Here is a 71224-nt window from a genome sequence, read left to right on the forward strand (position 1 = left end):
AAACAACTAATACTAAACTTTCATTGGGTTATTTGTATGGAAATATGTTAATATAAATGTTTCAAACATTACATGAAATTTCTAAAAATCTTATGTGTTCTGGTGTAATGTTATAAGTCATAATTCTAGTTATTACTTTAAAATGTATATCTCAGAAATAACTAAATTTCCTTGTCAATTGCATTATTATGAACTTTCATCAAATCTTTAACTGTGGTCATTTTTAAGTCTTTTGTCATTTACAGACAGTTCTGGGTGTACTGTGATGCTTTTGCAAATATGTTCCTATAAAAGAGTTTCATCTTCAAGGAATTCATGGAAAAGACTCTGACAAGTACAGGTTTCTGGTAACTGACTGTACTGCTGAACTGAATGAATAAGCATTTTCAGAACTCTAATGAAAAACTGATGAACTCATAAAAGTGCTAACAAAAGATCAAGATGAAAAAAAAAATTAATTACATGGGACTGAGTGAACTGATGAGGATGATTATAATTTTTGTGACTTTCTGTTTGAATTAAAAAAAATCCCACAAAGACTCAGAGGCATAGAATATACAAATCAATTTTCACTGCAAAGTAAAGGAGCTGTTACAGTGGAGGATTACTGGACTGAATGTCAATATTATGACATAGCATGAGTGTGTTTCGTGTTTGGTAATTGCAATCATTGTTGCTTTTGTTGTGGTCATCCATTTACAATGCTTGGTGTCAGTCTATTTATCTCTTGTAAAAATTAAATACAGTGTGTGTGTGTGGAAAAAAAAAAAAAGAAGTTAGGTGTCTGTCTACTTTATAGTTCTTCTTCTCTCCAGTGATTAGCAGTTTCGCTACTGTAGGTGTTGGCTGTAGATTTCTTTTTACTTATCACACATGGATTGGGGGAGCTTCCAGGATCTGATGATTTTGCCTTTCATCAATTCTGGAAATTTTGGGGTGTAGATTTCTTTTTACTTATCACGCATGGATTGGGGGAGCTTCCAGGATCTGAAGATTTTGTCTTTCATCAATTCTGGAAATTTTCCATTTAGACCTATTCAAGTCCTTGTTCCATCTTCTATATCTCTTAAGCTCTGTTTCCCATTTTCTATCACTTTGTTTCTCTGTGTTGCATTTTCCATAAGTTCCTCAGATATATTTCCAGCCCATGAGTTTTCTCTGTAGCTATGTTATTCTGCTGTTTAATCTGTCCATTGGATTGCTAGTTTGTTTTGAAGATTATATTCATCATTTATAGAAGTACTATCTTATTGTTTTTCAAATTTTCGTAGTCATTTAAAATAGTCTCATTCCTCTTTTCAGGATCAAGTACAAGGTTGAAATATTCCTTCTTTCAGGTTTCATGCAGCATGGTCTGGGGAGGAACCGGGCACCGAGTGGGGCTGAGGAGGTGACCCAAACCAGCAGGTCAGCCTAGCCCTGGGTCCAGCCTCAGCCTGAGCTCCACCTTGGTCCTCAGCATTCCACATGTTTCTTCCCCTCCTCCCCAGTTCCATTGGGAAAGTCCAAACCTCCAGATCTACTTCTCCCTCCAAGACCATCGATTGACCTGGCTGGCGAACCTGAGTGTAAATCAACATCAGTCCAGGGGCCTGGTGGTAAGGCAGAGTCCATGTGTGTCTGAAGTGCTTAGCAATAAAGCAGAGGTGGTGAGTTTTAAAAATTAATGATAATAAAAAAATAAAATAATCTCATTCCATATATATACCACTGATAACTAACTTTTATTTCTTTAAGCATATGAAATATCCTTATTTTATATTATGTACACCATAATTCCAATATCCAAAGTTTTTGAAGGTTTGAGTCTATTATTTTTTGCTATGTGTAATTCTCACTTAAAATGACTTGTTGTGATGGTTAATTTTATGTGTCAACTTGACTGGGCCGTATGCCCAGATATTTGGTTAAACATTATTCTGGGTGTGTCTGTGAGGGTGTTTCTGAATGAGATTCACATTTGAATTGGTAGGCTGAGTGAAGCAGATTGCCCTCCCCAATGTGCGTGGGCCTCATTCAGTCCATTGAAGGTCTGAATGGAACAAAAGGACTGAGTAGAAGAGAGTTGTCTCTCTCTGCCTGTCTTTGAGCTGGCATACTGATCTTATCCTGCCTTTGGACATGGGCTCAGACTGTAACTTACACCATCAGCTCTGTTGGTTCTTAGGTCTTTAGACTTAGACTAGAAATACATCACCAGCATTCCTGAGTCTCCAGCTTGCCAACTGAGACCTTGGGACTTCTTAGCCTCCATAATCACGTGAGCCACTTCTTATAATAAATCATATATATATATATCCTACTAGTTCTATTTCTGTAGAGGACCCTGACTCATACGCTTGTGTCTTGCATTTTATGATTTTTTTTTTTTTTTGGCATATGAACTCATGTTCCTGTGAAACTTTTCTGTGGGGATTCTTTGAGGCCTAAGTTTAAGGTGAGTTACTCCAGAGAGGATTTTCCTATTTGATTCCGCCGAGTACCTAGGGAACAACTAGCTACTCTCTTTAAATTCTCCCGTTGTTTTTGTTTTTTGTTTGTTTGTTTGTTGTGTTGTTGCCACACACGTGCTGTGAATTCCACCTCCAGGCCCATTTGGGGTCAGGCTGGTGGTTAGGAGAATTCAGGGGTGACGTTCCTTTTTCTTTCACTCAGTGTCAAGGCTGAGCTTAGCAAGTTCTGCATCAGCTCCCTTCTAGAGGTTTTCCTCTCCTAGGTCATCCACTGTGGGTGTTGTTGTTGTTCATCATTTTGCTTTAAGTGGGAGCTACTGATTCTGTTTTTCACTTTGCTCATGCTCTAGGTTTTGACCCATTAAACCAAAGTTCTTGGCCACCTGGGATCAGCAGGTACCACACAGCAACCTCTGCTTCTGCCCTCAGTGATCTCTTTGGATGTTTGCTTTTTGTTGTTTCTGGCCTCTGATAATTATCCTTAATTTCTTGCCACCTCTGCTAGGCATTTCTAAAGATGCTTTAAAATATTTTTATCCAGCTCTTTATTTTTCTTTTTTCTTTTTTTTTTTTTTAGTGGTTTGTTTCAGGAGAACTTTCCAGCACTTGCTATCTCCTGTATTGCCAGAAACGGAAGTCTAGCCGTCTTTCCTGCGCAATCAAACATGTGTCTCTCAGGATGCTGCTTATCAGCAGGAGACCACCCACTGTGTCCATCCTACCCTGGCCTGCAGTTGGTCACCTGTGTTTGTGAACTACCTGCTCTTTGAGGGCGGGGCTGTGGTTTCCTCTCTTCCTCCTGAAGAGGTCTCTCCAAGGGTCGGTTGAATGGAGTTGAGAATGGAAGCGGGAGGTATCCATCTGCTGCCTGTGCTACCAGAACCTTCCACAAGAGGGCAGCCTCAGCTGGTGCCAGAACTCCATCCACCCCGCAGGGAGGGGCGGGGGGGGGGGCCAGTTCCCTGTGGCTCCAAAACCTGTAACTTCAGATACCCCCTCTCCATTCCACGGGGCGGGGAGATGAAGACAAGCAAGGATGAGGGAAGGGTCAAGCCAGGCCGGGTGAATCTGAGATGGGGTCATGATGGGGAAGGGTCAGGACAGAACCAGCCTCCTCTGGACTCAACTTCTTCAAGGGTTCTGTTTGGATGACCAAATTAAGTGATCTGTTCCTTCGTTCACTCGACAGCATTTGTTCGGCATCAACTGTAGGCCCCACAGGGAGCGCAGTGGTGAATCAAACACACTTGGTCCCTGCCTCTTTCCCAGTGTCCACTGCAGCCCAACTGGACAGCCCAGCGTTTCCCCAACAGCCCTGGGCGGCCTGCCTCTGCCCCTGCAAAGCCCCCGCCCCTTTGCTCCTGCTGCTACTTCTGGCCCAGCGGCGTCTGCCCGTCACCGCCTGTTGAAATCCTGCTTATCCTCCTGGGCCCGGCTCCCGTGCCTGCTTCCACAGAGCAATGAACCCCCAACCCAGGACCCAGCGGAGCGGGGACTGGAGCCTACTGCGCCATCGCCGGGGCTGCTTCCAGCCTGCAGAGGAGGTGGGGAAAACCATCTCTCAGACCCCTCCTGATGTACCATTCTCTGAGGGGAGGTGGAGGTGCTCCCTCTTGAAAGTGCAAGGCCACGCCCTCCTTCTTCCCAGCCATCTTTGCACCTGAGAACAAGGTAAAGCTTGGGATTCAATCCCATGAGAGCCAGATCCCACGGACTAGGACAGAAATGGGTCACTCATTCACTCTTCTAATATGTACTGATGGAGCGGTCTACTTACTATGTACCAGGTCTCCAGAAATGAGGCATGCCCCCTCTGCTTCCCTCTTCCTTAGGAGACCCTTGAGGCCCGTGTGTGTGTGTGTGTGTGTGTGTGTGTGTGTGTGTGTGTCTCACTCTGAGACTCTTGGGGTTCAGCCAGGCTTGGGGGGCTCACAGTCGAGGCAGCTGGGCTCTCCTCGCCTATATTACCAGCCTTGCTTCCTGGAGACCGAAACCACAAGTAGAGCACAGAGGCGTGAGAGACACTCACAGGCTGGGTTTGGCCGCATGCGTGCAAAGGGGTGCTGTCTCCTGCACAGAGAGATACACAAACGGGAGCAGCTAAGGGCAGAGCAGCTGCGAGGGGCACTCGGTAGCCTGCCCACCTTCTGGCCCTAGGATGGTGCTTCCCACTGGCGGGCATGCATAGCGGTCGGAGATGACACCAGACGTAATGCTCTTCTTCGTGGTTGCTGGATTGCTGACGGCAGCTCTCTCAGGTAGCCCTCTCCCCACCTCCTGCAGCTCCTGCAGGAGAGCCTGGGAACTGCCCTCCTGGCCCCTTTTCTGCTTGTTTTCTCACGCTCACCTGTCTGGAGCCTTTTAGCCAAGACTATACTCTGGAACCAGGATGGTCCCAGCTGGGTCAACAGCATTAGGGGCGCAGAGAGGGTACAGGGACCCCCGTGAGGGGCTGAGGCTGTGCCTGGGCAGTGCTAAGAGGACCCCTGAGGGTCAGATAATGCGGGTAGCATGTGGGGTGTCTCATCAACGGGGCCCCAGGCTCGGAGGAGGGAGACACCTCCCACCCACAAGCTCAGGAACCCCTGCATCCTTATTTCTTGCCAACTCTCAGGAAGGAACCGTTTGCCTTCCAGAGAACTAGGACCACTGATGATCGTATTTGCCACCCCAAAGCTGAGGGCCTGGGTTCACCAAGCTTGTACCGCTCGCAGCAGAGCCGTCCTGAAGCAGAATTCGGGAAGCTAAGCAGAGCTGGGGACAGCTGGCCTCTGGTTGCTCCCCTGGGGGTAGTTTAGGGCACAAATGAACAGAAAGGCTCTCGAGGCTCACATCCTCCCTGATCCTGAGCTCCGCCTGGGTGCCAAAACACCCTCGCAACCTGGGCCAGGCATCGGGTGGCAGGAAGTTTCGGGCACTGGGCTGTGCTCATCGGATGCTTGTTGGCCCCTGTGGGGTGCAGGGTCCAAGGTGGCAGGAGCTGGGCAGGAGACCCTGCTGCTCTGGGCCCTCACACTGGGGGATAAGGAGATGGGTATGGAAACAGAATTCTGGGCCTGGGTGTCTGGGTCCACTTGGCAGTAGAGATGCTAAGTGCTTTCAGTGTGGTGTTAGGGAGACCCAGGAAGGCCCATCAGGAAGGCTGGAGCATTCGGGGAGCCATGGGGGGCTCTTCTCCCTGCCTCTGTCTATCTAGAGGCACGTGCTCCCAGCCTCCTGACCTCACAGTGGTTCAAGGAAAGCCGTTTAGCTCTGGGATCAGGAATAGGTGCTCCTTCGGCCCCATCTGGGCCCAGGAAGAGAGGCTTTGCCTGTCTCACTCTGCCAGGAGCCCCTGGAGCTCGGCCACTTTCTGCCCTCGAGCTGAACAGACACATGGTCCGAGAGTGGGGCCCTTGCTCTGCATCTCCATCCTCTGTTCTCCACGAGCCGCCGGCCTCGGCTCAGAATTAAGGTCTGGGTCTGAAAGGTCTGCGGACCGGGCCCTGGGCCCCGGGATCTGGCCTTGAACAGTGCCTGAAGGGAGGTGGGAACCTGGGCTGGGCGGAGCCCAGGAAGGTGAAGCGGAGGGTCCCTTGGGGCCCAGTTCCTTAACATCACCTTGTCTCTGCCCGGCCCACTCCACTCTCAGGATAGTTATTTACTTACTTCGTGTTTTCCAAACTGTACTTATAGTCAGTTGACTCACTTGTTACTAATACAAGTTCAGTTTTGAAAGGAAACTTTACGTGACAATTACAAATGGAAAACTGACATCATTTGCCACAAATAAGAGGTAAAGTGAAGCATAAAAATAAATGGCGGTGAAAACCAATTCCTCTGATGTGTTAGTAAAAAGTTAAAAGAACGTAACGGCCCTTGAGCCTGAAGCCTTTGCCAGCCCTCTTTGTTAAAGGGAAGATGAGGGCGTGATAAAGACATCCTGCCTCCAAATTGTTATTTTCTTCTTGACTTTTCAGGGGGTCTGAAAGTCCTTTGGGCGGGAATAGTTTCCTCGCTATGCGATTTAATGGCATTAAGTGCCGCTCCCTTCAACCCTGCTAAGGGTGCACAGTGGTATAGGTCCTAGTGCTGGGAAATATGGCCTGGCAGGAGGGGCACTCTGGGCAGAAGGGAACTTGAGAAAAGAAAAGGAAAGAAAGAAAAACAACGGGGAAGAGGGAGGAAGGAAAGGGAGCTGGGAGAATGAGGTCCATAAGGGAGTTCCAGGGCACCACCCCGAGGGCTGCATGTGGCCTGGGTGGGTCACCAGGCTGTGCCCTCAGACCACAGGCACGGGGAGTCTGGCCCTCCTGGGTCCTGGTGGAGCCGGCCTCCCCTTTCCTACTTCCCTTTGCAGTCCCACCTCCAGGCTCCATCCTGGGCCTCACACAGCTGTTTCTCTGGCCAGGCTGGCCTGGATTCTGGGCCGGCCTCTCGGCAGGCCTTGGTTTGTGCTGATGAATGACCAGGGCAGGGACCAGGGCCTAGAGAGCCATGCTTCCCAATTCTCTGCTGGTGCTCCCTGGAGGCCTGGGTCCAGGACCTGTTTGTCCACTTATCCTCCAGTTCTGCCTCAGTTTCCAGATCAGCCAAGTGGGGATGGAGAGGTGGAGAGAATGAACTAGAAGCCCCTGACCGGGGAGGTTGGGGGGAAGGGGAGTCAGGAGACCAGCCGATTGCTGCCACCCTGCCTTTAATTCACCTTGTGATGGTGCTTCTCGGCTCTGGACCTCAGTTTGGGTGGAATGGGGCTCTTTGGGCAGATGATCCTTAAGAGCTTGGTCAGATCTGACACTCTGCATCAGATGCAGGAACAAAAAACCCGGCCATTCCCACCAGGGCCGAGCCGAGGTCGGTGACTCGAATTCCATCCGGACCGTGGTTGGCAAGGTCCTCAAGGGCTGCTGTTGTGCACTTGAAAAGGCTATTTGTGGTTTTACTTTAAAAAAATAGTTTCTTAAATTAACACATTTTAAAAAATCTATTTTTCCTTACCTTGTAAGTTCAATACACAGATCTCATTTTTTTTGCAAGTCCAGTAGTTTTTAACAATGGCTCTCAAGGGGTCTTTGCTTAATATTTCAGCAAGTCAGGTTGAACAGAGTAAACCTCCTTAAATAATAAATACTACTGACAAATGTAGCTGATTGAATTCCCTTAGATCTGTGATGTCTAATCTAGCTGCTATTAGAATGTTCCATTTGGAATGTGGTTGTCTGAACGGAGATGTGTTAGGAATATAAAATACACAGCAGAGTTTAAAGATGTGTTCGAAAAAAGAATTGTAAAATATCTCGTTAATAACTTTTATATGATTACATTGAAATGATAATATTTTGGATATGTTGGGTTAAATAAGTTTTACTGTTACAATTAAGTTTACCTATTCCTTTTTCCTTCTTAAAAATGTGCCTCCTAGAAAATTTAAAATGACATATGGAGCTCACCTTACATTTATACTGGCTAGCACCACCTTAGATACTCTACACTACATTTATAAATTTAATGAATTTGATTTTCTTATAAATGCTTCAAATACCTCTAAGAAACACAACCTTCCCAAGGATTTAAAAGAATGCTTATAGATCTAAAAAACTAACTTATTAAGAAAGTGAATATTAAGTTCTCTTAAGTAGTCTAATCAAGTTTACAGATTTCAACTGAAGTCAGTTACTCAGTCACAAACATGAGTAACTCTACAGCCAAAAGTTCTTAAACATTAAAACACAGGATTTTATACACCAACATACAGAACTTGACCCAACTTAAACTTAACAGAAAGGTACAGATACTACGGGTTTTTGTTTATTTCACACCTCTATTTTTTAAATTCTAATCTTCCTGGGCTGAAAAATCACTTACCAAGGAGAAAAGAATCGTACCATTGCACGTAACTTGGCTTATCCCGAGCAGGTTGGAGTTTCCATCTCAGTGGACTGAGATGAGGACAGCTTTTTTGTTGTTTTGCCAAAATATAAGATATGATTCTCTTGTGCTGCTGATGGATAGCCCATGGCCTTTGATTGGGCTGGTTGCTCGACCCACGATCCAGGTTTCAAAAACCTAATTCTCTCTGTCTCCCCCCAGCCCAGGGAGTTTGACCACTCGATTGGATTAAATTAAACAAATGTTTACTATTCTATTTTTTCCCCCCATGTTCTTCCTGCCTGGCAAGACTCCAAGTCATAGATCTATAAATAACACATGACAGACATCTGCATATTTCTCCTAGCTTAGTCTGGCTCTCTGGTCATATGACTGGTGGGGAGAGTTAGCATGGTCGTGACCATGGTGGTAATGTGGAACAAGGCAGCTCCTAGGGCGTTGGGTCTGGCATATTTAGCCAAACATAGATGATTCCAGAGAGATCTAGAATGAGTGAGAAACGCTGCCCACAGCCTCCTTCGTTCAGTTCGCATTTACTGAGGCCTGCTCCGAGCCAGCCTCACTTCTCACAGGAATGCTCGAAAATTAAATTTGGGCCCCCAGCTGTCGGATTCTGAGGCTGAAGCATCAGCTGTCCCCCTGGGACAGGGAGGAGTAAGCAGGTGGCTCCAGCTGAGGCTCTGGGACAGGGCCCTGGAGGAGAAGACCCCCCTGGCATGCGGCCCACCCTCCCCCTGCCTGGACCACAACTAAATCCCATGCCAGATGCTCAGCCCTGCACTGAACAGACGCTGGTGGGGCTGGAATGCCCGGGTCGCTTGCCTGCCCCAGTCTCAGTGTCTTCCAGACCACCCATCCCACCCTCAGCCCTGGCCTCCCATCGGCCAGGTCAGGGCGAGGGGCGTCAGAGCAGCATTTCCAGGCCCTCATTCCTTCCCTTCCTGGTGACTACTAAAGCTGCCATCCTTCCTGACAATTTGCTTAATACCCTTAATGGATGTTTTAAAGTATAAAGACGTTTATTTTTAGAAAAAACTTTATATTGCTGCCTTCAAGATAAAGCCATTGTACATCACCTAATGGTAACAATGGTGAAAATAAACATCGTGGAAACAATGTTATTCATTTCTGGCCAGACATGTGGTATTTAATATCCTGTCAGTGACCACCTAAATGTGAGCTTATAAATGTTACACACCCAGGACAAAGATCTCTTACATGTAAATACAGGATTTAGCGGTTAACATGATGCCATTTGCACAATAAACTCATTTACTCACGTGACAACCCCATGGTGTTAGGTGAGGAAACCGGGGTATAGCAAGGCTGAGGCCTGTCCAAAGTCTGGAGCTAAGATGTGCCAACACTTGAGCTGAGGTGTCCTGACGGGAAAAAGTGGCCCGGCCTGTCTCCTGGCTGGCTGCCCCCGGGGTTCCCTCTGAGGATGAGGCATCTCCCCAAGGTGTTGTACCCTCCCGGGTTTGCAGCCTCAACATTGCATCCAGGGACAGCCCCGAGGGGCCTCTGGGGTCATGGAACCCGCTGGAAGACTTCTCAGGATTGGATGGGAGCAAATGGGCTGCCTCTTTCAGCAAAGCCCAGCCTTCATGGGTTTGCTGTACACTTACCCTGCCCACCCAGGCCAGGAATGAATGAAGTGAAGCTAAAGAGACACAGTGAGCCAAAGGAAAGCTTGCCTGGCAGGGGGCTCCATCTACCCACAATTTATTTAACACCTGCTATGTGCCAGGCCCTGGGCTGGCACTGAGATATGAAGGTTTGACCTTGAACATGTTAAATGTTGAGGAAGGTGGCAAAACATACAAGGGTCATTCTGGGATAGATGTGACCACAGGTGCAATCCGGTGACAGCCATAACCACCATCCACTGCAGGGGACTTACATTCTCCAAGCGCCAGCCATGCTTATCCTGTGCTACATTGGCACTGGGGCACTCGTCCCCATTTTATAGGTGGGGAAATGGAGGCTCAGAAAGTTCTGTATTTTGCCCCGGGCTGGTGGCTGATGCTGAGATTAAATCCATGTCTGTAGATCTCCCAAACCCATGTTCTCTATCACTGGGCTGCGCTATTTCTGGGAGCCAGGAGTCAGAACAGGGAGAGCTTGAGCTTCCCGGAGAGGGGGACATCACTGTCCCAGAGGGGCTGGACACGGGGGACAAGAAGGCTTTTGCATACAAAAGAAAGATGACAAAAACATCCTAGGCACGAAGGCATTTTTTTAAATGTGTGCACGCAAAGGCTGGTGAGATAGTCGTGTTGTGCCAGTATCAACTTCCTGGTTTTGGTAATTTACTCTAGTTACAGAATAGGTCACCGTCAGGGAGAGCTGGAAGATGAGTGCATGGGACTTCTCTGTGCTATTTTGACAACTTCTTGTGAGTCTATCATTTCAAAATAAAAAGTTAAAGGGGAAAAAAGAGGCATTTCAGGCAAAAGGGCCCATTTGAGCAGAATCTGGAGAGCATGGTCTAAGGCCTATTGGGTAGGTAGGGCCCCAATTCCCAGAGGAGCTGGGCTCCAGGCTCTTTTTCTGCTGACTCATCCAGACTGTTGTGTCATGAGGATGCAGTGAGCATGCCAGGCACAGAGACCGGCACAGAGAAGGCCCACACAAACCGTACATTTACATTTACATTCGCCAGGCCAACAGGTGTAAATTCATGTACCTGTCTTCTCCTCATCACAGTCCTGTGAAGTATGAGCTATTGCCCCCATTTTACTGATTAAGCAACTGAGGCTCAGAGAGGTGAAGTGACTTTTCCTGGATGGCACAGTTAATAGACTGTTAAAAGATAAACTGAGGCATATTAAAATTTTTAAACTGAGCAAAAATCGATTCGAATCGGCGGCATACGATCTAGCAGATAGAAAGGACAGGTATAAAAGGGGACTTTTATAGGCAGAAGGGAGTAGGAACAAGAAAGTTATACTAGGCAAAAAAGCAGATTGGTTATTGCAAAGTTACTTTTTCTTTTGTCGTTTAAACTTTTTTTTAATTTTATTTTTTTAAATTGAAGTATAGCTGATTTACAATCTTGTATTAGTTTCAGGTGTACAGCAGAGTGATTTAGTTATACATACATATATATCTATTTTTTTTCAGATTCTTTTCCCTTATAGGTTATTACAAAATATTGAGTATAGTTCCCTGTGCTGTCCTTGTTGGTTATCTCAAAGTTACTTTCTTTTAGGGGATGGCGGGGTCTAGCAGGCAGATGACCTAACTAGTGCTGGTCAGGTGATTCCTGATTGACTGGTTTAAGATTCCATTTCTGGGAGAGCTGAAACCATAATTAAGTCTCGGCTTGGTGATGTGGGGCTTTAGCATAAACAACTCCACTTGGGGCCTGTTGTCTTGTTTTTAACAAGACTCACAGCTAACTAATAGGCGCCAGATCTTTAACTTGACTTTATAACTCCAAATCCACGATGTTTCCCAGTCCTGGAAGATGGGCGGGGTTTGGGACTCCAGCCACCTCAAGATTTTTATAGAAAAGGTCCCCCATTCTCTGGGGAGTTTTCACCACAGCTACCAACAGCTGGGCTGTCATGGAACTTGGGTGAAAAAATCCTTGAAGGAACTTGTGTGTCAGAAGCCACTTCCTGGCCAAGCTTCCACTCAGCCTCAGTTTCCCCAGCCATAAAGTGGGGTCAGTGGCAACCTCCAGAGCCCAGGGCTGGGATGAGGCTCCAAGAGACAATGGCTGTGAAGTACTTGGGGAAACATGGGGCTTCTTGGGCACCAAAGAGCCCCATGGCCACAGCTACTGTTGGGGCTGGGGCCAGGGCAAGAGCTCGTGGAGAGAGCGGAGGGAACCCCGGGTTTCCGCCCACCATTTTGTAGACTCCTGTGGCGCAGCTGCCTCTGCCTGAAAGTGGCAGCTGAGACAGCCTCCAAGAGGCTGGGCAGGGAGGCAGGGCTGAGGGGCTGAGAAGGAGGCTGCAGAGCCCTTGGGAGATGCTGGATCAGGGTACCATAATGGGAAAGTGACCCCCTTCCTTTCCCCTGCAAGGGGGTTGCCCCCGGATCTCCACTGAGTGTTAGGAGATGGCAGGGCACATTAGAAGTTCCAGCCTGTAAGTTTCCAGGACACCCCCGACCACTCCATCATGACCCTGAGCTGGGCTGGGCTTTCCGGGTAGGGCCAGATTAGCCCAGGGAGTCTGCCCCCGGGGCTGGGGGCCGGGGCTGTGCGGGGACACAGGTTGTGTGAGTGAGGGGGCTTCTCAGAGCTGAGAGTTTCTCAAGGCATCCTGGTGATCCCATCTGTGTGCCCCACTTCCAGTTTGGAAGTCACCTACTGAGCCCTGAGCCAGGGAGAACACAGAGGTGAAATCACTGTGTCGTCAGCCGTGTGCAAAGCCAAGCATGGCTCTGTCCATCTTGCAGAAGCACAAAGTGATGCTTGGAAAGCTGGAGCCACACAGCGAGTTGCCGACAGAAGTGGGACCAGAGTCACTTTCTGGGCACCGACCAACCCATCCCCGCCAGCTGTCTCTTCCTAAATGGGGCTTGGGGAAAGATTTTCTCTACACTTCAATAAAATTTTTGCTAGGATGTTCATCTCTTCCAGAAGGGGTGCCTGGGAGCTGGGCTGGGGCGGGGGCAGAGGTGGAGAAGCATGTCCCAGACAGGGAGGATGTCTACTCGCCATTCTGCTCAGCGAGACCACCTTCCTCTCTTTCCTTCAGCTAAACTAAGTAAACACACTTGCCAAATGAATCAAGCTCCTTGGAGAGATGTGCTGCACTCTCCAGATGGGGTTCTAGAAATACCGCGGCAGTATCTGAGCTGAAAGACTCCATCCCCAGAGGGCTGCCAGTCATTGACATCTACCCATTTGTCAGAGGAAGAAACTGAGGTGCAAAATGGGGAGTGAGGCACCCAAGGTCAGGAGCAAGGGTGAGAAGGGTCTGCAGGCTCTGCCTGGGGCCCCTTCCCCACATTACCCAGAGGGTGTGGCGCTGGCCTGTGCCCACAGATGCGTCCTCAGCTCCCCCGACCTCGATGTGGAGACGGCAGGGGAGGGCTGCGGTCCGACGTGGGTCTGAGGTGAACACAGCTGACCCTGGGCTCTGAGATGTCAGCTTTGTGAGGCGAGGAGCTGGCTTCCTGCAGCCACTTTGCCTCCACCATCTCAACGGCTCCCCAACTGTTTTGTTTAGTTTTATTAAAAAAAATTTTATTTCAGCACAATTTTAGACTTACTGAGAAGTTGCAAAAATATACAAAGATTTTCCATATGCTCGTTACTCAGATTCCGGACTAGTAATATTTTTATCATTGTCTCTATTTTTCTGTCCATTACATTTTTCTTGAACCATTTGAGAGTAGGTTGTAGACGTAACTTCCCTTTCTCCTAAATACTTCAACATGTTTTAAAAAAAAAAAAAGGTCACTCGCTTATGTAACCACCGTCCACATATCAAAATCAGGTGATTAACATTGCTACAAAAATAATCTGTAGAACTTTTTCAGATTTTGCCAATTGCTCCAAAACAATTTGCCTTAGAGGCAAAAGAAAATTCCATTGAATGTGTTGCATTTCATTCTCCTTATTTTCCTTTAATCTAGAACAATTACTCAGATGTTTTTCTTTCAAGATATTGATCATTTTGAAGAGTACAGGCCAGTTATTCTGTAAAACGTTCCTCAGCGGGGCTTGTCTGATGATTCCTCGTGATTAGTTGTGTCTTTTCTGGCAGGAGTTTCAGAGAAGTGAAGCTGTGTCCTTCTCAGACATGGTATCAGCTTGTCCCATTACCCATGGTCTAACTCTGGTTGCTTGGCTAAGGTGATGTCTGCCAGGTAAAGTCACTCTTCTCCTTTGTAATAAATATGTCTCTTGTGGGCAGATTCTTTGAGAATTCGCAAATTTTTTGGTTCCCTTCAAACCTTTACCCACTCGTAATATTAGGGCTGATTCTGGCCTGAATCAGTTATTATCATGATAGTTTCTTTTTTCGTTTGTTTTGGGTTTTTTTGTTTATTTATTTATTTTTGGCTGTGTTGGGTCTTCGTTTCTGTGCGAGGGCTTTCTCTAGTTGCGGCGAGCGGGGGGCCACTCTTCATCGCGGTGCGCGGGCCTCTCACTATCGTGGCCTCTCTTGTTGCGGAGCACAGGCTCCAGACGCGCAGGCTCAGTAGTTGGGGCTCACGGGCCCAGCTGCTCCGCGGCATGTGGGATCTTCCCAGACCAGGGCTCGAACCCGTGTCCCCTGCATCGGCAGGCAGACTCTCAACCACTGCGCCACCAGGGAAGCCCATCATGGTAGTTTCTTGATGGTGATGTTGGAACGCCATCATTCTCTTACAGATACAGTGGCCGACTCAGCTTTCTCTGCTGGCTCAGTGAGTGCGAACCAGCTGGCTCAGTGTCTTGAAGGCTGGTGCTGATGGGGCCAAGTGTGAGCTCTCAGGCTGAGCCTCCGACGGCCGCCATCTTGCCTTGCCTCCTTGTGGAGCCTGGCGGGGCTCCTTCCTGCTCCCCGGCCCGTCCTCCCTCCGCCTTCACAGCTTCCTGCCATTCATTCGTGGAGCTCCTATTACGTGTTGGGCACTGTTTTTAGCCACTGAGGATGTGAGACAAAGTCCCAGACTTCAAGGAGCTCATATTCTAGTGGAGAAAACAGACAAATGAATAAACGTTTAAAAAATACTATCGTTTCCAAGCAGAAATAGAGACACAGACGTAGAAAACAAATGTATGTATACCAAGGGGGAAAGCGGGGAGGAATGGGAGGAATTGGGAGATTGGGATTGACACCTATACACTATTGATACTATGTATAAAATAGGTAACTAATGAGAACCTACTGTATAGCACAGGGAACTCTACTTGACGCACTCTGGTGACCTAAATGGGAAGGAAATCCAAAAAAGGGGGGAAATATGTATATGCATAGCTGATTCATTTTGCCATACAGTAGGAACTAACACAACATTGTAAAGCAACTATACTCCAATAAAAATTAATTTTAAAAAATGACTACCAAAAAAAAAAATAGTATCATTTCAGAGAGGAATATGTGCAACAAAGGAAATAGAGCAAAGGAAGGAAGGCAGAGAGATTGGAATGGGGGTCCAGGTAAGGCCTCAGACGACATGTGAGCAGAGATCTGATTGATGGGATGAGCTGGGCGTGCCAAGATCAGGGAGCAGGACATTCCAGGCAGAGGGCATGGCAGGTGCAAAGGCCCTGAAGCAGGAGTGCGGTTCACATGCTGGAGGAGATTACAGAGGGAAGGGGAGAGGGGAGGAGATGGAGATGGAGAGGTTGATACATGTCAGGAAAAACAGATCACGTACAGGCTTGGAATTAATCCAAAGGAAATGGGAAATCATCAGAGAGTTTTAAGTATAAAAGGATGTGATTTGATTTGCCCTTATGTGTGTACAATTATTTAACAAATGTTTTTTATAATCAACTTCGTATGTAAGCCTAAGTAAGTTTATTTAAACCTAGACATCTTCCAGGTTTCATATATCTCAGACCAATGTTGCTTCAATAAATTGAATATATCTGTATAAACAGATAAGACACTCAGAACAACTGCGTCCTTCACTAGCCTGCCAGCCAAACCCAAGTCAGCTCTCCCTTTGTTAAAGACTTGTAATCCCCAGGACTGAAGAATTGGAAAAGGAGTCATCTGCTTACTGTGTGATTCAATACTATTTAATCTTGGATCTTAAATTGGTCTGGTGTGGGATATACTGCGTTAACTGGTGGAAGGACCAGTTGGGGGGAGGCAGTGGGGGCAGCGGGGGCTGTGTTGTGAGGGAGGGAAGCAAAGTCTTCTTGGCAACCTCACATCAGGGGCTGTCGGAGGAGGGCAAAGGGGACAAGGACTCGCCCAAGGTCATAACAACGGCTGGTCTCAATTCTACCATCTCTCCTTGTCACTCCCACCTGGTTCCAGCTGAGAATTCAGACACGATGTAAACATTAGTCATCCTTATTGTAAAAATGTTATAGCAGCCACATTAAAAGAGATCTCACCCAGCACGCACACACAGTGAGGCCTTTCGTTCCTGAGGGAGGGAGTGTGTAAGTCTCTGTAGCGTCGTGGGCGTTTAGTCGCATCAGCGCGGAGGTGGGTGTGCTGAAGGGCGCTGTGTTGGTTGTGATGAATATTTGTCAGAATGGCTGTGAGAACATGGATTCTGGGGTCTCGGAGACCAGCATGGGACCCCAGGCCGCACCACCTTCTCTGTGACTTTGGGCAAGTTTCCAAACCTCTCTGAGGGGAAATGGGTATGACCGGAATGTCAGCTCCCCAATTCTCGCTCTCTAGATAGACTTTAAAGCCCTCCCTGAAGATCTTTAGAGAAGATAGACTCTAAAGCCCTCCCTGAAGATCTTTAGAGACCGTTTTTCATCACCTGCATCTGTGGGAGCTGGCTCAGTTCCAGCCACGTCCAGGTAGCCATGAACCTGAGTCCCACAAAGCACTTGTGGATTTTTTGACTCTGGCGATCTGGAAGTGAAGGAGGGCACATCCATCCGTCCTGCGGGTTCCCCTCCTCTTCTCTCCCAAGACTCCCTAGAAGCAGCTGTGGGCTCTTGCCAGCTCTTGCCTCCTAGAGGTGACCTTTGTTGCAGGTACGCGTGTGACTTAGTTTCCTAGGGCTGCAAAGGACTACAAACGGGTGCATGAACAACAGAAATGTATTGTCTCACAATTCTGGAGGCTGAAAATTCAAGATCAAGGTGTCAGCAGGGTGGGTTCCTTCTGAGGCTGTGAGGGAGAATCTGTTCCACGCCTCTCTCCTAGCTTCTGGTGGTTTGCTGACAATCTTCGGCATTTCTTGGCTTCTAGAAACAAATCCCCATCTCTGCCCTCCCATGTGCATACGTCTGCCTCCAAATTTCCCCTTTTTATGAGGACACCAGTCGTACTGGATTAGGGCCCACCCTAGTGACCTTATTTTAACTCTGTGAAGACCCAATCTCCAGACAAGGTTGCATTCTGAGGTACTGGGAGGTATGGACTCCAACATATCTGTTTTGCTGGGACACAATTCAGCCCATAGCAGTGCGTGCGTGCGTGCGTGTGTGTGTGTGCGCGCGTGCGTGCGTGTGTGTGTGTGCATGCATGCACGCGCACGTGACTCAGGAGTGGAATTTCTGGGTCACGACTATGGAGATGCTTTCTAGAGTGGTTGTGACAGCTTTGCTCCACCGCCCCCCCCTCCCCAGCAATGTACAGAGTCCCTACTGATCCCCATCCTCACCAACACTCCATATTACCACCCTTCTTAATTGTCGACAATCTAGTGCCTGTGAAACAGTCTCTCCCTGCGGCCTGACGTTGCTTTCCTCTGCGGCTGTGTGGCTGGGTGCTTTTCATATGTTCAAGGGTCCTGTGTGTTTCTTCTTCTGTGAAGGGCCTCCTCCTGCCTTTTGCCCATTATTCTATTGCGTGCCTTTTCCTCATTGGTTAATGGAAGAAGATTCTTTTCGGAGGAGGGTTTCCACTGGGGAAGGTGAGGAAAGACGAAGATAAAGGGGGAAGTTAGGTCATCATTTCTGGCCTTAAATTTTGAGAACTCATCCACACAGCTGCTCCTTCAAGAGAAAGACAGGAAACCGTTTCAGGCCCTGAGTCTCTTTCTGGAATCTCTGGGGCCAGGTTCAAATCAGAATCTAGAATGTTAGGATTTTAGAGAGGTGACATGTTTATGTTATGTAACGTCTCAGCAGGGGCCTGAGCAGCCCCTGTAACCAAACACCTTAACATTTCTGCAACAAAATATATGATTTTTCACACCACGTAGAATAAATAAAGACCATGGACGAGCCGGCATCATTTCAGGTCAGGAAGGCCACCCACAGAGTTATGAAAAACCCAGGGATATCTGGGGCTTCAGAATTGCATTAAAGATTGTGCAAGCATGTTGCCAAATAGCTACTGAGAGTCAGGCCCCATGACGATCATTTTCTCTTTTAATCTCCCAGTAGCCCCAGGAGGTGGCTATGAACATCACTGCTTACGTGGACAAAGGTCACTGATGATACTAGAGTTTAGGAAAAAGAGTGCATATATGTATATGTAAAACTGATTCACTTTGCTGTACACCTGAAACTAACACAACATTGTAAATCAACTATATGCCAATAAAAAGTTTTTAAAAAAGAAAAGAAATCCAGATCCTGGTATTAAGAGGAAGAGATGGGATTCGAACTCACATCTGTCTGACTCCAAAGCCCCCCTGCTTCCAACTCTGCCATACTGCCCCCAACCCTATGGAGGTGGCTTCTTGACTTCTCTGCTCCCCGGGACTCTGGAGTTTAGAAGCAGAGTCACCAGCCAGGGGAGTGGATTGGAAGGGCGGGATGCGGCGGGGAGTGAGTAGGTGGGAGGTCTGTTGGCTGAGCCAGACCCTCACCCCAAAGCAGTGGGTGCTGGTTGCCAGAGCTAGAATGCCCACCTCAAACCTCTGCAAAGCTTCCCAAGGGTCCATCATACTTTGGCATTGACTAAACATTCAGCTGGCTCTCTCCTTGCCCCAGTTTGAAGGCCTCTTTAGACACCGGAGGGGGAGATGCTGACTAGAGATCTTATCCGTTGCTGGGGTTCAGGGACTGAGAAAGCAACGATGTCTTCCCAGCATTTAAGTCAGAGCTCGAGCACCTTTGCAAGGAAGGATAGGGAAGCCCTGTGGTGTCAGGCCACTGGCGGGGAGAAAGGGTGGCATGGAGAGTGGTAGGTCACTGCCCCACATGATCTCTCCTCTGAGCCCGCTCGCCCCCTGGAAAGGTACAAGTTAGATCTCCCAGGTTGTTTGGCAAAGGCTTGGCTATTTCCTGCCCTCCATCATGTTCTCATCCTTGAGAACTCCTACTCATCCTCTAAAGCCCCTCCCAATTGTCAGAATGATTCCCTCTCACCTCTACCCTTTCCAGAGCACTTTATTCTGACCCCTGGGATAGCACTTCTACCTGATCATAATCATCTCTGAGTATATCTTCGTCCTCTACCATGGCTTGGGGCCTGGCACAGAGCCTGGCCAAGAATGAGGAACAAATGAATGAAGGAAGGAAGGAAGGAATGGCACCTCCCTGACTAAGGGCTAAGATAGGCAGAAACATGAAAGATTTTGAGCCACTTAAGAAGTGTCCTAGACGTGACTTATGGAGGGGAGTGTGGGGTGACCATATCGCCAGAGAGCTAAGAAGTGGGCTTGAATTTAGAGAGACCGGAAGTTGAATTCTGGTTCCACATCTTAGTAACTGTGGCCTTGGGCAAGTCGCTCAAGTTTCTTACCTGGAAAACTGAGACTTCAGTGGGCCCAATGGAGAGTCATAGGAGAGGGCATGCTGTATGTAAAGCAGGGACACACACCTGCTACCTCCTCCCAGGGAACCCAAATTTATTTCCTGAACTTGAACTCATGGGCCTGGTTGGCCTTGTGGCCGTCGGCTGCTGCCGGCCTTCAGCTGCTAATGACACAAGGCGGCCGTGGAGATTCAGGCTGAACATCCCCTGTGCCTCCCCAGCTTCCCCTTTGAACCTGGATTTGGGCCTGGATTTGTTTAGAGAGAGGAGGTGGGTGGTGAGAGGGGAGGGGCCCCTTGGAGCTAATGGGCACAGCTGCTGAGCCAGGGTTGGTCCCTACACACTAGGAGACATTCTGGTCCCAGCCTGAAGTCCCACCTGCTTGGGAAGGGCTGTGTTTCCTTCCTAGGAGGAATGATGATGACTTCCAACAGCTGCTAGATGCCTGACCTTAAGGGGGCCCTTCTCTTAAGGGGGCTTTCGGCCACCTCAGGAAGTTGTCAGTATCACCCCTGAGAGCTGGGGGGATTTTCACCCCTTGCCCACACTCAAGCTTCATTCACCCAGAAACTGCTGCTCCAGCAGCTCTCGGAGACTTCGAACCAGAGTCACTCCTGAGAGCCGGTGGGTGGGGACGGGCCCCCTGGAAAATCCTGCGTGGCCCAGCAGAATTTCAGCTTCCACTGAAACCCAGAAACCCAGCCCTGCCCTTCGCACAGAGGCCAAACTCTGGGGGATTTTATTCTTGAATTTCACATACTTGAGTTTCTAGTTTAACACAGCAGGCCCTGTCCTGCCTCCGGGCCTTTGCATGTGCTGTACCCCCTACCCAAAATGCCCCTCTGCCTTCTCTCACTTGTGGAAGCTGCCTGACACAGTGGAAAGAGTGTATCTGGGGAACATGCTTGGATTTTAATTCTGGCTCTTTCACCACCAAGCTCTGTGACCTTGGAGTAGTAACAATTTCTCTGAGCCTCTTGGTCGGTTAAATGGGTTTCATAATAGCACTTCCTCACAGGATCATCGTGATGCTTCTGAATGACGTCTATAAAGCTCTCTGTTCAATAAATATGGATCTGCTCCCTCTGCCCCAATGAAATGTTCCTTGACCCCAAGCCCTGGCCCAAAGGTCACCTCTCTTGCAGTAACTTCCTGAACAGGTGTAATCAAGGCAGCCCAGGAAACCCTTTGTCTGGGTTCAAATCCTGCTTTGCCTTTATTTATTGGCTGCCTCCGGTCTTCGTTGCGGCACGTGGGATCTTTCGTTGCGGCACGTGGGCTTCTCTCTAGTTGTGGCGCAAGGGCTTCTCTCTAGTTGTGGCGAGTGGGCTCCAGAGCACGTGGGCTCTGTAGTTGTGGCACTCGGGGTCTCTAGTTGTGACGCACAAGCTTCGTTGCCCCGTGGCGTATGGGATCTTAGTTCTCCGACCAGGGATCGAACCCGCGTCCCCTGCATTGCAAGACGGATTCTCTACCACTGAACCACCAGGGAAGTTCCCCTGTTTTGCCTCTTGTGAGCCTTGTTGTTCTGGAAAGTTCCTCCACACCTCTTGGGCCCTAAATTTCCCCATTTGTAAAGTGGGGATAATAATACCTTCCTCTGAGCATCATGATGGAGATGAAAGAATTTAAAACTATTAAAAACCCATGTAAGCACAGAAGACTCATTGGCAGAGGGCATTGATATGATTCAAGCAATTTACAAAGGCTTTTTCACATATGTTGTCATTTTAAAACACTGTTGTTTTCATTTTCAACACTAAAATTATATATAATGTAAATAGTACAGAATTTAGCAACTACAGGAAAACAAAGAAAGAAATTTACCTGTAACGGTAACTGTTGTTATCACCCTGTTATAGAATCTTCCAGACGTTTTGTTAGAGAGAAATATTGAAAAACACACAGAAGTACAGAGAGTGTTTCAACAACTCCTAGGCATCCCCACCACCCAGATTTAAGAAATGTTTACATTTTTGCATATTTGCTCAGATCTATTTTAATAAGGAAGAAAACCATACAGAGGCTGCTGAAATATTTCCTTATCCCTCCCTCCCAGAGCACTCACGCTCCAAAGTGTGGTGTGTGTACCCTTCTTTGCCATGTTTTTATACTTTTATTACATAAAAATGTATCAATACCCAACAGATAGTACATGTGCCATATTTTCTATAAATGGTATCATATTGGATGTATTGTTCTGCAGCTTACTTTTCTTGCTCAATATATGTTTCAAAGATCTATCCAAGTGGATAGATATAGATCTAGTTCATTCTTTTAACAAAGTAATTCAGTCTATAAATATAACATAGTATCATTAATTATTTCCTGGTGATGAACTGTTAGATTACTTCCAATTTTCTCTGATTACATACACTGCTGCAGTGACAATCCCTGTATATGTCTGCATGTGAACTTGCCAGCAAATATTTTTCTAAGCTATATATAGAAAAGTAGTGTTCTGGAGTCAAGATATCATCATCCTCAACTTTATGAGGTCTCTTTGGCCATTTTTCTATGCATTGTATTTACAAGAATATGATCATCCTGTGTATCTTGTTTATAATCTTTTACTGCCTATTCCTCATATGCACACACATCTATCACATATATACATTTGTGCTTGTTGATTCTGCAGGATCTTCTTCGCTGCTTACTGGGGCCAGGTATTGGATTTTTGTGTGATCTTGTTTCAGTCCTGTGAGGTTTTTATACCTGTGAGGTGAGGGAGGCAAGTTGGGCATATGAAGAGATTTGCCCAAGGTTTCCATAGTAAGGAAGAAGCTAGTTTTCAAACCCAAGCTTGTTCAGTTCCAATCCCATGCTCTTTCTGCTACCCAAGACCTGGTAGACGGTTCTACGCAATCCAGATGCTAGGGCCCCATCCAAGACCTACTGAATCGGAATTCTAGAAGAGGAACCTGGACGTCCACCTCCTGCACGCAATGGTCTGAATCCTTACGGGGGGATCAAGAAGATGGGGCTTGTAAAAGGCCAGTGTCTCTGGCCTGCTGGGCTCACTTGGAGCAACTCAATCATGAAACTCTATGCTTGGTGGTATCCCGTCTTACCATCTGGTAGCTGCAAAGAAGGTAGAGTCTGGCATGGGAACCTGAGCAAGCCTTGGGGCCAGATCCACAGGAGCCTTTGCTTTGAGAGGAACTCCTGTTACCATGGCAACTGCAGTCCACATCTCATCTCTAGGAACGCTGGATGCCATGTTTGTAGAGCCAAGGAAGGGAATAGCGAGTTGTGAGTGTGAGGCAGCTCTGCTAAGCTTCCTAAGAAAGACGGGGAGGCAAGAGGAAAGAAGGAAGCTTTGGGGGAACTGGAATTGTCCCTTTACAGAGAAAACTGAGGCACCCTCAGAGCCATCGTTATGCCTGGGATGAATGAATAGATACATAGTCAATGGCCAGCTGCCCTCCCATGTCCATTCGGGACTGAACAGGAGAAAGCGGGGTGGGGGGACATAATGGCAGCGGCCATGTACCACGTCCTAAGCATGTTACATCTGTTATCCATGCACCCCCTCAAAGCGATCCAATGTGGCTTATGTATTATGCCCAGTGCCGGGTTAAAACTGAAGTCTAGCAGGGCTCAGTGACTTTCCCAAGGTCACACAGCTAGTGATCGACAGAGATGGGTTCGGATCACTATTCTGTCTGTCCCCAAAGTCTCCGTTCTAAATCATGAAAAAAGAATTTCCTGTTTGTTTCCAGTTTGGCTATCACAGATAAGTTTACTATGAACATGTACCTAAAATTCTTTATACGAACATACGGTTTCTTGTTCTAAATGAATGACTGTACCCATTTGTATTCCCATCAACAGTATGGGAGCAGTCCAGTCCCCCTGTATTCCTCACCGGTACTTGGTTGGTATGATCAGTACTTTGAGTATTACCTGTTTTTTTTTTTTTTAATTTTATTCATTTATTTATTTTTTTATGGCTGTGTTGGGTCTTCGTTTCTGTGCGAGGGCTTTCTCTAGTTGTGGCAAGCGGGGGCCGCTCTTCATCGCGGTGTGCGGGCCTCTCACTATCGCGGCCTCTCTTGTTGCAGAGCACAAGCTCCAGACGCGCAGGCTCAGTAGTTGTGGCTCACGGGCCCAGTTGCTCCGCGGCATGTGGGATCTTCCCAGACCAGGGCTCGAACCCGTGTCCCCTGCATTGGCAGGCGGATTCTCAACCACTGCGCCACCAGGGAAGCCCTTACCTGTTTTAAAAGTGTGGAGATGTATCTCACTATGGTTTGATTGCATTTCCCTAATGATTCATGATGTTGAACATTTTTGTGCTCATTTGCCAGGTGTATGTCTTCTTTGATTAAATGTCTGTTCTTTTATTAGTAACTGAGAAGACAATAAAAAAAACTTGAAAATAAAAAAAAATTTCCCAAGAGTGGCACGTGTGAAGCTGATGCATTGGTGCTGGGAAGGCTGTGGACCCTCCTACTCCCGGGGTCATCCCATGTACGCTTACTTCCCTAATACCTGCTCCAGGCCCCAGCACGTGGTACAAGTTCAGCAAGTGTTAATGGAATTGAATGCAGAACAGCAATAGACTCTTTTCTCAGCTTTCAGGAAAACATCGCTCACACGCCCTCACTTTCCTGAGCAGGAGAGTAAGACGGGGAGTTCCAGAAACAGATCATACCCCAAAGCCGGTGGTGTACCTTGATTTGATCTTTGAGTTTCCTCTCACTGCAGATTATGAACTGTTGTCTTTTACCTCCCCTGGGTTTGGTGATGGGAAGGAGGGGAATTCAATCTGGCACATAGGGCGGAGGTCATGCAGGTGAGCATCTTCTGTTATATAATATGGTGAGAAATACAAGCTAAAAAGTCTGGATTTCTCTGACCTGCGTGACTGAGGACCTTTGGGGCTGGGACTCTTGAAGCCTTTGTCATCACTTTTCTCTGTCAATCACGTGCTGCTTTAGCTTGGTCTGCTATAGCAAAATACCATAGACTAGGTGGTTTAAATGTTTGTGGCTTAAACAACGAACATTTGTTTCTCACGTTTCTGGAGGCTAAGAAGTCCAAGATCAAGGTGCCAACAGCTTCTGTGTCTGGTAAGGGTCCTCTTCCTGGTCTGCAGACAGCCGCCTTCTTGCTCTATCCTCACACGATAGAGAGATCTTATGTCTCTTGCTTTTTTTTTTTTTTCCATCATGAGGGCTCCACCCTCATAACCTCGTCTATCCCAAATTATCTCTCAAAGCCCCCACTTCCTAACGCCATCACAGTGGGGATTAGGGCTTCGAATATGAATTTATTCATATAAATATGAATTTTTAGGAAGACATACACATTCAGTCCATAGCCTGTGCATTGAGTTTTCCTTGTGTCCCTAAGCCCTTCCTAGGTATGATGAGAGAGAATGAAAACAAACAAACAAAAATCCTGTAAAATAAGTTAAATAAGCCTAAGACACCAAGTTGCTGACTTTCTCTTGGATTCCCAGGGGGGAGAAGTCAGCCCAACCTTCCTGGGTTTCGAAAGTCCCCAGTGGGTACAGCCTGGTCTAGTCACATAGCCATCGATGCCAGTCACCTCTGGAAGCGAGGACCACACTGTCCAACAAAGCCCCCAGGACAGCCTCAGTCTCTGCGACAAAATAAACTCAACCTAACCTCTCCAAGTCCCTTCAAAGGCAGGACACAGCTATTCCCTCTGAATCAAGTCATAAGCTATTTGTGAGAGCCAGTGCTATGTTCTTTCCAATTTTAATGGAATTATAGACTGTTTGTCTTTTCTTTCCAGTTGTTTTAATAATTGCTCTCCATCGAGTTTGGGACTGCTTGTACACACTGCTATATTTAAAATAGATAACCAACAAGGACCTACTGTATAGCACAGGGAACTCAGCTCAGTACTCTGTAATAAACTAAACAGGAAAAGAATTTGAAACGGAATAGATATACGTACATGTATAACCAAATCACTTGGCTGTACACCTGAAACTAACACAACGTTGTTAATCAACTATATTCCAATATAAAATAAAAATTAAAAAAAAAAGCATTTCAGAGGTTTACTGTTCCACTAAAGATCACTAGCTATTAGTAAATAAAACTAGTATTATACTTAAAAAAAAATTGCTCTCCATCAACAACCTCAAGAGAGTCTTTCAAAGAAAAACATTCACTGTAGTCCCAGCACCCTCCCACTCGGGGCTCCTCCCCCTAAACTCCCTGGGGCTATTAGTCCTTGACTCCTCCAAGTAACCCGTTTCTCCTCTGGCCTCAGAACTGAAACAAGGGGGCTCAGGGAGTGCCGGAGCCAGCCTGTGTGGGAGAGTTGGTGGGGAAGGGGTGGAGCAGCTCCTGGCTGGGCTGCCAGACCTCATCTTGTCCTTGTTGTGGGGATGGTGGGCAGAATGCCATCTCAGGGGCTCCTGACCTAGGGAAGGACGGCTTCCTCACGGCTGCACATCTTTAGAGTCAGGGCCCTTTTGGGAATTGGTCCCTGGGGCTTGACTGAGTGCTGAGTTGCATCACCCTTGGAGGTGGGCTATCTAAGTTCAGGGCTGGCTGAGTGTGGTAGAGCTGGAAGGAGTTTGGAAGACCACCCGGGTTGTCAGAGCTCCCTGCCCCTCGCGTTTGGCATGGTCAGTCACTGAACCAGAAACCAGGATGTTGGATTCCAACCCAGTGGAGTAGAGTGGTTAAGAGTGTGGGTTCTTGAACCATGCAGCCTGGGTTTGGATCCTAGCGTTGTCATTTTCTTGCTGTGTCATCTTGAGCAAATTACTACTAAACTTTTTTGCACCTTGGTTTCCCCACTTTGTGGACTTGCTGTGAGAATTAAACTGGTTAATTCATCTAAAGTATTTTTAAAAGGCCTGGTATGTGAAAGTACTGAATACATGTCAGCTGTATCACTGAGCTGTGCCAGGAGGTTGTGGTGGGTACTTGGCATGTCTTGGGGCCTCCCCTTTCCCCATCAGAGCAATGGGAAGAATCACAAAGTCCTTCCCTTATCTCTCTACATTTTGGACTCAAGATGCCTGAGATGGGTAATGGCTCCCATCGGTGTGGGATGGAAATAGAACACTAGTTACCCATCTGGTTGTCTCCCAAATGTCCATCTGCAAACTGGGAATGGCAGTCCAGTGCCCACCCAGTGAATCTCAGGACTAGAGGCCAGTGGATGTTTCTGGACAGCTGCCCTCTTTGAATATCTGGGCCCCAAGCTAGAGCCTGGGAGGCAGGTCCTCCTGGGTTCAACTAGCTTTCGTCATCCTTGCTCAGGACATGAAAGGCTGGTCTGCGTGAACACGATTCGTGGTGGTCTCCTGGCCAACAGTCCCATGCCACTCCCAAGATTTGTGGGCACTGCAGTCCCTGGGGCCTGGTCCCAATCCTGGAGGGGGGCACACCCCACCCCCACCCCAGCAGTGCCCTGGAGCAGCAGCTGGGCCAACTTGGGAGACCACTGCACTGGGAGTCTGTGGGCCTTGGGGTACACATGGGACGCTTAGAATTCAGTGGGACTGACAGCCACAAAACTGCTCATAAAAAAAATACGTAATCACCTGTGGCTGGGGGTCACAGAGGAAAAGCCCAGGGTACCATGAGAAGCTAGAACGAGGCATTGAACTTGGGTCCCTCTGGGTCCTGGAAGACCTTCAGAAGCTTAAAGCCAAGGCTGGGGCGGGAGCCCTGGGGAGAGAGAACTGTGTATCCTGCTTCCATCACTAAACCTTGCAACACGGTCTTCCCCTCACATCCTTAAAAACTCGTGGTAAATTTTTTTTTTGCAAAATTTTTAACATGCTGTGTTTTCCTAACCAATCCTTCGATCCCTTTTAGACAATTCAGTTGTCTCCTTGTCTCCAGTTTTGTTTTTGTTTTTTAACTATTAGAAGCCACGTGGCTGCAGGCTTTTTGTCTAACAAGGCAGCCGCTTAGGGCGCCCCGGCTGCACCATCTCTCTTAATCCTCACGGCAAGCCCTCAACGTGGGTGCTTGCTGCTCCCGTTTTACAGGAGGGCCACCGAGGCTCAGAGAGGTCAATGATTTGCCTGAGTCACACAGTTAGAAAGGGGTTCCGCTAGCAAAAAGAATCGAGAACTTTCCAATTCCGATGCGTGGACACTAACCGCTGTGTAGTGTGGTATTCTGGATCGTTTCTTTAGGATAGGTTCCCAGAAGCGGAATTACCGGATCAAAAGGGGCTGGTTTGTTCTTTTTTGTTTTTAAGGCTGTTGACACACGTGCTCACAAACACTTTGCACTGATATTAAGGAGAGAAAGATGAGCTTCTGGCCGACGCTGCCTGCCACGCTTCCCACACTGGTTCTTTTGGTGGGTTCCTCCCCCCACAGTTCTGTAGCCCTGCTCCACCGTGCCTCCCCCTCTATACAGCATCTCTGCATCCACCGTCCACTGGGTGAGCATCTACTATGCGCCCACGTGTTCCTCGACACACCTGGTGGAGCCAGGGCCGAGGGTGCCCTCAGTGGCAGCTGATGTCTATCTCACCCCCATATGGGTGTGTGGCCAGGCCGGCATCCCACAGCTCCTACAGGGACCTGAAACTCTCCCTGCCAGCCTTGCTCTGACACTGGGCCGGCCAGCTGGGGTCTTGGCTGGGAGAACACCCCCCTTTCCTTCAGTGTCTGTGCCTCCTCCCTCCCTGTGTCTCTCACCTTCCAAAAGGTACGGGGAAATCCCATGGGCCTGGGTGACCCAGGAAGGGGACGAGTGGCCCATTTTCTCAGGCTCCGGGCAAGGTGGCTCTGCAGTGCTTTCATTTTCCCCATGCTCTGTCTCCTTCACTTCATCTTCGCCTGGCATCTTCCTCTTGATGCCCTAGCCAGCGTCCTGCTCGACTCTGCTTGGGACCAGCCTAAAAAAGCTGCCACCTTCCTTGGGGGGGCTGGGTAGCTCTCCCAACTTCTTTCTCCTCCCAGTCAGAAACCCGCCCCTCCCTCCCTTGTCCCTCTTGCTCCATAACTTTCCAGAATGTGAGGCTCAACCCAAGATGGTTTTCTGGGCACACAGGAGAATTCCAAGTGGTAAATGAACTGAGCATTAAATAACACTGAACAAAGAGGTAAAAAAGGTATTTAATTATTTTATTTTCAATGCTCTGTCCTCCTCAGAGATCATCTGATCTCCTCAAAGAGTCTCTATTTGATGATGACATGTCTTTCAATATTTCTAACTTGGCTTTATTTCTAGTGTACTTATTTTTACAATTCCCTTGTATTGTAGGCAAGCAATACAAAAAGCCCATTTATCTTGTTATCTTTTCCAGTTTTTCTGCATATCTACCTCTGTACCTAATCGTTTTTTTTTAAAGGAATTCCTTTATTTTTATTATTTATTAATTAATTAATTTATTTATTTATTTTTGGCTGTGTTGGGTCTTCGTTTCTGTGCGAGGGCTTTCTCTAGTTGCGGCAAGCAGGGGCCACTCTTCATTGCGGTGAGTGGGCCTCTCACTGTCGCGGCCTCTCTTGTTGCGGGACACAGGCTCCAGACGCGCAGGCTCAGTACTGGCTCATGGGCCCAGTTGCTCCACGGCACGTGGGATCTTCCCAGACCAGGGCTCGAACCAGGGCTTAAACCAAGTCCAGGACACTTAAGTGCAGGTCACACGGCCACGGAGCTGGCCCTGCTCTGTCCTTCCCTTGAAGCCCTCCTTTTTTATGGGGGGTTGCCTTTTTTTGGCTTGCAGGATATTTGTTCCCCGACCAGGGATTGAACCCGCCCCCTTGGCATTGAAAGCGCAAAGTCCTAACCACTGGACCGCCAGGGAATTTCCACCCACCTTTCTAATTTACCCATTTTCATAACTTGGTCTGTGTTCTTCCATACTTTCCTCCATGTTCACATAATCATACCAGTTCGTAAGAGTGGTTTTTTGGCCATTGTTTTACAAAAGTTGTATCATATTGTATTTTCTTCTTTGTATCTTGCTTCCTTACTCAACAGAGCATGGAACTCCCGCCAACTGGTATAAACCTATTTCATTCTTTATGAAGGTTGCATAAGATGCCATGCTGTAAATAGACCATATTTATTCTGCAACTTTCCCAACAGATGGGCATTCACTCTTTCCAATTGTTTGCTGTTCAAAAAACTGCAATGTATACTCTTACATTCGGGCATCTTTGCGTCGTAAAGCAAATTCACAGGATAGGGTAAAGGCTCCTTTTCAAATAAATTTGTTGCAGCAAAAACGAGAATTAAATTTATAGAAAGGTGTGAAGCACAGGGCCAGGAAAAGGCAGTAACAAGGTCTGGGAAGTGCCAATCCCGCGCTGGGTTCTCTGTGAACCGAGGCCTGGATGGAAGGAGGCTGAGAGGTAACTTCTGTTCCTGCGCACAGAAGTCAAAACACAAAAGCCAGTCTCCCTTGTTGGGATAGGGGACAGGAAAATGCCTCTGACACAGAAAACAAACCCTTGAGTATATCTGGTATCAGTAAACTGCCACGGCGATGGCCGCCCTTGGAGCTGGCGGCCCCTGCTCACTCTTTCATTCATTCAGTCAATCAGCAAACACTGTGTTGGGCGCTCTGGGGTATGGGGCTGACCCGGCCTTTGGCTCTGCCCTCCAGGGTTTTCTGATCTGGCAGAAAACATGTGTGCCTTTATGCATGAGAAATAGTTTCTCAAACCAGAGACAGGTATACAGAGGCACGCAGAGACCCCCCCCCCCAGACACATAGGCAGTCACAACAACGTACACACTCACATATACACGCAGAGACATACACATAATGGTACACACACTGTCACAACCACATACACACACACACACCCCACAATCACACACACACGCACCGCAGCCAGCACCCCAGTCCCTCCAGCCCCCTCCCCACCCCAGCACAGGGAGAAATAATAACAACTGCACAGGAGCACTGGGACCATTGCTGTGGGAACCGGGGTTCTGAAATCCTAACTTGGGAGCATTTGAATCCTCGCTCTGACTATGACATTAGCTGCAGAGTTTGTGCTCTGAATTCTGAGTCATTTCCCACTCAGGGGTCCGGCTGGGCAGCCAACCGGGGAGTCAGTGAGGACAGGCGATTAAAGGCTTGATTACTTCTGTCTGAGTGAGGGAGTAGCCCAGTTGGGTGCTTATAGGAGAGCTGTGTCTGCAGGGGTGTGTGTGTGTGTGTGTGTGTGTGTGTGTGTGTGTGTGTGTGTGTACGTTCATCTAGGTGTGAGTCCATGGAATATTCTCAGGTGAGGCTGAGAATGTATAGCAGTCATGCCTGAATCTTCAGCCCCTGCAGCAGTCAGGCCAGGTCAGGCTAGGCTGTGATAATAAGTACATCTCAAAATCTTCATGGCTTAACACTAGAAAGGCTCACTTCCTGCACAAAGTTCAAGGTGGGTCAAGGTCAACGTCCCCCTCCACCTTGTCTTTGCATCGGGAACCCAGGGCCTCTAATTTGGCCACAACAGAGCAGGAAGAGATGGAAGAGGCTCACTGCCTCTTACCTACCTTGGTCCAGCAGTGGGTACACGTCCTTCTGCCTAGACGTCAATGGCCCCAACCTAAGGGCAGGAGAACCCAGAAGTGTAGAGGAGCTCCTTTATGAGCACTACGGTCCCAGCCATAACCCTCCTTTTATGTTTCTGCCAACCGAAATACCCCTGCCCGGCATGGATCCAATTCCTCGGAGACAGTTCAAATCCTGGCTCTGTCACTTGCTAGCTGGGTGGCTTCAGGCCATGTATCAGCCAGGGTCCCAACAGGAAACAGGTGGCACGCTCAAAATAGGAGTTTGAAGGGGTCTTATTTAGAAAAGGACTATTTAGAAAGGCTAATGCAGTAACCAGGAGCTCGGAGCAGCTGAGCTGTCATCACCCTGAGCCTGAGGAGACAAGACCACAGAGTGGTCATTGAGACCCGGAAGGAGAAAGTCAAGGAGAAGTGACCCCGTGGAGAGGACCAGTGACTTTCAGATGAGGGACACAACCTGCCCAAGGGATCCCACCGGGAGGGAACCAGGAGGATAAACACCACGACTTCACGCTCTTCCTTCCCTCCTCTCTCTGCTGGGGCTCCCCATTGGCTGAGCCCAACAGAAGCCCAAGTGCCCTGGAAGATGCTGATTTAGTCGAAACAAGTCAGCCTCCCAGGGCAAAGTGGACAGAGTCTCTGGAGGGACAAATGGACACAATCTGGCACAGTCAATTGCTTTCTATTCTCTGGGCCTCCCTTTCCTAATTTCTAAAAAGTGGATGCTAATACCTACCTCACCTTGTTGTTGAAGGAAAATGGAATAACATACGCAAAGACCTGGCATATAATCGGTCCTCAGCCAATGTTAGTTTCTTAGTGTCTGAAAGTACGTCATAGTCCAATGGTTCCCAGCTCAGGATGCTCCAATTACCCTAAAGTCTGGTATGAATTTCTCAGACAAATTTTCCAAACCGAAAAGGTTTTTACTGATAATAACTCCCATTTTTGAGCTTCTTCTGTATGTGAAGTATTTTACAGGTATTACCTCCTTTTAGACTCACTAAACTTTTGCAAGTGTTATGCCAACAAATTGGGACTGTGGCCGAGAGCAGTTAGTAACCCCTCCACGGTCACTCAGCCAGTAAGTGGGTCTGGCCCCAAAGCCACAGTTGTTCCTCTCTGTTCTCCTCTGATTTCTGAGGATGCGTGCACGATTAGTAGATGAAGTGCAGGATGCTGCAACTCCAAAGCTTGAGAATTTCCCTACCTCGAAAGGAGGTAAGTGCACCCAAGGTCGAGGACCCTGTCCTACCAGAGGTCCCGTGTAGCCACAGAAGGCTCCAGAATGTGCCCCCTACCCTTCAAGGCACCTGTGTGCCCTCCAGGCCTGAGCTCACTCACCCACCACGGCTGTTGCTGGTTAATTTCAGGTCACCCAAGTCCAGCCCCATCTGGCCAGCCCAACACCACCAGTGAAGAGAGCCAGCTCTCGGAGCCAGGTGAGGAAACAATCTTGCGGGGCTCACAGTCAGATTTCTGAGACCAAGTAGGTGGTCTGTTGGGGTGATGGGAAAGGGAAGTGGGTTTTTATGGTACCAGGGAGGCTCCCTGACTTCAGACAACACTTCTCCTTCCTGACGCAATGCCTGAGGCTCCGCCACTAGATTCTCTTTGAGACCTTAGCGCCGCCATCTTTGGGAGGCCACTGATCAAAGGTCAGGCACCTGTGGGCAAGGTATTCAGCGGGCATTTGAAGGGGATTTGTTGAGAACAAGCTGAGTGGTGGGGTTCCATCAGATGGGTCCTCAATGAACTCAACAGGTATTTAAGGACCTACTCTGTGCAAAGTTGTGTGCAACCCTGGGCAAAAACAGGAGGTGATTCCCCAAGGAGGGGCTCTGGGGAAGGGGGAACCACCGTGCACTGAGGCCGCCCATCTTCAACCCCGTCACCAACCGCACGTCCATCCTCCAAGGTTCCGGTGTCACAATGGCAGCCTCCATGGTAGTGCCCTCAGAATAGCGGAGGGGCCTGGGAGGGGAAGCATGGCACCCACAGTAGCGGGGGAGAGGGCCTCTCGACCCAGAACCCTGCCCTCCTTTCACACAAGGGTGACTCTGGAGACAGAGGCAAGAAAGAAGAGTTTGTGGGGACTGGACACCCCAGGGCTAACCTCCAGTCACCTTCGGCCCTACCTTCTCCTGTCTCTAAGGAGGACCAAAGGGTCAGGGGATGAGGCAGCCCAGCCCCATTTTGCAGACTGGAAGGCTGAGGCTCAGAGCGGGTAGGGTATGGTCCAAGGTCAGCAGATCAGTGGTGGGACCCTTGGCAGCTGTCTGCCTCTACCTCCATCCCTGAGGTCAGCAGAATCCGAATCAGCCGAGGCTCAGCTAGGGTCTGGCCCTTCCAGGGGAGCGACTCCAGGTCCGCCTGATGAACGGTAGCAGCCGCTGCAACGGGACGGTGGAGGTCTGGTTCGGGCAGTCCTGGGAGCCCGCATGCGGGGCACTCTGGGACCTCCGCGCCTCCGAGGCCGTGTGCCGCTCGCTGGGCTGCGGCCGGGCGGAGCCGCTGGAACAGCCCGCCCTGCCGACCCCGGCGCTGCAGCCTGGTGCAGCCGCGGGAAACGCCAGCTGGGCCCCGAATACCACGTGGGCCCTGGCGCCCACCGTCCAGTGCAGCGGCCCCGAATGGCAGCTCTGCAAGGTGGTGGAGCACGCGTGCAGCAGCGACGAGAGGCCGGTCCAGGTCACCTGTGCAGGTACGAGCGGACCAACCCGCTCCCGCCGCCGGGCTCCTCCCTGTCCTACCTCCCAGTTCTTCGGCCACTGCCCCCGCCTCCTGTCCCCAGCCCTGGCCACTGGACCCAAGTCTCGCCCTCCAGACTTCTACCCCGACCCACCACCGACGCGAATACAATTGGTTCCCTCACCGGAGGGCTGCAGCGCCTCTACCCCTGGTACAGAAATATGCCAGGTTCCCAGGATCTCTTAGCACTGCCGCCCCCCAGCCCCAAGACCTGCTCTTCAGGCCCCGCCCACCCGGTCTCTTGCCCCACCCACCCGGTCTCTTGCCCCACCCACTAGTCTGCCGCTCAGCCTACCCCGCCCGCCGCCCTGAGACGATTCCTCAGCATCGCCCACCAGGTTACTAGCCCCTCCCAAAAGGCTCCCAGCCCCTCCCACTAGGTATCCAGCACCGCCCCTGGGTCCACAGTCTTGACCAGTTCCCCACCTCCGCCCCACCCCAGGTCCACAGCCCAGACAGGCAGTGTTCCCCAGTCTTGCCCACTGGGTTACCCGCCCCTCTCACTGGGTCCACAGCCCCAGGCACAACAATCCTCCCCCCCACTTCCCTTCCTCTCCCTCCTTCCTCACATCCACAAACCCCTTCTCCTATCCCCAGAAAACCTCGATTTGAAATTGGTGGGTGGTGGCAGCCCGTGCGAGGGCCGCGTGGAGATGCTGGAGCACGGACAGTGGGGTTCGGTGTGTGACGACACGTGGGACCTGGACGATGCCCACGTGGTGTGCCGGCAACTGAGCTGCGGCTGGGCGGTCCAGGCCCTGCCCGGCTTGCACTTTGCCCCTGGCCATGGACGCATCCACCGGGACCAAGTGAACTGTTCCGGGTCAGAGACCTACCTGTGGGACTGCCTGGGGCTGCCGGGAAACGGCTACTGTGGCCACAAGGAGGACGCCGGCGTGGTGTGCTCAGGTCAGTGGGCGATGCTGAACCACGGTTATCCAGCACTTACTGTAGGCCTGCTGGGCGCCAGGCCTGCAGTTAGTGCTGGAGAGATGGTCCCTGCCCATGGGAGGTCATAGTCCAAGAGGGAAGATGAGACCCAGACAAACATAATCGAGGAGAGAGGGTGGCAAATGCCTTAAGAAAGGAAGCCAGGTGGAGTTAAGAGACAGCAGGCAATCCAGAGCTGGAGCGCTAAGCCTGCCCACCTCCTGGAGTAGGTGACATTAGAGGTGAGGCTTTTTCTGAGCGGGAGTTGGTCACCTGGTTCAGAACAGCAAGAGGAGATGGAGGCTGGGAGGCGCTGTGGAGGCTGTCGGCAGCCCAGATGAGGATGGGAAGTTCTGGAGCCAGTGCTCCTCTTAATGTGCCCAAGAATGCGGAGGGAGGCAGATCTCACCCAATGTACATTCTGATTCAGTAGGTCTGAGGCAGGGCTTGAAATTCTGCATTTCTAACAAGATCCCAGGTGATAACGGAAGCTGCTGGTCCAAGGACCACATTTGAGCAGCCAGGATGTAGACAGCAGCAGGGTCAGCTGGAGCAGGTGGGGCAGATGAGAGGAGGGATGCAGAGGCAGGAGGGAGAGTACACAAGATCTGGAGACCGATTGGCTCTGGGGAGTTTGCATTTGTAGGTCGGGGCTGGTGGGGGTTTCGGCCCAAAGGATCCTGACCTGACTCTGACCCCCCCCACCCCCTGCAGAGCACCAGTCGTGGCGCCTGACCGGGGGCGCTGACCCCTGCGAGGGGCAGGTGGAGGTATACTTCCGAGGGGTCTGGAGCACAGTGTGTGACAGTACGTGGTACGAACCAGAGGCCAAGGTGCTCTGCCGGGACTTGGGCTGTGGGACTCTGGCCCGGGTGCCCAAGGGGCTGCCACACTCCCTGTCTGGCAAGATGTACTACTCATGCGAGGGAGGGGAGCCCACGCTCTCCGAGTGCTTCTGGCGGTTCAATAACTCCAACCTCTGCAGCCAATCACAGGCAGCCAGGGTCCTCTGCTCAGGTATCCCTCCTCCCCCCAACCCCACTCCCCCCCACCCCCAGATTTGGACCAGGAATTGCAACTGAATCCACAGCCTAAGAACTTATAGCCCAAGGACTACAGCTTGGGCTAGATCAGGAATGGCAAATACTGGCATAAGAGGGACCATTGCCCTTCCCATGCCCAGGCAGACATTACTGATTAATCAGGGCATTCTTTTCCCCAGATCCTTGACTCAGTCCCAGAATCATGAATCCAATCTTTATTAAGGCATTATTACATGCGAAGCAGTGTTCCCTATTGACTGGAGCCGGCTCAGGAGATAAAACCAATTTGCCATCCCAGGGCTGGTGATCATCATAGAAATAACATTAGGAGACACTAATAATATTAGCCACAGTGTCCGGAGCCCTAATCAGGTGCCAGGCATTGCTGGGCACTCAGTATATATTTCAGCAGAGCCTCCCATCTGCTCTATGAATTGGGTTTCACGAAGTCTAAGATGGCATTGATGATAAGGCACACTGTTATTATTTTATGTACCATAAAGGACAAAAATGCTGCCAAAATAAACTCTTGAAGTGCCATCAGTTGTAACGATACACGTCATCACCCTGATTTCTGAGGTGTTAAAATGTGAAAAAGCAAGAGCGTTAAACAAACACAGCGTTAGCATCTCTATGGAGTTCAGACACCAGGCTATGAATTCCAGCTCTGCCAATTACCAGCTGGGAGGCTTCGTCTTGTGAATATGTGGATGCTGATACCAGGCACTTCACAGGGTAGCCGGGAAGTCAGATAATATCCACCAAGGGACGTTGTAAGCCCCATCCCTTACCAGTCAAATGATCATGATAATAACGAGACTGTCAGATTCCCACCTCCTGAGGCAGGTGTGAAGACCAAATCCAATACTAGCTGGAAAAGGGAAATACTTGTGTTCTATAGCAGATTATACAGAAGGAAGGGCTAATTCTTTCATTCGCCCTTTATTTAAACCAAAAAAACCTTCCTGGCATTTAATCCATGAGATCCTCCTTATTGTGGGGTGTGGGAAAGACTCAGCCATGGGCCCCGGTGGGAACACACCCCCAGTTGCAGGCCACTTGTCTGTCTTGTCCAGTTTCTAGCACAAGGCCTGGCCACAGTAGGTGCTCGGGCACGTGTGCTGAGTGAATGAACAGTGCTTTCTGACAGGTGCCCGGAGCCTGCTCAATCTGTCCGCTTCTGAAATCCCTGCAAGTGGTCAGCCGGTCACTGTGGGTGAGTGTCCCTGGGGATGCAGTTTCTCAGAGGCTCAGGTGCATGCGTGTGTGTGTGTGTGTGTGTGTGCGTGTGTGTGTGTGTGTGTGTGTGTGTGTGTCTGCGGGAGGGGTCTGACGGTTTGTCCCCCATCCTCTACCTCCAGACAGTGAACTTGACTCCCCCCACCATCCCCGGGGCTCTCTGGCTGCTTCGTGCTCCTCTCACCTCGCCTGCCTCTATCATGTCAGCTCCACAGCTCCCTGAATCCTGATATTTCTTAGACAGGAGCTCTCTCCCCCCTCTCTGTGAGCTCCTGTAGGGCAGAGGATAGAGCTGTAGAGAACTGGAGCTGATCCGACACCAGCCAGGGGGTTGGGGACGCCGAGGGCAACAGCCAGTGTGTTTATAATGTTCTGGGCACCGGCCAGTGCTTTATAGTCATTATTTCCCAACCCTTTAATCTTCCCGGCAGCCCCCTGGGGGAGGTCTTCCCACAACCCTTACACAGAGGAAGAAGCTCGAGCTCAGAGGGTGAGGTGATGGCCAGCAGTGTCGGCTGGAATTTGCCTTCAAGGCTCTGAACTCTGAATCCACACTTGGTCTGTCCTCCACTTGTGTGTAGCCAACTCCTGGGGCGCAGCCCCCAGCTGTGCCTCTTGCTAGCTGTATAATGTTGGGCAATTCTTAGCCTCTCTGAGCCTCAGATCCCTTGACTATAAAACGAGGATGATAATAGTACTTCTCTCCTAGCATTGTTGTGAGTCTCCGGTAAATTAATTTTTATAAAGTACTTACAACAGGGCTTAGTACATAGTAAGCACAGTCTGGGCCTCAGTTATTCTTATTTATTGATTATTTAGTCCAGGTCCCGTGGCAGCCCCGAGATAACCACAGGGGCTGGCCCGGATTCACAGGCTTACCCCTTCCCTTGGCTCCTGGCTCCCTGTCTCAGACCCTCTCCAGAGGTGGGTGGGCGGCTTGGGGAGGGGACAGAGGGGCAGCAAGTCCTGCCAGAGAACCTGGCAATGGCTGAGGGCACGGAGAGGGAATGAAACGCTGGGGACTGTGCAGGCTGGAGGGCGAGCTCCTGCCAGGACCCACACACCCTCGCACACTCTCAGGTGCTGAGGTCAGGGTGGGAGCCACGCCGCCCTCAGAAGAGCAGAGCGCTTATGGAGAGCCGGTCTCCAAGGAGTACACTCCAGCCCTTGGTTCTGCAGCCCCTCCCTCGGCCCCTGACCCTCTTGGCCCACATTCACGGGTCTTCCCATAGCCCCCCACAGTCCAGTCTCTCCCTTGCACCTGCTTGCTGCTGCTAAATCCAGTTCCTACCCCAGCCCAGTCTGCTCCATTTGCAAACAGAAAGGGAGAGGGGAGAAAATGAGGACTGGTGGGGGGGCGGTAATCTCCCAGGGGGAGCAGACACTGCCACCAGCCAGGGGGTCTGGGTGATCTCATCCCCCCAACCTCCTGCGTTACTGTCACTACCCTTCCTCCAGCTCTGTGGCCGGCGCACCCCAGGCTTTCTGCACTGAGCAGGAGATGGTTCGTGTCTCTGGGACGATGAGGGTTAGGGCCTCATTGCAGCCTCCATCCATTCTCTGCTTTGGGTTCTTTTCAGCAGGGGTGAGGCCAAGAGGGAGGGGAAGGCAAGAGGTCACACCAGGGCTGCAGAGCTGGGAGGTCTGGAATCATGGCCCTCACCCCCGCCCTCAGGGTGCATGTCTGGTAAGAAGGACTCATCTGGGGCAAGGAAAGGAGATCTCGCTCTCCTGATGGTCTGTTCCCTGCCAGCAGATGCTCAGAGCCACCTTCTCTGGGGATCCAGCCTTGGTCTTCCCTGGAGAGAATCAGGTGCCCCTTGGAGGGCCGCATGCCTGTCTATACCTTCATCACAGCAGGCAACTCACTGAATTGGACTGAGTCGGCTTGTCGATCTTCCCATTAGACAGAGACCCTCAAGGCCTGTGACACTGCCATCATATTTGTCTCCCCAGGTCTAGTGCCTGGCACACAGTGGGTGCTCAATAATTGTTGAGCAGGGACAGAGCTCCTGGCTTCGTGGCCAGGAGGAAGTTTCATTCAGTCAATTATTCATTCAATATGCATTTCTCAGGCACCTACTATATACCAGGCACCTAAAAGCAGATGGGAAAATTCAAAAAAAAGAAGGGAGGAGGAGGATACGTCCAAAAGGGAAGTGGGTCAGATGCAGAGAAGAAGGAGAGGTGAGAATGGCAAGGAGAAGTCCATGCCCCTTCCTTTTTCTCCCTGATTTGGGGTTCTTGCTTCCAGAATCTTCTGTGACGGTGAAAATGAAGGACTGGGAATCTCGAGAGCTAATGCTCCTCATCCCTTGCATCGTTCTGGGAATTCTCCTTCTTGTCTCACTCAGTTTCATAGCCATCATCCTCTTGAGAATTAAAGGAAAATACGGTAGGTGCAGAGTCCCAGGAACCACGGGAAAGGCCCAGGTATGAAAAGAAGCAGACCTGAGGCACAGTCCTCCCAGGGGTACATGAGCCATGGGGAACCCCAACCGGAATGGAAGCGATCCAGCAATGGCCACCCAGCCCTGGCCCCAAGAAGCACCTCCTGATGGGAAGGATTTTCCCAGCATGCCCCCCAGAAGTTGTCCACAGGAGGACCGGAGTGTGTGTGTGTGTGTGTGTGTGTGTGTGTGTGTGTGTGTGTGTTTGAGGGCGTTTGGGGATGGGGGAGGTGAGGAGGGAGGTGTCCCCATGAAAGCAGAACCAGGAAGACTGGAAGGTGCCAAAAATGACTTGTAGAATCTCTGCCTCCCCTTCCTCAGCCCTCCCCGCTATGGTGAACCACCAGCACCTACCCACCACCACCCCAGCGGGGACCACAAGCTATCAAGAGGTTCCCATCACCATCGCCAAAGAAGAAAGTAGGATGTCACCCACCCTGGGGGTGAGGAGGGCGGGGGAGGACAAGAAGGGAATATTTTCCAGAGGGTCAGTACTGCATAGGTCAAAGCAGTGCCCCAGCTGGAGATGAGACCTGGGCCAGCCCACGAGTGGCTGTGGGACCTTGAGCAGGTTCAACCTCAGTCTGGGCCTTGATAGGCCGATGACTTTCCAGTGCACTCATTCTAGAACTCTAAGCTTTTGAATTCTGGACCAAAACAGGCCCAGGACATTTTGGACCTTGGTTCTCAAAGGAAAGCTCTGTTCTGCTAATTGGTCAGTAGGTTTGTAACACCATTGCCTTTTCCAATGGTCTGCCCAATTAGCCTCCCTGCAAAGCCCCATCAAGATTTTCCTGGAACATAATTTTATTTCATATTTTCCGAGTCAAAAAAAATGGGATCAGTCATCCATCTTTAATGATACATCAATGCATTACCTCTTGAGAGTCTTGTGAAGAAGTTCGAGTTTAATCACACTGCATTATGAATATATTAAATCGCTTTTATTTGAAAGAGTTCAGTGACACAAAAACCAATACAAAGCTCAGCCATATGTTATAAAGATTCTTAGCACACAGGATATCCATATATTTGAGAAGAGAATATGAACCCAGACCTAGCACAAGAGTAGGCACAGAGCAGCCACTCACTGAATATTATGGTCTAGAGGTTAAGAACCACATTGCCTGCTTCTCTAGGCAATGTGAGAATCTCTCTGTGCCTCAGTTTTCCCAGCTATAAAATGGGGACACTCACCTAGCTACCTCACAGGGTTATTATGAGCATTAACTGAGATAATATTTATAAATGTTGGAATAGTGCCTGGCATGCAGGGACTACTATGTGTTTGTTAAGTAAATAAGTGTTATTTAGCTCCCCGTGTTTGAAATGGATGCGGGGGAGCTTGGAAAACCCAGGCCTGACAGTCTTGTACAAGGTGGGCTGCCTGGCACACTCCCTGCCCCTCTGTCTCCGGTCCCCGCTGTCCACGCTCTCTGCTGCCTCCCTCTGCAGCTTTCTGCCCCCTGCCTTGCCATGCTCCCCACTCTGTTCTCTCCCCAGTTCCCAAGCTGCCCATCCAGGTCCAGGCTCCGCCCTCTGAAGACACGAACTCCAGCTCCGACTCAGACTATGAGCACTATGACTTCAGCAGCCAGCCTCCTGTGGCCCTGACCACCTTCTACAGTGAGTGCCTGGGCCCGGACTCCCAAGGGCCCACCTGCCCGCACCAGGGAGAGGGCCCAGCTGGCTGGGGGACCTGCACTAGTTTGCCCCCTCGGTGACCCCTGCATGATGAGAATGGCATCTCCCTCACTGTGACCGCTGGACTGACTCTCAATGGTCCTGCACTGAAGTTTTCAAAGTGCTTTGTGACCCTGGAGACATCTCAAGCTATTTCCCCTTGGACCACCTTCTCTCCCGTGCCTGTCTGTGGCCGTGCAGGTCTCAAGACCAGTCCCTCGACACTCACCTAACTGTGGCTGCGTCTGTGTGTGATACGAGGCACTCCAGTTCAGATGGCTTCTCGCGTGCTCTCACCCCTTCTGCGTCCCATCCTGCCCCGTCAATCTCACCTCCTCGCCCACCTCCACCATGAGCCCAGTTCGCACTTCTCATCCGGCTTCTCCAGCTCTGCTCTCTGCCTGTTGGGGATATAGAAGGAGGAAAGCCAGTGCTCAGGCAGGGCCCACGCGAGGCCGGGAGGTCAGACGAGAGCAGAGACTCTCACATCTACTGTGAAATCCCTTGGGAGCTCATCGAAACTTCCTGAGCCCCACCCGGGACCTCCTTTATAAGCTAGGATGAGCGTTTGGCTGTGTGTGACACAGACTCCAAATGACATCATCCGGAGAAGTTGGAGGGGGCCCGGGCTCCTTTCTTGCTACTCTGCAGTCCCTAAGACGTTGCCCGGTCCACATGGTCCAGGGTGGCTCACCACCATGTCTGCATTCTAGGCCTTCAGAAGGGGGAAGGTGAGGCGTGCCCTACCCTGTATGGCAGGACGCCAGGGTTGCCCACAGGGCTCCCACGCACTTTCCACCCGTCAGAACTTAAACCCAGCAGCTGCAAGAGAGGCGGGGAGACGAAGCCTCTGTCCTGGGCAGCTATGTGTCCAGATAAAGCCCAGAGGTCTCCTAGTACCGGGGGCGGGGCAGTAGGATGGATACTGGGGACAGCAGCCATCTTTGCCCCACCTGCGGAACCAGGGCCCCTGGGGGGCAGTGTGGATGATGCCACTCTGCGGGGCCGTGGTCCAGCATTTGGGAGCCACAGAGATGAGTGTCCTTAGAACCTGAGATTCTGAGTGCAGGCATGTAAAATGCAAGACCGGGGGTCCAAAATCCTGTGACACTGAGACTAAAAGTCAGTAGTAACACATTCAAAAAGCTGACTCCCAGATTCCAGACTCTCAAGTTCTTAAGATGCTATGCATCTGCACCGCTCTGATTCTGAAACAGAGGTACCGCAGAGCCCAGGATACAAAGATTCCAGCCCCTCGGCTTCACTCTGGGAAGGCTCCTCAGGGGCAACATCTGGCCTTTTCCTGCCCTGAGCTGCCCAAGCAGAAGAACTCCCCGTATTCCCTTAAGTGGCAGGAGGGACAGCTGGGGCTGGGGAGGTACAGGGCACTGGGGTTTCTGGCCAGAAGCAGCCTGTCCCCAGGCTGGTTTCAGATTGAGGCTCGGGGTCTGCCTGCACTAGGACTTGAGCCTGGGATCTGATGAAAAAGACTAAGCCGTCAGGGTTGCCCTCCTGCCCTGTTCAGCCTCCCGAATCCCACAGAGCACCAGCCTCTGCTCCGGGCTCCCCAGACAAGGAGGTGGAGCCTACCCGCCTCCTTCCTCACCGCCGTCTCTGCTTGTAGATTCCCAACGGCACCGCTTCACGGATGAAGAGGTCCAGCAGAACAGGTTCCAGATGCCCCCCTTGGAGGAAGGTGAGTCAGGCTGGGGAGGGACGTGGAGGGTGGTGATTGGGGTGCCAGCCCCGCCTCCGGACTTAGCAGGTCACTTGCCTTGAGAAGCATCAGCGCAACCTCCCTCAACAGGTCCTTCCTGACTTTAACAATTCCCATTGGCAGTAAGTTCTTTCTCAAGTTTAACCTAAAGCCCTCTTGCTGCACTGCATCTTCTTTATCATGATTCTCTCTTTCAGGCCCAGGACTCGAAGAGGTGCATGCCTCCCAGGTCCCACCTGCCAACCCTGAACACCGCATTGCAGACCCCCGCTCCACAGGCCCTCCGCACCACCCAAGGAGCAAGAGTGGCTCCAGCACATCTTCAGGGGAGGAGTACTGTAACAGCCCCAGCAGCAGGCTACCTCCGTGGAACTCTCAAGTGTTTTCTTCAGAGAGGAACCCCCTGCTGGGGCAGCCCCTGAACTTGGAGCTGGCTGGCTCCCAGGCAGCTTTTCCAGGTAAGGCGGGCCCAGGAGGATTGTGTGCCTTCTCCAGCCTCCCATCCTATAGCCGACCTGGCCAGAGGAAGCGTAAAGCTGGGAGCCCTGAGCCAGTCTGAGTTCAGGACTCTAGTCCCAGCTCGGGGGCCACGTGCTGTGTGACCTTGGATAAGTCTCCTCCCCTCTCTGGGCCTTCATTTCCTCAGTTGTCAAGCTAAGGACCTGACTCTACTGAGTCTTGAGGGCCTCCCAGCTCTGGCACTTCGTGAACTAGCCTGGCAGAGGGTGACTGGCTCTGGGGGTTTCCAGCAGGGCCCTCGGCTGATGACAGCTCCAGCACCTCCTCTGGAGAGTGGTACCAGAACTTCCAGCCGCCACCCCAGCTCCCATCTGCGGAGCAGTTTGGATGTCCAGGTGCCAGGGGCAGGGGAGGGGGTTCTGGGAGGGGTCACAGAGAGGGACTGGTGGGTGGATGTATGGGGTAGCTCTGGATACATTGGCCCACGGGGGAAAAAAGAGAAGTAACGGGATTTTTTAAAGCAAACAAGAATATGAGGAGGTAGGGAAAATGGATGTAGGTGGGGCAGAGAAAGATTCAAAGAGAACGCCTTGAGAGGAAGTGAGCTCCCCATTAGTAGAGGCATTCAAGCAGAAGCAGCCAGATGGCCCCTTGGGGGAGACGGTGGCATCAGAGGGGCTCCCGGCACTCGTGGACTATAGCCCTGAACCACACAGACGAGGCTATGCCTTCAGAACTGACATTCTAGTGAAGGAGGTAGCCATGAGCAAGATTGTAAGGTGGTGTCGCACAGCATCCCGGGGGAGAGGAACGTGGACCCAGACCTGCTCAGCTCTGTCCCTGCTCAGCAGGCGCAACGACCAGGCCTCTCACTGACCTGAGTCTCCCGGCCGCACAGGGTCCCTCACTCCCCAGCCTGACTTCTCCTCCAATGAAGACTATGATGACATCGGAGCAGCCTAGCGTGGGCCCGGCGCGGCTCTGTGCGCTCCCTGTCTCCGGACTCCGGCTCTGCCTGCTCCCCCTGCCCTCCCCCCACCCTCCCCCTCATGCCGCAGGAGCTGAGAGTCCTCCCCTGGAGACGTGAAAGGAACCTCCACACCTAGGATGGCCCAGCCTCCATCCATCAACAGAACCTGCCAGCACAGCCCTCCCCCAGCCCCAGACAGCAGCCCCAAGGAAGAGGTGCTGCCTCTGAAAGGGGCCGAGCTCTCCGCCTCAGGGGTGAACAGGCAGAGTCTAGGCCACTGCTCGGCAGGCCGCGTGGAAGGTTTGAACTGGAAGATTCCTGAGGCCCCTTCCGACCCTCATGTGTCTGAGGCTTTGGTTGCCCGAGTCTCTGACGGCTCAGGGCCCAGAGGTGCTCTGCGAGGGGCAGGGAGGCCCCATGTGCAGGGGCCGTTGGACGGCTGCTGCTCTGACAGGTGGGTGCTGGGGCTCAGGCTAAGCTCAGGTTGGTACCTGCACCCGGCTGGGAGTCCAGCCGTCCTGGGCACAGCCCAGGATGGCACAGGGAGCAGGATGGCTGCCCCTCGTCGACCACCCGGGGCCTGAGGCCAGCCCTGCCTCTAGAGAGCCTCAGAGCCCACCAGGGACACAGCCCTGATCTGCAGTGACCACTCCTGGACAGCAGTCCTTATTCTGAGCTTCCAAAGGTTTACAAAGACGGTCCCATCCAGCCCCGCCAGAGACCCAGAGTGGGGCTCAGTCCCCGTGGGGCAGAAGCACAGAGATGTCTTCCAGGAGGGGCCCAGAAGCTGCACTAAGCCCCGAGTCCCCATCTGTCTGCTTGGATTGATGGGATCTTCCCCAACGAACACATAAATATCAGTGTCACTCCTAGAGCTGTAACCGTGTCCAAGGCAGCCTCCAGGGAGAGGCCTGAGGGCTCAGGGCCAGCTTCTGGTGTCCTGCTCTGAGTATCCCGAGATTAAACCAACTGCGGAATGAAACTGGGGGTGGAGTGACAAGTCTTTGAACTCACAGAGCCCAGGCTCTGCCTCTGTGTGTGTGTCTGTGTGTGTGTGTCTGTGTGTGTCTGTGTGTGTGTGTGTGTCTGTGTGTGTCTGTGTGTGTTGGGTTGGAGGCAGCTCTATCCATCAAGGTGCAAATGTCAGGGTGAATTGGAAATGTATTGAATACTATGGCCCGGCACCATGAAAAATGCTGGGGATGCAGCAACAAGAAGACACAGGGCCTGCCCTCCTGGAGGTGATGGACAGATGCCTGTGAGTTCAGCACCCCCTTCCTGATCTGCCAATGAGCCCTGGATCAGCGGGGCCAGGGTTGCTGCGCTGAATGCATTTTGACCTGGGCCTCCAAAAGCTTCTGAGGCAGGGGAGGGTGAGTAGATTTTATCTCAGACCTGCCTGGAAAAGGCATTGATCCCAGGTTGCTCAGAGGCTGGGCTTTTAGCCTAGCTGCACCAGCCAATGCCCAGCTCTGCCTGCAGGGAGAAGGCTGGGGGTCAGGTTTCCTCTGAGCCCTCCCAGAGCCAGGGATGGTGGAGAAGGCCACTCAGTGGATCTTGCCCTGAGCAGTTGAGCAGGGCCTGTTTTCCGTTCCCCTGTCCCAGAGGTGCAAAGAAAGCTGGCACTCCCCAGGGCAACCGTCACAGGATGTGGTCGCCCTGTGATGGGGCCCCCTCCTCCGGCCCTCTGAACCCTCCTGGGGCTGTGGGGGATTCCTAGGGGAGGAGCTAGTGCTGGGGTGGGCGGGATCAGACTCCCAGGGTCTGTGGGATTTGTGGAAAGCCTTTTTTTTCAGACAGCCAGGGTTCAAATCCCGGCTCCACCCTGTCCTGGCTGTGTGGTCTCTGGCAAGTCACTCTACATCTCTGAGCCTTTGGTATAAAGTTTGTCTGTAAAGTGCACACAGCAGTGGGTTAGAAGCTTGGCAATAAGTGTTCCCTCTCATTGGTAGATGAATCAGTAGAGGCAAGAGATCTCCATAAAAGGAGAAAGGGGAGAAGAGAAGACAGCAATTCATGGGGTCTTAGCACATTGGTGCTGGAGGAGGTTTGTCTCACTCTCATTTTACAGAGGAGGACGCTGAGCTCTGGCAGGGGAAAGGACTTGTCCAAGGTCACTCAGAGAGTTAGTAGCCGATTCACAATTTGGCCCTACCCCTCCCCACCTTTGCCCCTTGGGAGTCAGACAGGGAGATGGTGACACCCTCTGAGTTCTCCCTCATTTCTCACCAGAGCCACCTCCCCATCCCTGGGCCCCTCTGTTCCATACACACTGAGAGAAAGTGGGGAAACTCTGAGACCTGTCTCCCTTGCTCCCTCCCAGCCCCCAGGCAGCCTGGGACCACCAGGGTCACACACGGCAGGGGACTTTCTGAGGGCTGGCAACCTGAACCGCAAGGTCTCCTGCCAGAGCTATCCTCCTGGGCCTGGTGATGGGAGCTGCTCCCAGGGAAGACCTTTCCCCCACCTCTACGCCTCCAGAGCACTCAGACCATTCCTTACGGAGCCAGGCCCTGAGCTGGGACTGGAGAGGCTGGGGTGAATGACATCGCTGTGACCGGAAGGAACGGAAGCCCGGCAGGGGAGTTACAATCATAAGCGGTGTGCTTACCCTCCACTCTTTAGGGACCTTGCATTATATATGCCTCAATGATCTGGGAGAGGAAACACAAAGATGTTAAATGGATGCGGCAGCTGAACCCCGATTTCAGAAACACTGATATGGGGGAGGGGCTATATCTGAAATGAAGGCGCTCCAGCAATTTTCCGGCTCTGCGAGTGCAGTGAGAGAATGAAGCACAGGGAATGCATGGGGCCCACAAGAGCCCCTGACCCTGCTGGAGGCAGGCCATCCTGGAAAGCTTCCTGAGGAGGTGATGCCTGAGCTGGGTCGTAAAGGATAGGTAGGAGTTAGCTATGGGAGTGGAGAGGGATGGGCATTCCAAGTTGAAGGAATAGCATAAGCAAAGACAGAGCAAGAAACCAGGTGTCTTTCAAGGTAAAGGGTGGTCCAGCCTGAGAAGAGGCTGAGGACAGCCAATTCTCACACCAACTCTATTTCATAGGTGAGAAAACTGAGGCTCAAAGCGGTTAAGTAAAACGTCCAAGTCACACAGCTAAAAAGCAGCAACACTGGGATTTTAATATGTGCCATCTGGCTTCAGAGTCTGAGCGTTAACCATGGCATTTCCAGTGGAAACCCATCCCTGTCCCTGTGCCCACTGGAGCTACACTGCTGGGTACAGAGCCCCAGCCAGCTCTGAGATCTGGAGACAACAGCCTGTCTGTCCACCGACAGCACAGGCAACTTCTGGGCGCTCAGATGCTAAATTCAGGGATGGGATAGCTCACTGCCTGGGCACTCGTATGCGGCCAGGCTCTATGCTGGCCCTGGGGCACGGAGAGGAATGAAACCTGGCCCTTCCCTGCGGGAGACAGATACAAAGACCAGTAACTGCAATATATTCCATGGGTGTGGTGGTGGTGACCATGCTGGTGATAATGAGGACAGTGAGTGGCAATTACTATGTGCCAGGCGTGTATTATTTCTTATAATCCACAAAAGAGCTCTCTGAGAAGTTAGTATCCTCCCTAATTTATAAAGAAGGAAACTGAGGCCCAGAGAGGTTAAGTGACTAGCCAGAGGTCATGCAGCTCGGCAAGTAGTACAACTTTTCTACCTAACTCCAAAGCCCAATGTGAAACCACCACACTGAACGGTGGGGGCGCATCATGGGCATATTGAAACCACAGGAACTTAAGTGTATCTACTCAGCCACAAAAGAGAAAGAAAAAGAACAACTGAGCCCATCAGTGAACAAACACCCAGGAAGAGAGACGAGAGATGGGAGCCGGGGCTCTGTTCCCTCAGACCCTGAGAACCATTCACTGAGTGGGCATCTTACCACACCGGATGGGATCTTGGTTATTAATGATTCACATTTTTCATATGTGATGGGCTTGAAACACAAGCCCATTGCTTCATCTGGCTGCTCTAACTTTGGAGGGAGAAACATCTGGTTGGAGGCAGCACAGGACAGACTCAACTACAGGAGACTTCATAAGGAGCTTGCATTTTCTTTTCCTTCCTTCCTTTCTTCCTTCCTTCCTTCCTTCCTTCTTTTGTTCCTTTACTTTCCTTCCTTCCTCCCTTTCCTTTCCTTCCTTCCTCCCACCCTTCCTTCCTTCTTTTAAATAGTAAATATATTCACATGCTTCAAAACTCCAAACAACTTACAAATGTATATCATTAATATCTCGTTACCCACCCATCTACCCTCTCCCCTCTCTTCCCCCATCCCCAAGTAAACACTTATTTCTCTGATGCAAACACCAGCAAATAGGAATACCTCTTGCTTCTCCCCCACCCATCCTTATACAAAAAAGGGCATTCTATCCACATTCCTAGGCGCCTTGCTTCTTTTCACCTCTCAAGGGATTTTCAAAAGTAATGTTGACCATATTCAAGTTTTGTCCCATGTGCTACCCAAGCGCATAACCTCTGCCTCATTCAGGACTCCAGCACATTGTACAGAGTGCTGTGTGGACAGAGGGGAAGAAGCCACCAACTGCCAGAGTTTGTTGGAGATAGCATGACAAAGAGGGAACAAATGAATAGGCTATTGAAGGATGAATAGGAGTTTGCTGAACAGTTGTGTGGTGCATGTTGGCTGAAGCCTGGGGCTGGGCAGGGAGTGCATAAGTGGGAAAGGTCACTGCAGAGCATCTCAGAGGGTCTGTGAAACTTTCCCAGGAGTTTGGTCATTGTTCTAGAGGCACTGGGGAGTCATGAGTAGTTTCTAAGGCAGGGAACTGATCTGATGAGATGGATGCTCTAGAAAGATCACTGCTGCAAAGTGGAGGTGGGTTTGAGGAAGGCTACCTGGGAGGTGGCCATGGAGCACTGGTGGCCAGGACTGGAGAATGGGGAAGGAGTCTAAGATTTGGAGAGTGATCACATACATGGGAGGTGATTTCCCAACACAGCAGCCTCCAGCCACGATGGTAATAGGACAGTGACATTAATAATAGCTTCCATCCCTGAGTACCTACAACGCGTCAGGCACCGTTCTGGGCGTACCACAGGTACTGACTCATTTGTGCTCACAACAGCCCTGGGAGGTATTATTATTATCGCCATCTTATGGTGGAGAAAACTGAGGCTTGGGATGCTTCTGAGTTTTTCCCGTAGCTGCCAGCTCATCACGGTGTGGCCGGGCCCTGCCGCTACTCCACGTGGGCTCCTGAAGTGATCAGGTCCACACTGAAGTCTCGTTTCTGTGCTTACAAATCGGAATGCCTAGCCGAGCATCTTAACTGCTTCTCAGGCCCACAGTTCATCTGTGTCCTCCAGATCTGGGTCAGCCAGGGATGAGGCCACTAGGAGACTTGGGCAGGATACCCTACTAGGGTCCCCGGCTCCTGTCTGCTCTTTGGGCCGCATTGACGCGGTTCCAAGGCTCTGAGACCACTCCCAGGGGCACAGGCTCAGGCTTCCCAGCCCTGGCTGGGCATCGCCTACTGGTACCTTTTCCACTAGAAACCTCACCTCCGAGGCATATCTGCCGAGCCGCCGCTCAGCTCCCCATCCCTCCCTATCACCCCACCTGTGGTTTCCACTTCCGCCCCTCCCTGAGACCCTCTCGGAGGTTCTGGAGACGGGCAGAGGGGACTGGAGCCCCGTGCGGCCACTCGGCGTGGATGCCTCTTGGCCGTGGCCCCAGGCCCTCGTCCCCACTTCACGAAGATGGGATGGAGTCTCCAAAGCGGGGAGGAGCTGGGGAGACCCATCAAGGAAGGGATGAGTTCAAAGCAGCCTCAGTGGAAAGTTTATCTCCCACCACATCCTTCAGCTGTTTACCAGTTTGACGGGGTTCTGCATCCTGACATGAAAAGAGGCTCACCCCTCACCTCCAGCATCGAGGAAGGACCAAAATAGCAACAGAGGAAGACAAAGAAGAGAGAGACAAAGGGAGAGGAGAGAGAGTGTGTGTAATGAGACAGAGGCGGATAAGAGGAGGCAATGCCGGTCTGAGCAGACAATGGAACAGACAGCAAGGCCCCACCAAGCTGCCTCCCTCCTTTATCTGTGCTTCCCCGAGCCAGGCGCTGTCCCGAATCCCTCACACCTGTGGCCCCACTTAATCCTCACACCCTCCTAGGGCAGTGAGGTATCCTAATTTCCATTGTTTTCCAGGTAAGAAAAGTGTAGCCCAGAGAAGTCAAGGAACTAGTTCAAGGTCACCCAGCTGCGACCTGGGAGCCAGATTCTCAGCCAGTCAACAGGGCTCCACACAGCACGCAGGAAGGGGAACAGAAAAGAAAATGGGAAGGTCAATGCTGGAGAGCAACGGGGATAGGACGGAGGCCGAGGGAGATTCGAGATGCATCCTTTCTTGGGGAAGGATTCCTCCCCGACCCCGCCCCGAGGACCGCAGCCCATCCTGGCTGAAGGCAGGTGCCCCTTCCTGGCTCCCTTTCCCCCGCCCACACACCCGGCCACCCACAAGTGAAGAAGGAGGGGGAGCTGCCCCCCAGGGCCATGGTTCTGCTGGAGATTCAGCTTCCTTCTGGGGGACTGGTTCCCAAGCACCCTCCCTGCCTGTGGGGTCTCCTGCCCTGCAGGCTGAGCAGAGCTAGGCCCACAGTCTCCCCTCCACCCTCACACGGCGGGCAGAGAAAAATGATCCATGTCCTGCACTCACGAGCACGTTGTCTCCCACGGCCCCCCAGGCCGTGTGTCGCTCTCCCTCCGGAATACACGAGCGTCCCGCAAATCCCGGTCTCCCCTCTGGGGCGTGGCCACCCCTCCCCTGGGCCTCACTCAGACTCCCTAGCCCCACATGGAGGCCAGTGGAGGTGGCTCTCATCTGAGGATGAGATGCTGAAACACCCAGGGGTCAGTAACCACCACTACCCCAGCTCTTCTGCGCAACCTGGACACAGTGACGCCCTTTGTGTCACCCTTGTGATGGTCACCCTCTTCTTCCCCAGCCCCGTGGCCCCTTCTGTGGCAGGCCCTGGCTTCCCAAAGTTTGCTGTGTCCTGCTCTTGCCCTCGTGCACTAGAGGCACCCAGCAGCCCCAAGACATAGGCCCGGCTCCCTGTAGACCACCCGGCTCACGCCCACACTCACCCTCTGGCAAGAGCAACCCATCCCTCAAGAAGGCCCTTGTGGGGTCCAGGGTCACAGAAGACCGTCCTGGCTGTCAGTTCCCAGGCCACCTATCCTGGGGATAGGGCCAGAGATAGGCCAGTCACCCTGCATCTCCGGCTGTGGGGAACCTCCCAGAGCGTAGGGGTGACGGCCACAGCATGGACTCTGGAGCCCTGCCCGGTAAAGATCCTGAGATGCCCCACTTCCGGTTCCAGGAAACTCACCTCTTCTCCCGTCCACACACGAGTCTTCCAGCTGCTTTGTCAGGCTTTCTTCTCCATCCCTGACTTTATGGCCTGTTCTCTGGTGACCTACACAGCTGGGGTTTGCATGCACCATGGACCCACACGACAGCACACTTTCCTCCCAGCCACTCACCAGCACTCAGGAGAAAGCCCAGCACCCGATCCCTTCCCCCTGAGGGTGAGCTCCCGCGCAGAGTCTGGAACAGCCTCTGTCCCACGCTTTACCCACCATCCTTTACCCAGCGTGCCAGCCCTGACCGCCCCAGAATGAAGCTGATTTAAACCAGTAGTTCTCAAACCTCGGTTTTCTGTGTGTTTACGTGTTTTTCTTTATCTGTGAACGATTTGTTCTCTTGCTTACTTAATAGTTTTTCTTTAAGTAGAGTCATGTTTTTTAAACTTTATTTATAAAGAAATCTTAGCCATTTTATAAAATATCTAGCATGCACTTTTCAAAAATGCTATTATCACAAAATACAAAGACTCAAGAACTGTTTCAGATTAAAGGAGCAAAAGAGACACAGCAGCTGAATGCAAGCCATGAGCTGGGATTTTTTTTTTGCTATGAAGGACATTACTGAGACAGATGGTGAAATAAGAATGAGGTCTGCAGATTAGATAATAGTATTGTATCAGTGTTAAGTGTACTATAGTTATGTAAGAAAATATTCTTGCTTTTAGGAATTACAACTGAAGTATGAAAGTATTTACGAGTGAAGGGACAGCCTATTTTTTTTTTAATTAATTTATTTATTTATTTATTTTTGGCTGCATTGGGTCTTTGTTGCTGTGCGCGGGCTTTCTCTAGTTGCGGTGAGCAGGGGGTACTCTTCGTTGCGGTGTGCAGGCTTCTCATTGCGGTGGCTTCTCTCGTTGCAGAGCACGGGCTCTAGGCGTGCAGGCTTCAGTAGTTGTGGCACGTGGGCTCAGTAGTTGTGGCTCGCGGGCTCTAGAGCTCAGGCTCAGTAGTTGTGGCACAGAGGCTTAGTTTCGTCACGGCATGTGGGATCTTCCCGGACCAGGGATCAAACCCACGTCCCCTGCATTGGCAGGCGGATTCTTAACCACTGTGCCACCAGGGAAGCCCGGGACAGCCTATTTTTAAATGGTTAAAAAAATAATCCATGTGGGGCTGGGGTGGGGGTAGGGGAGAGAGACAGACAGACAGAGAGACAGAGAGTGGGAAAAGCAGTAAAACATTAACTCTAGGGGAATCTGGATGAAGGGCATCCAAGAATTCTTTGTATTATTCTTTCAACTTTTCTCTAAGTATGAAATTGTATTAAAATTTAAAACACATTTAAAGGAAACTTTATTGTTGCTATTTTAAATGGAAAACCAGTATCACTTGCTACAAGTTGAAGGCAATTCTAAAATAAAGCAATGCTCTTACTCTTGCTAGATACATTGGTTTGCTGAATCTGCGCCTAAGACCCGCCTGTTCTTGGTTACATGTGGGGATGGGCAAGGGTGGGGGTGAGACATTCTCCTTGATGTCAGAAAGGCTGGCACAGAGTTTAAAAGAGCATCACTTTCTCACTATCTGATCTGATGGTGTTTGGAGTCCTGTCTCACGGCTACGAGCTCAGCGATGTTCATTTCATGACTTTTTTTTTTTTTTAAACATCTTTATTGGAGTATAATTGCTTTACAATGGTGTGTTAGTTTCTGCTTTATAACAAAGTGAATCAGTTATACCTATACATATGTTCCCATATCTCTTCCCTCTTGCGTCTCCCTCCCTCCCACCCTCCCTATCCCACCCCTCTAGGTGGTCACAAAGCACCGAGCTGATCTCCCTGTGCTGTGCGGCTGCTTCCCACTAGCTATCTATTTTACATTTGGTAGTGTATATATGTCCATGCCACTCTCGCACTTTGTCACAGTTTACCCTTCCCCCTCCCCATATCCTCAAGTCCATTCTCTAGTAGGTCTGTGTCTTTATTCCCATCTTGCCCCTAGGTTCTTCATGACTTTTTTTTTTTTTTTCCTTAGATTCCATATATATGTGTTAGCATACGGTATTTCTTTTTCTCTGTCATGATATTTTAACGGGCACCCTTGGGGCCAGGCCCATTAGGGAGCCCTGGAACCGAGAGAGGACGGGGTCGCCACCTTCAGGAGGCTCACAAGCTGGGCAGAGACAGTTACAGGGGAACCTGGCACGGAAGTGTGTCCGGGCAGAGCTCACGTCTTGATTTCCCAACATTCCTGGGCTCCCTGGAGTCCAGAGGTGGCGAGCCAGGGCTAGCAGGTGCCCGAGAGCAGGCACACAGCAGGGGCAGCTCAGGCTGGTCAACACAGGAGAACATCATCAGGGTGAGGGAAGGGAGGTGGCAGGACCCGGTCCACAGTCTATCACACCCAGGAAGACGGAGCCGACTCAGCCTTTAGTGTCTGTGCTGATTGCTCCTGGTCCTCACGCCTGCCCTGCTCCCTGCTCAGGTTACAGGCAAGGCTTCTTCCCATTTTTCTTATGGCATATTTCTTTTTTTTTTTAATTTATTTATTTATTTATTTATTTTTAATTTTTGGCTGTGTTGGGTCTTCGTTTCTGTGCTAGGGCTTTCTCTAGTTGTGGCAAGCGGGGGCCACTCTTCATCGCGGTGCGCGGGCCTCTCACTATCGCGGCCTCTCCTGTTGCGGAGCACAGGCTCCAGACGCGCAGGCTCAGTAATTGTGGCTCACGGGCCTAGTTGCTCCGCGGCATGTGGGATCTTCCCAGACCAGGGCTCGAACCCGTGTCCCCTGCATTGGCAGGCAGACTCTCAACCGCTGCGCCACCAGGGAAGCCCCGCATGTTTCATTTTTTAAAATTAACTTTTTATTTTAGAATAGTTTAGATTTACAGAAAAATTGCATCGATAGTACAGAGTTCTACACCCCACACTCAGTTTTCCCTCTTATTAACCCCTTACATTAGCATGCCAAATGTATCACAATTAATGAGCTGATATTGATACATTATTACTAGCTAAAGCCTGCGTGCTATTCAGATCTCTTTAATTTTTACCTAATGTCCTTTTTCTGCTGCAGGACCCCATCCAGGGTACCAAATGACATGGAATCAACATGTCTCCTTAGACTCCTCTTGGCTCTCACAGTTTCTCAGACTTTGTTTTTGATAACAATGACAGTTTTGAATACTGGCCAGGTACTTTGTAAAATCACCCTCAATTGTGGTTTTTCGTTTTTCTCATGCTTAGAGTGGGGTTATGGGTTTGGGGGAAGAGGACCACAGAGGTAAAGGGCCGTGTGCCTCCCACTCCATCAATGGTCCATCTGTCATCATGACTGTTATCACTGCTGATATTGACCTTGATCACCTGGCTGAAGCAGTATTTGTCAGATTTCTCCATGTAAAGCTCTTCTTTCCCCCCCTTTCCGTACCATCCTCTTTGGCAGGAAGTTTCTATGCACAGCCCACATTTAAGGAATAGGGAGTAATGATTCACCCCCTTGAAGATGAAGTATCTACATAAATTATGTGGAAGTTTTCTGCATGGGAGATTTGTCTGTTTTCCTCTGTTTATTTACTCAATCATTTATTTATGTCAGTGTGGGTTCCTGGGTTTTTACTTTGGGCTCTAATCCAACACTGCTTTATTTTGTTGGTCGAAGTTGCCAGCTTTGGCCACTGGGGGCTCTTTCCATTGGCTCCAGGACCACTTCACTGACCCCATCATGGTATGTTTCTTTGCCTGTTGAACACTTCCTCGCTTTTTGGCTATAAGATGCTCCAGGCTCATCTGGTATAATCCCTGCACCAGCCCTAGAATCAGCCATTTCACCAAGGAGCCCTGGCTCCTCTTGTTGGAGAATAATCTTAGAAACCAAGATATGCACTGGGTACTAGGCGTACTCGTTGCCCCTGGAGCATAGATGTCTCTAGGCCCACGTAGCTGACACAGCAAGGAAATGTATGTGTGTGTACTAACCTGTGTGCATATACAAATCCATAAACCCATCCACCTGCAGCCACCTGTATGCATATTAAGGTAAGCATGAGCTCACACTAATGCCTCCAACTCTAATCCAGTACCACGTGGGTACCCCAGCCTCCTCCTGTTCACCCATAACCCGCCTCTCCAGCAGGAAGAAACCCGGCCCCACCACCCACTATCCATTTACTTTATTGTTCGATTCTATATATTATTTTACTTTCTTATTTTTTCATATTTTCTCCATCAAGATGATAAGTTCATGCTGTACACCTGAAACTTACACAATATTGTAAATCAACTATACTTCAGTAAAAATTTTTTTTAAAGATTATAAGTTCCTCAAGCTTTTTTTTTCTTCTGTCCTTACTGCCCCACCCCCGACCAATGTCTATATATATATATATATATATATATATGTATGTATATACATATATAAAAAATTAATATTTTATGAGTGTCCACTATGGGTCATTTTCTCTGCCCGTCTCTAGGGATGCAAAGATGGGTAGGACATTGTGCTGACTCTCCAGTTGCTCCTGGTGCTAATAAATACTTGTTAAACATTCAGTGAAAGATCTTGGCACCTGCCTGGAATGATGAGACTTACACACCACAAGCAGAGGACCATATAGAGAGGAGAGGCAGGCTGGAATGGCAGCCCCACGCGGGCAGGGATTTTTTTGCCTACTTTGTTCAGTGTTGTATCCTCAGTTCCCAGAACAGAGTCTGGCAGGTAGTAGCTGCTCAATAAATGTTTGAGGAAGGGAGGGAGGGAGAGAAGGAGGGAGGGAGGGAGGGAGGGGTCACTTCAACTTTTGTCCGTGTGCCTTTCAGGCCCTCTGCACTTGCATTCCTTGTCCACAGACACCTCTAAACATCCCCTCTGGTGCTGAATCTGAATCACCTACATCAGTGGCTGAATGAGCATTGGAGCTACCACGGCCTGCCACCCACCTTCCTAGCATTGTGGGCTTGTGCCGTTCTTTGATACTTTATAAAGCATTACTCTGTCAAGATGAATGGAAAATGGAAACACAAAAGGGCCAGCTGTAGTGAAAAGAGTAGGTCTCACTAATCTAATACATTTAAGGCGAAGTGGAAACCCTCTGGGACCCTTGCTTGCTCTGGGAAGATGCTTGAAATGGGTCCTGAGTCCCCCTGTTCCCATGGCGTGGTTTCTCCATGTCCTGGGGAGGGGGTGGAATGAAGAGGCCCTGCCCAGCTTTTGGCCCTTGGAGAAACTGAACTGGCAGCCTTTACACGGCATCAGAAGGTCTTTGGTTCATCATCTGTTTGAGAAGATGTCTTGCTCATTCCTTTGACGTGCGTTTCTATAAATAGCTTATGCAGCAATCCGAACATCTGTGTCCCAAAAAGGTTTTTTTTTAAGTGGTAAAAAGTTGTCACCATCATCCTTCATTTCTGCCCCAATTTAGAACAATGAGACGACTCCTGCCCCGCCCAGTCCAGCACACCCCGTCACACCCCCATCAGACCTGCTGGGGCTCCTGAGGGGCCCAGCCCAGCCCCGGGTTGTTCTGGCTTGTCGGTGAGCCCAGGCCCTGCCCAAGGGGCGAGGAGACCACCCACTCAGGCACAGAGCCCTGGGTGGGATGTGAGTGACACTCCTGAATGCCAAGTCCCTCAGTATATTACTTCTTAATGAAGCAAGATGAGAAGATGAAACACAATTAGAAAGCGAGTCCGTGGGGCATGGCATTGGGACTCAACATATTCCGAGAGCGGAGATAAATCATTCCTGTACAACCCAGGGTTTAGAACAAATGTTCCTCCTCATTCATTTGTTTTTGCTTCATTCCATTGGCAAATCTTTATCCTGTTCCTGCTCCAAAGGCTGTCCTTCCACATGCCCGCTCCATGCAAGCACTTTACCTACATGATGGCATTTAATCCTAACAGCCCCACGTGACGGCTACTGTTATTATCTCGTTTCTATGGATGGAAAATATTTAGAAGCTTGGGGAACAACCGATGACTAGCAGCAGAATGAATCCAAAAATCCAATCGTGGGGTCCAAGGCCTTGCTCTACCCTCACACCCGCTAGGTTCTCGTGATCGGGCCCCGAGCCAGGGGCTGCAGGCCTTTCCCCCGGACGGCCTCATGCTGGTTAGGGCACCCTCAGCAGGGGAGAGACGACTCAAGGACATTGAATTTTCCTCTGAGGGGAAAACGCCCACATGGAAACCGGAAAGCAGTCTGTGTGCCGTGCAACGAGGTTATCAGTGCCATCTCAGCAGCCAACCCCTCCCTAGGGTCTCAATCAGGGAGATTTAGATCATCTCTGGTCTGAGAGGCTTCCTTGGGTGGGGGGAAGGCTGCCAGACAGGCCTTTGCAGCACCTGCAAGGGCAAAATGAGATGGCCAGCTGGCACCTTGCCCAGGTAAATCTAGCCCTTCCTTCCAGAAGCCACGAGTAACAGAGCGGTGGGCAGAGCCTCAAACCCACCAGATCACTGGCCCCAGCTTCACTTCTCTTGTCATCAGGAAACACTGGCAAGTTTCCCACTCAGGAAAGGAAGGACAGTCATGAGGCCTCCCACACACACATGTGACCCTCCCACTGGAGGTGGTGCTACCTCAGGAAATGCCTGCAAAGTCCGGGACCATGAGCCCACTTTGGAGATGAGAAAGAAGATGCTTTGGTGACAGGCCCATGGGCCGCACTGTCAGTGCCAGGCTGAGACAGGAGTCCCAGCTCCTGAGTCCAGAACTTCGGATTTTCCTTCTTAAATTCTCAAACCAGCAGCCTGGAACCCAAATTTGACCTACAGATGTGCTTTCTGAGGTCAGCTTGGTGTTTTTAATTTTTTGGAAACGAACTGCCAACATTTGAAAATCAGGAGATTTCACATAGGATTCTAGATTTCTGATTTCTTTTGAAAAATCAGAAACTTTTGCCATGCCAGGCCTGGAACCGCAACAGCCAGCTACAATCGGCTGGGACTGCAGCAAGGAGACGTGGCCCTCTGTGATGGGGTAGGGCCACTTGTCACCCAACTTGTCACCCTCTTGGCACTAAGTGCGCCCCACCCCCACCCCACGATTCCTCATGGCTTCTCCCTCCACAAAAGCCGGTGTGGCCACATTTGACATGTGGGCAAGCAGAGCATGGCTGGTGCCCTGGCCAGAGGAAGTCGGGGGGAGGCAGAGGGAGACCCTGAACGCCCAGCCATCGCCCCTTTCTGTTTATTGCACCTCCCTCTGGCCGAGACCCCAGTGCACAGCTCACTGGAGTGGGTGCGGTGTTGCACAGTATGCTTCCTGGGGACCTGCAGCAGCAGGGCCTGCCAGGTGTGGGCCGTCCCTGGTCTGCCTGTAACTCACGAGGCACCTCCCAGGGCTCCTTGCAAGCCTGCTCAAGAGGGGAGCTTCCCATAGACAGAGACAGAGCCCATCCTGCCGCCTGGCCTGGCACCAGAGCAGGGGCCAGCTAGAGCTCAGCGCTGTTTCTGGTCTATTCTGTGCCTGGCCTTCCCTGAGGCATCTACAAGGCCCGGGAAATTTACAGGCTGGACCAGGATTGGTCCCTGGGGAAGGTGGTGGGTGTTTGTAACTGGGCAGACTGATTTGTTTTGTTCACAGCAAGCACTGAAATCCAGTGATGCTGAAAGGAGCCTCGTTACCAACATCACCACCACCAACCCATGGCGCCTGAAATCCTGACATTAACGCTTTATCCCTTTGGGTTAAGGTCTCTTCAGGTGTCATGTGTAAAGGCAAGTCCTCCTGGGAAGTATCAGCCATTAACACTTGAGTATGAATTGCTCTCCCAGAGTCTCTTGAATTTTGAGAGCTGGAAGAGAACTCAGAGACCATCGTCCAAGCAGCACATCTGTTTTTCAGACGAGAAGCCTGAGGCTCGAAGGGGTGCAATGACTTATCCATGGTTAGGAGCAGAGCTGGAGTTACAATGCGGCTTTCCTGAATCCATGGTCTAGGGCAGCAGTTGGCAAACATTTTCTGTAAATGGTCAGATCGTAAATATTTGAGGATTCGCTGGCCACATGGTCTCTGCCGCAACTGCTCCACTCTGCCGAGGGATGGGAAAACAGCCACAGACAGGACACAGATGAATGAGCATGAATTAGCATGAATGAGCTAAAATGTGAATTTTAAATTCACATTAAAATGTAATGTACACTTAAAAATGTAAAAACCATTCTTAGCATTCAGGCCATACAGAAACAAGCACCAGGTCAGATTTAGCCCAAGGGTGGGAGTTTGCTCACCCCCCCACCCCACCCTTGTGAAATGCTTTTAAGAAAGCTGCATCACAGGCCCGCACACATTTTTAAGTCATTTTCTAAAATGTTTCACCCTAAGTCTGATGAAGCAGGATGTGACTCACATTTCATATTCAATGTCACATTTTAAATACTGACATTTTAAAAGAAAACTGTTACATCGTCCTTTTAAATGAACCTAGTGTTGATATCCACCATCATCCTTTTTTTTTTTTTCAAATTTTTAATTGTGGTAAAAGAGACTCAACACAAAATTTACCATGTTAACCATTTTTAAGTGTACAGTTCAGTAGTATTAAACACATTCATAACGTTGTGCGACCATCACCACCATCCATCTCCATAGTTCTTTTCATCCTGTAAAATTGAAACTCTAAACCCATTAAACGATAACTCTCCATCCCCTCTCCCTCCAGCCCCTGGAAACCACCATTCTACTTTCTGTCTCTATGATTTTAACTACTCTAAGTATCTCATGTAAAGGGCATCATACAGCATTCGTCTTTTTGTGACTGGCTTATCTCACTCAGCATAACGCCTCAAGGTGCACCTGTGTTGTAGCCTGAGACAGAATCGCCTTCGTTTTTAAGGCGGGATAGTAGTCCATCATATGGATGGACCATACTTTGCTCATCAGTTCATATCCATCAGTGGATTGCTTCTCCATTTTAGGTATTGTGATAATGTTGCTGTGAACATGGGGGGTGAAGGGTGGCAGAATATGCCACCCCCAAATATACCACTTTGGCGTTAAGAATTATTTTGAGTTAAAGGTACTTGAAAAACAACAAATACAAGAAAAACACTCTGACCTTCCTTCTTCTTCATAAAATCAGAAGATGAAACTCCCATATGGAAGATGTCCTCCTACTCCAGAAGGAAAGTAACGTTCTTATCATGTCAAGGACAAGAAGATGAGACCGAGAGAATTCTATACAAACAGATCTTGTTAAAATACTGTAATTCTTACCTTCCTTCCTCTCCCATATAGTTTAGTTCCTTTTCCACAATTACCTCCCTTTGTTCAAACTACTATAAAAGCATGTAGGTAGGGGCTTCCCTGGTGGCGCAGTGGTTAAGAATCCGCCTGCCGATGCAGGGGACACGGGTTCGAGCCCTGATCTGGGAAGATCCCACATGCCACAGAGCAACTAAGCCCGTGAGCCACAACTACTGAGCCTGTGCTCTAGAGCCCACGAACCACCACTACTGAGCCTGTGTGCCACAACTACTGAAGCCCGAGTGCCTAGAGCCCGTGCTCCGCAACAAGATAAGCCACAGCAATGAGAAGCCCGTGCACCACAACAAAGTGTAGCCCCTGCTCGCCACAACTAGAGAAAGCCCATGCACAGCACCAAAGACCCAAAACAGCCATAAATAAATAAATAAAAATAAATAAATAAATGTATCTCTCTCTTAGTGAGCTCTGTAAATTTTTTCCCTCTCATTGAGCTAAAGTATCCATGGATGGATATTATTTATTGCTCAAACAAGACGGACATCAGCAGGCTGTTTTTCATTTTTATAGATGTGAGTGCTGACTGGATGGAACTAAAAGGAAATTTTTGAGTGATGCCACTCAATTTTTTCAACTGTGTCCAAGTTAGATGCCAAACATCGCAAAGCAATCTAGCATCAAATTACTTCTTAATTGTTAAGATGCTGATGAAAATAAAAACTAGAAACCATGCGACTTGTACGATGATGTGTTATCTGTCTTAGAGTCATTTACTTCCTTGTCACCAGCACCGATGCTTCAAATTGTCCCTTTGTCGGTGCCCCAGTGGTTTTTCCGCACCGGAGGGTCTGGAAAGGTGGGGTGTGCATGGTTTTAGTAAAGTGGAAGAAAAACAATTATGAGAGGGTGTGGGAAGGACTCGGACTGGGAGGGGTACAGGACACCAGGGACCCGGAAATCGATTCCCCTGCAACCACCTGGGCCCCTTCCCATCTGAAGGCCACCAGCCTAGCACAAAGGCGAAGGATGGAAAATCCTCTGTGTGGAGAACTTCAAAAACTCTCGGCATGAACTACTCGGTCCAAAGCCCTGCCCTAGGATACTGAACCAGGCTCTAGCATGGCTTCTAGAAGCCTAGCGCCACGTCCCTGGGATGACCCAGCCCCACTCTGAGTTCCTGTCTGGAAAAGCTCAAGGCGCCAAAAGAATTTACTGTTGGTTGTTACCGACCAGGGTTCTTGGCCTTCCCCAATCAATAGAAATTGACTAGAGGCCAGACAAGAAATTCAGGCAAGGCTTTATTGGGGCCCCTGCTGCAGCAGCGGGGAGAGAGAACAAACAACAGGTTCCCTTGCTTGCTCGCTCCCCAAGGGGTGCAAGCTTGCTTTTCATATGGGGTGAGGGTAGGGGTGTGTCCAGGGGTCGGGCCGGAGGGGTGGCTTAGGTGTTTTGCCCACCCCTTAGGTGGTATTGTGTGCAGGGGGCATGCGCAGTACCCAGCTTTTGCTCCCGACACCCTGTTTTTTCTCCAGGCTCTTCAAGAGTGGCAGTTGGGGTTTTTTGGTCTCTTTGTATCTTTCGAGTCCAGAATTTGCCACAAATAACTGAGCATGCACGCAGTTATTTTTAGTCCCATACAGTTTCTTTGTATTTTGTTGCCCGAGGAGAGGTGTATCCAGGTGCAAGCGTTGCAGCACTGCAGCAAAGGGTCCCAGGTCCCAGCCTGTCTCAGTTCCAGCCAACACCTGAGGATGGACCCCCAACCTCCCTTTCCATAGAGCATTTATTTTAAAAACCTACCATTGTGAATCCTTTCTCTGTCCCTTCGAGATGGGCACGTATCTCCCGCCACCTTACAGTGTCTCTCGCAAGAACCAAGAGCCATTCCTTCAAATGTTATCATCAGGAAGGATGGGGCCTCTGTCTCCCTGTCTCTGGAGGGGCAGAAACCTAACTCCATAGCTGCCGGCTAGCAGACACAGCTGGCCTAATCACACAGACGCTGACCCAGCCTCTTACCTGCTGCGGGCATTTTCTCACTTCCCAGACTCTGCTATAGCCCCCAGAGTCCCCCCCCACCCAAGCTCCACCTCATTCTCCCTTTGAATCACCCAGTCACCACCGTGCAAATCCACGTGGAGCCCAGGCAACCCTAATGCAGGAGTTATCGCCAAATAAAATCTTTATCACCATCAGTGTCCGGCCTTGCTTACGACTGACAATGTACATGTCCCTTCCCCCACAGAACCACTGATCAACTACAGTGATCAACACTGATCACCACCGTGGGGCAAGTTCTGTATCCAAAAGATACAAAGAGACCAGTGATCAGCGTTGAGGGACCCGAGCCCAGACGGGGCCTGAGATCCCTTCTCTGGAATGCTCTGGGCGGGTGGACACCACCCAGCTCAGATCAGACAGCGGGTTGCACTGGTCAGTTGCTCCCACGAGAGCCTACCCCACCCACCAGAGCCCCCCTCCTCCTCCCAGCAGGACAGACTGAAGTCCTGTGCTATGGAAAGTGCCTGCCGTTCTGGATGTGGACAGCCAGGACCCTGACATTTTAGGGCCTGGACCAAACCTCAGGGACCCTTAAAGATCACCTAGTGCAGGGATGTCATTGTTCGACAAAGGTGGACGCCAAGGATGAGGTGACTTTCCTGGGGCCATGAAGCTGATCAGAGGCCATCACTCACCTCCATTTCAAACGGCCCTGATGGTTGTAAACAAACAGTGTCAGATCTGACAGAGGTCGCTGCGCCCATCCGTTGCTCTGACCCTGAGGGTTCGGCAGACCCTCAAAGCCAGTGGCAGGAGGCCGGAGAGGCTGTTGCCAGTGGGTGTGGGAACCAGCATCAAGCTGTATATGGTAAAAACATAGGTTGAGACTTCCCCTCTTTGAAATGTGGCCGTGTCCCTCCCCAGTGAAGATCTACGGCGGTCTTGTGGTAGATTCTGGAAATCCTGAGGCTGGGAACCCTTCCCAGGTGTGGCAGGGCTGCGGGAAATGCAGCGAATGTTTAGTGACAATCCTACCAGGGCAGAGGCATGGACTGCTTGACCCCTGGAACCCCACGGCAGCCTTGATTTCTAGCCTGGGGACTTCCTTCAAGGTCCCCGGAGCAACAAGGCATAATTCGGGTGCAAGGGATCAGATCCCACGGGCCCCTGGAGGGGGAGGGGTGGCAGAAGTCTCTGAGCCGAAGAACGCTGATTAGAGAGACCTACCCACTCTATTTAAAGTTCAAGAAAAAGAAAGCAGGAAGGGAAATGCAAAAGGCAATCTTTAGGCATGTCAGAGATGGTGTCCTATGTGGGGAGGGGCCCAGGCTGCTGGGAAAAGGCCTAGAAATTTCTGTGTACAGAGGCCCATGCTGTGTGGTGGCTGGTTGATGATACTGTGAAAAGTGGAAAAGATCCTAAAATGCTATCAAAAGGAGATGGCTCCTACTGGCACACCCCACAGGGCAGTGTTCTCAGGAGAGCGAGGTCCAGCTAGATTTATTGGCTGGGAGAGGTGATCTCAGCACATTATTGAGTTAGAAAATGAATTTTAAAAAGTGTTTGTAGGGAGATCCCATTTATGTAGCATAACACACACACACACACAGTACGTGAAAGTATCTGAAAAGTCAGGAAGCAGAATCAGGGCCAGCTTCATGGGTGTGGGACCCATGCAGGACCGCACACGCAGAAGGGCCCTGTGCACAGAATAAACTCACTTTTACATACAATAAAATGTACCCATTTTAAGTGGACAATTGAGTTTTGATAAGTGTAACCACCATTTGTCATGTAACCATGTAACCAGCACCACAATCATGACACAGAATGTCTCAAAAAAAAAAAAAAAAGTGATACAGAACATCTCCACCATCCCAGAAAGTTCCCTCCTGCCCCATGCAGTCACACCCCTCACCCCAGCCCCAGGCAACCTCTGATCGGCTCTCTGTTGCAACACCTTACTTTGTCATTTCCAGAATTCTACAAAAATGAAATTGTACAGCATTCGTTTGTGTTTCTGCCCTCTCCCCTCAGTGCCATATTGGGAGATTCATCGTGTTGCTGTACTACTGGTTGTTTGTCCTTTTTTATTGTTGTGGAATATGGACACACCCCGGTTTGTCTCTTTACCTATTGATGAATATTTGGGTCATGTACAGTTTGGGGCTTTTCTGAGCTGCGCTGCTGTGAAGATTTGTGTGCAAGCGTGTCTGGACATATGCTTTCATTTCTCTTGGGTAAATACCTGGAAGTGGAATTCTCATGTTGTATGGTAGATGCATGTTTAACTGGATAAGAAATTGTCAAACAGTTTTCCAATGTGGTTGTAATGTGTTTATATCCCCACCAGTTAAACTTTTTTTTTTTGGCCGTGCCACGCGGCATGTGGGATCCCAGTTCCCTGACCAGGGATCGAACCCGCACCCCCTGAATTGGAAGCGCGGAGTCCCAACCACCGGACCTCCAGGGAAGTCTAAACTTATTTTTAAACATGCTAAAATTTCAAATACTGTGTTCAATATGTTTTCCTTCATGCTCCAGTGCAACAAATACATTACAGAGTGTCCAGAAAGTCTGGAAACATGCATGAAATAGTGATTTTTTATTGCACTTTTTTCAGATTAACAATTGGACCCATTGCTTCAAATTTAGAGGCATTTCATGAGAAAAAGTGTCTAGAAGTTGAAGAGAACAGATTGGAAATGTAACTAACAATGGTTTAAAATAAATTTATCCTGTTTCCTGAGTTTTGAGACACTGAAATGCAAAAATGACTGGAAGGGTCACCTAAACATTTCAGGCATTTTATAATAATGGATGTGGTTTACTTCCTGGCTAAAAAAGCTACATTTATTTGTTGTAGAAAATTTAGAAAATATGGACAAGAATAAAAGTACAGTTCAAAATGTGAATCATCATAATGCTAGTAAGTATTCCTTCCTGTGTGTTTTGTTAATTGCACTTTTTGTCTTATGTTATCTTCCTAAAATAGCTCCTGTTTACAAAAGCATTACTTCTTCATAGCAAAATTTTCAAAATAAAATATTGGTTGTAAAACAGAAATAAGAGGCTCCTCCCCAAAGTCAACAATCTGCTGTGCATCTTTCCAAACTTTTTTTACATCTGTTCAGTCCTTTAAATATATACACATATAGGAACACTGTGGGCTTTTAAACGCATAGAATTTAAATATTCGCAGGGTTTTATAACCTAGTTTTTAAACCTAGTAATATGTCATTGTTCTTAGAAAACAAAGTTTTCTAATGTCTATGTAATATTCCATGTATAAATGCATCTTAATTTATTAAAATATTACTCCAATACTGAACACTTTGAGTCCATTTGTATACGTGTGTGTGTGTGTGTGTGTGTGTGTGTGTGTGTGTGATGATGAAGCTGTGATAAGCATCCTTGTCAGTTTAACCTTGCCTGCACCTCTGATTCATTGCTTAGGATAAAGTCCTAGAATTTCTAGATCAAATTACATTTTTAAAAAAATTTTTATATTTTATTTATTTATTTATTTTTGGCTGTATTGAGTATTCATTGCTGCGTGAGGGTTTCCTCTAGTTGTGGTAAGCGGGGGCTACTCTTCGTTGTGGTGCATGCGCTTCTCATTGCGGTGGCTTCTCTTGTTGCGGCGCACGGGCTCTAGGCATGCGGGCTTCAGTAGTTGTGGCGCACGGGCTTAGTTGCTCTGCAGCGTGTGGGATCTTCCCAGATCAGGGCGCGAGTCCGTGTCCCCTGCATTGGCAGGCGGATTCTTAACCACTGCACCACCAGGGATACATTATTTTTTAATCATAAAAAACTACTGTCAAATTATCTCCAAAATATTTTAACCAATTTACCCTTCAATGGGTCAAAACTCAGCTGAACTGCTCTAAAATGTTTAAGTTATTTTAGAGTGAAAAATTATTTCCCATTGTTGAATTAATCTACCTGCTCAGGATTATTAGGGAGGTAGGGTTTTATATATGCTTATTGGCTATTTTTATCTTTTCTTTTGTAAGTTGCTTACATGTGCTTATTTTTCCGCTAGGGTCTTATCTTTTTTTATGGAAATATAAAAGTACTTAATACTTTACTGAATCCCCAGCATTTATAACAGTGCCCCAACCAGTGTAAGCACTCAATAAACGTGAAATGAATGGATAAATAGGGATATTAACCCTTTTTCCTGTATGTTGCCGATATGTGCTCTTAGTTATCAAAGAGCTTAAATTTTTGCTCATGATGCCTTTTGATTTGCAGAACTTTAAAATCTACTTCTACTTTCCTTTTGTAGTTTCCCTTCACTATTTTGTGTTTAGTAAGTCTTTCCTTCATCCTTAAATCAGGTAAACATTGGCCTATATTATCTTCTAGGTCTATTTTTATGGAACACTGAGAGCTTAATATCTGGAAGGACAAGCTTTCTTTCACGGCTCTTATTTTTCAAAAATTTCTTGGTAATTCTCACCAGCTTATCCTTTAGGTGAACTTTAAAACTACTTAACTCCACCCTCCCTTTCACCACATACACCAATACCATATGGGTTTAGGGAGAATTGCCTTTAATCCCTAAGTTACAATACTTGGTCTTTCCCTCAAATACTTCGGGATGCCTTTGCACTGGGATGAAAAGATATCTGGAAGTACTGGGATGCCTTTGTAAAGGAAGGGATGCAAGAGGTCGTGAAGCCAATTTTAGATGATGCCCACAGCATCCCAGAGCTTTGCACCGGCCTCCTGATTTAGCCTGACAGACCTCTAATAGCTCAAAGATGATTAATTAGTTTAGTAAATATTTTTAAAAGACAGTCACCACATAGATGAGATTGGGGTCAAATAGGCACTCTCCCATACTTGAATTGAAATGTAAATGGATAAATTGTTTTTAAAGCAATTGGGAAATATGTACAGAGGCTGCACCAATGCCTGTACTTTTTTGATCAGAAGACCCACGTTTAGGAACTGCTAAGAATACAGTGTGGACGAGCACATATGTGCAGGGTTGTCCTTTACCGTATGTGTTATGAAGAAAAACTAGATGTCCAACATCTGGGAAAACCAGTGAATAAATTCTGGTATGTAGATCAGATCGAATTCTATGCAGTTTTCAGAAGTGATTTTTTTTCTAAATCCCCACATGATACACAGCAAACAAACAATTGCCCGTGATACTCTGGCCGGTAGGAGTGGATGGGATTTTCTTTTTTCTAACCAGTTTTAAAAAATAGTTTTCCAAGTTTTCTACTATGAGCATGTATTTCTTTGATAACTTTTAAAACCTATTTTATTTTTGGCAGCCTCGTGAAGCTTGAGGGATCTCAGTTCCCCGACCAGGGATTGAACCTGGGCCACGGCAGTGAAAGCGCCAAGTCCTAACCACTAGACCACCAGGGAATTCCCTAAAACCTATTTTAAATGAGCAATTGGAGCAGTTTTCAAAATTAGCATATCTCTTCTTATAGCAAAGTCACACTCATTGAAAGAAAAATCTAAATGCTGCACAAAACTTACAAAAGAAAGTAAAAATAATCTAAGGTCCTACCACCTGGAGATAATCACCTCTTATATTTTGTTGTACAATAACACACACACACACACACACACACACAGAATGCTGTCTTACAAACTGCTTCTTTCACTCATCAATATGCCATAGACATCCTTACACATCAATAAAAATCCATCTACCTCATTCTTTTTTAATGGTCTGCATTAAAATATTTCCACCCATACATCTGGCTATAAGGATGTACCATTATTTACTTAACCAATCCCCTACTGATGCATATTGAAGTGGTTTGCAGTATTTCACTAGGAAATTAACATATCCATGAGTGGGCTGGACGGGGGGGGGGGTCAGCCTCCAGGCTAGTAATCATATCTACGGTTGATCCACTAGGTCCATTGGGGCCTCAGCTTGCCCCTTTGTAAGATGAGGACATGGGGGATGTCAGGTGAACCCTGGGATGCCTCCGGCTGCAGCATTCCCTGATTTCTTGAGGTGGCAGCCGATTTTTCAAGAATAGGAAGTGTCTGGTGTAATTTAGAATAAATGGCACAGCTAAGAATATTGTTCCTCTCTCAAAAGATATAGTGAAAGCCCTCAAATACCCAAGTATAGGCTTAAATGGCACCTATATCCTGATCTTCACAGTGACTAGAAGGTGACTTCCAGCTCCACCTTGGGCTGTACACACACAGGAATGCAGCTCTGTCTTCAGCCGGGCCAGCGTCACTGGAAGAGGTACAGCAGGCACTGCCTTTCACCCAGTCATCTAGTTCTCTTTTTCTACACACGACTCTCAGAGTCCTGCCCTTTACTCTGTCTTCTCTTGAACCTCAAACATGTTAGGATGTCTTGGGTTCCATGTTTGCTCTGCAGCAAATCTCTCAATAATCCACCTGCTAGCAGCACCATCCCCCAACCCCACAAACGCTCCTAAAATGGGCCTCTTCTTAGCAAAGAGCTTTTGATGTTGTGTAGCAAGTGGGCTTCAACTGGGCACACTAGCTCTCACCCAAGAGCATCAAAAAAAAACTTAACTGAACAAAAGTATAATCCAAAAAGATACATGCACCCCTATGTTCATAGCAGCACTATTCACAATAGCCAAGACATGGAAACAACCTAAATGTCCATCGACAGATGAATGGATGAAGAAGATGTGGTACAAATACACAATGGAATACTACTCAGCCATAAAAAAGAATGAAACAATGCTATTTGTAGCAACATGGATGGATTTAGAGATTATCATACTAAGTGAAGTAAGTCAGACAGAGAAAGGCAAATACCATATGATATCACTTACAAGTGGAATCTAAAATACGACACAAATGAACATATATACGAAACAGAAACAGAGAACAGACTTGTGGTTGCCAAGGGTAGTGGGGTGGGAGAGGGATGGATTGGAGGTCTGGGATTAGCAGGTGCAAACTATTATATATAGAATAGATAAACAACAAGGTCCTACTGTATAGCACAGGGAACTATACTCGATATCCTGTGATAAACCTAATGGAAAAGAATATATATATCTGAATCACTTTGCTATACAGCAGAAATTAACACAACATTGTAAGTCAACTATACTTCAATTTTTTATAAAAAAAGGAAACTTAACTGAGCACCTACCATGTGCCAGACACTTTTCTAAGCACATTTCATGCATCAGTCATTTTGGAGGACTGGGCAGTTCCTGAAGACAGGGGAAACCCTCGTCAAGAAACCCAGCTTTAAACAGTGTCTCTGACTCAGGAACCGGGCTTAGCAAGGCCCAATTCTCTGTCTGATACATAAATCCCTGCTGAGACAATAATTACATCTAGCCATTTATAAATGTCTTTCACAGGCATTAATTTGCTTTGGCCCCTGAAGAATTGCTTTCACTGAACTGTGCTTTGGGGCAGACTTTCAGGCCTTGAGGGATTTCATAAGAAACAGCCCCATGAAACTTGCTGCTGATTGCTCATCTTGATGATGAGAATGTCCTTCAAGACAGTAGAGAGGGTCCTCAGGCTGCTGGTTTACCTCTTTGCTTTGGCCACCAGGAAGCTCAGAAGCAAACCAGTGCCCCACCAGCTACCAAATGGACAGACCTTTTGGTACGATGCATCATGTGGACGACTTTCCCACCAAATTCACCTTATTTTCTATCCTTATTTTCCTATCATCCAGACTTTTCTTATTATTTTTTTATCCTGTTTCCTTTTAGGCACTGCTGTCTCATATCCTTGGTGGAATAAGAAGGGGAATAAATAAATGGTGGAAGTCAGAGACAGGACAAAGGACTGGCTCCCTGATTCCCAGCCTCTTCCCCACATCTGATGCTTAAGGTCACCTGAGGAGGGGGTCACCTTGATGAGCGGATCTGAGTCATCCCACCCCTGCAACTTCAGAACAAAGTGCATCACTGGCCCCTTTCCAAGCTGTCTTCAACTGCTCCACACTGTGTTCTTAGCCATCAAAGCAGACCTATTCGCCCTCCCCACCTGGTAAAGGCGACAACGCCAGTAAATTAAAAGTGCCCTTGAACAAAAACTCTAATTCGTAAAGATACCTGCACCCCAACGTTCATAGCAGCACTATTTACAATAGCCAAGACATGGAAGCAACCTAAGTGTCCATCAACAGATGGATGGATAAAGAAGATGTGGTATACACACACACACACACACACACACACACACACACACTGGAATAACACTCAGTCATAAAAAGAATGAAATAATGCCATTTGTAGCAACATGGATGGACTTAGAGATTATCATACTAAGTGAAGTAATTCAGACAGAGAAA

The 71224-nt window shown here is 49.4% G+C and overlaps 1 protein-coding gene across 2 annotated transcripts; it reads left to right on the forward strand.

Moving 5' to 3' along the window:
• Positions 1 to 3693: 3693 nt before the first annotated feature.
• CD6 (CD6 molecule) lies at positions 3694 to 50791 on the forward strand. Of its 2 annotated transcripts, XM_082476102.1 has the most exons (13): positions 3694 to 4711; positions 32487 to 32555; positions 33467 to 33817; positions 34462 to 34773; positions 35509 to 35811; positions 36988 to 37053; positions 39331 to 39471; positions 39848 to 39946; positions 41030 to 41152; positions 42834 to 42905; positions 43124 to 43384; positions 43676 to 43780; positions 44284 to 50791. In XM_082476102.1, the coding sequence occupies exons 1-13, from the start codon at positions 4651 to 4653 to the stop codon at positions 44346 to 44348; spliced, it is 2028 nt and encodes a 675-aa protein (XP_082332228.1). In that variant the 5' UTR covers positions 3694 to 4650; the 3' UTR covers positions 44349 to 50791. The 2 variants fall into 2 exon arrangements, 1 of the variants encoding a protein (XP_082332228.1); XR_014267813.1 differs by lacking the exons at positions 43676 to 43780; positions 44284 to 50791 and having other exon boundaries at positions 40982 to 41152; positions 42834 to 43048; positions 43124 to 43194.
• Positions 50792 to 71224: the final 20433 nt, after the last annotated feature.

Source organism: Balaenoptera physalus (assembly GCF_965194825.1).
Source record: "Balaenoptera physalus genome assembly, chromosome: 10".
Lineage (NCBI taxonomy): Eukaryota > Metazoa > Chordata > Mammalia > Artiodactyla > Balaenopteridae > Balaenoptera > Balaenoptera physalus.

Bases quoted from the DNA above. Each gene is read 5' to 3' on its own strand.
- CD6 (XM_082476102.1), top strand. From the start codon at position 4,651: ATGACACCAGACGTAATGCTCTTCTTCGTGGTTGCTGGATTGCTGACG. The intron at 39,472-39,847 runs GTAGGTGCAGAG...CCCCTTCCTCAG, and splicing joins GAGAATTAAAGGAAAATACG to CCCTCCCCGCTATGGTGAAC. The intron at 43,781-44,283 runs GTGCCAGGGGCA...CCGGCCGCACAG, and splicing joins GGAGCAGTTTGGATGTCCAG to GGTCCCTCACTCCCCAGCCT.